We start from the raw sequence: 72,089 nt of genomic DNA on the forward strand, positions 1-72,089 counted from the left end.
CCAAGATGCAGTTCCGAATTTACACAGAAGATGGCGGTAAATGATCACTTTATAACCTGATCTCGAGTTTTCTTTTGCTAGATGGAATAATCAGTGACATTACCTTCAGCTAGGCACTCTGTTTCTTAGCATTACATGTATTTTAAATATGATCCATTTCACAATAGTTGTTGCAAACCATGCCAGTTTAATTTTTAAACATAAAATGACTGTAAAAACATTTTTTGACGTTTGTTTTAGCCTACTTTTGCTTTCAACATGTCAACTGTATGTTCAGAGTTATCTTATTATCCTTTTCTATTTTTTTCTCTATTTTTCCACATTCCACCTATATTCTTTTATTATTATTATTATTATTAATAATAATAATAATAATAATAATAATAATAATAATAATAATAATTAAGAACTGTGATTCGATTCTGCTTTGTATGTTTTTTGTAAATTGTGTATTTTTCCTCAATAATTAGCATTGGATAAATGTCTGCTTAATTAATAGGTAAATATAAATTTTGACTCTTGTTTACTAATTATATTAATAATTGATGTAATATAAAGTCTGAATAATATGACAGAAGTAGTTTTTCAACTATTATCAGTTTGAAGAGATTTTACTTAATTTTATTTATTTAATTTATGATTTTACTTAATTTCATTTTAATTATTTAGTTTTTGAGGTATTGCTCACTATTAAAAAAAAAAAAAAAAAAAAAAACTTTTTTTTTTCATGAATAATAGTAAATATTTGTATTTTATAATTCCACATACTGTCTGTGGAATTGTTTGCAACATCTTCTTTTAGAAGAAACTACAATTTCTGTAAGCCTTTGCTGTTTGCTAGTTCTGTATGATCTTTGGCGATTATTGGTTTTAACACCACAGAACTACATTGTTCGGGTTTCTTGCCACAACACATTGTTTATGATTTGTTTTAATGTATTTGTACACTGTAATGTCATGTATTTTTAATCATTTAAAATCATTAAGCTCTTAAAATTATGACAAAAATGATGGTCATATAATGCCAAATGTAGTACCATTAAATTGATCTCAAATTTTCTACATTTAATTTTGAACAAAGAATCACATTTTTTTATTTAAACTCATATCTCGGTCTATCACTAAATCAGATTCTGTCTTTCTTTTTTCCCCTCATTATCAGTTTTTTAAATAATAAATCGTTATAACAATAGTTGATATTGTATTTTGTGTCTATATCTACCTCTCCCCATTCACAGCTTTGATAACCCTGTTTTGATAGTCACTGTCTATTTGCCGTAGGATCTTGATATGTGCCATTCAAATGTGCTCTCACCCATGTCATTTCCTCTTGGGCCATCTATCACAACTGGTTGCACAAGTGCCTTTTCACTGGTCAGCTGTCACTGTTGCTAATGCAAATTGTATTTGCATGAAAATCCATTGCCTCGTGGGCCCTTCCTGCCCTTGGGAACTGAGACTGCTGCTGCTGCTGCTGCACATTACACGACAATCAGATTGAACCCCTGCATCAAAATGACATTATTACTAACAGACCATCAATTATCCTATATGCATGTCATATTTCCACACTCACACAATCAATTAAAGAAAGTGATGGCAGGTTTTGACACAGGAGCTGGAGGAGCTCCAATGCTCATCTGTTTCCCAAACATGCAAACTTGATGGTGGCTGCCGACATACAGAGCATATGAATTCAACATACCTTATAATTATTCACATACCCAAAGCAGACATAGCTCTATTAGCGACTAAACCAGAAGAACATCAAAACAATATACTGAAAACAAAACATTAATTTGCCTGGGTAACGTCATAAGTTTGACAATGTTAACAATATGGGAAGATTTAATTTGATCCTGAGAGGAGTGCCAGTTCAGTTCAGACCATTTGTAGTTTACTTTTGGTCAACTTAAGATTAAATATAGCTCCATAGAAAAATCTGTCCCTGTAGGTATCTGGGCATTACAGCAATTGTGATAAAAACACTGCAAAATAACATAGTCAAATACAATAGAATGATAATGGTGTGAGGCGTAGCGTATGGCAGATAAGATAAAGAGCTACAGTCTGGACAAATATCTGCCTATAAAAGCAAGCTTTAGTGATTTCAGATAAACCTGACGTCAATGGAATAGAGCTTGTATCGAGGAGGTAACATGGAAGAACTTACAAAGCACACGCACTCTGGCCAAAACATGAATTTATTTTTCATTATTTTTTTTTTTTTTTTCTCTGTTTATTTTATTTTTCAGTGTTATTTTATGATTTGGTTGGTTGTGATATTTTTGTAGCTGTGCAGACATTTATGAAAACTTTACCATGGCTTATAAAGCTGAGAGAAACAGGAGTATTGGCAGACTAAGATAGTTTTTCTCTTATGTTATCACAGACAGTTTGTGCTAATATGCTTCCAGAATGGGTAGAGTGTATATTGTATTCTCTTGGCCTTTTCAAATGTGACTTGGAAGTTTAAACTTTGGAGGGTCCAAGTGGTGAAATATTACTTTAAATATCTGCAAATGATGGTTTTAAATATACAATACCTTGCAAAGGTATTTAGGTACTTCTCATTTCACTGAATTATAGATTCTGCATCTGTTCTCTCTGATATTTTAAAGCTCTTTCAAAGCAACTTTATTTTTAATGTTTACACACATAAAGCTTTGAATTCTAATTATATCTTAAAATGTCTCTATTTTTGTATACACATGCTCTGACTTTTGTACTCTCGTTTGCTTCTGAAAATTAGTATTATAATACCACTTTGTGGATGTGTTGTGAAGTTATGTTTTTTTTTTTCATTTGTAAATTTGAGTTGGATAAAGGTGTCTGCTATATAGATAATAGACTAAATATAAATGTTCATATCCTTGTTCACTTAATCGTCTTGATAATTTATGTAATATTCATAAAATCCTTTACAGAATTTAATTATACTTTTTTAACAGTTTTGACTATTAACTGTTTGAAGTGCTTTTACACATAAAACTTTGAATTCTGGCTATCTGTCTGTTTTGGTCACACGTTACTTATCTGAAATCTTATATACTGTAGCAGCTGGCTCCTTTTTAATGCTTGTTGACAATGTTTTTTTTTTTTTTTTTTGACGGACACACACACACACACACACACACACACACACACACACACACACACTCTAGGCCAGTGTTATGCAGTGCTCTCAGTGTGGTCAATTGGTGCATCTTTTCTTTCTGTGGCTCCAACAGTATAATAGAGCATACCACCATAGCAAGGTCATGGGCTTGATTCCCAGGGAAAGCAAGCTTTGATCAAATGTGTATCTTGAATGTAATGTAAGTCCCTTTGGATAAAAGCATATGCCAAATGCATAAATGCAAATTTACCTATACTCTGTTCTCAGCTGAACTACTGCTCCTGTTTGTACACAGCCTTTTTTCCTTTTAGATGTGTTTTGGTTTAACTACCTTGGGATGGCAACTTTCTGAAACTGAACAAATAAGGCCAACTGGAATTTACAAATACTCTGACTGTGTACTCCACCATATATAAATAAAGCTTTTGAATATTTTACAGTCACAAGTTTTCTGCCTTCAGTTTATACTATACAGCTGACGTCGAAAAATCATTAATATGTAAGTCCGTATTAACATATTCAGCACCTCACTGGCTGTCCTGCATAGAGAGAGAGCTGACCGTGTTTTCTACGGGGAAAAAAAAATCAGAGCGAGAGAGAGCGAGCGAGGGAGAGCGAGAGAGAGCGAGCGAGGGAGAGAGAGAGAGAGAGAGAGAGAGAGAGAGAGAGAGAGAGAGAGAGAGAGAGAGAGAGAGAGAGAGAGAGAGAGAGAGAGTACTGTTGTAAGCGCCGTGTTTCGTCGCGGGTTTTGTGAGTGTTTTCCTGGAAGCGGACGCTTAGCGAATCAGGACAGTCTGGGGCCCCGTTTGTTTAGACCCGGGAATCCAAGCTAAAGGTGTTTTATTTGGTGTGTTTTTGGAGGTGTGAGGCTCGGGACTCCGCGCAGAATGACCGCTGACTGGCCCGATCTGTTTATCGTTCGCGGGCATTAGGTAAGAGCACTTATTTACACTGATCAAGACTGAAAGAAAAGCAGGTAGCATAACGTTTCTTTTGGGGCACTATAAACAATAAGACATGCTGTAGCTTAATTTTATTCCGTTAGCGCGCCCACATCACGTCTAAATCAGATTTTAGCCCAGCGAATTCTAAGTGTTCCGAGAGTCTGATATTGTACTTGTTCTTAGGTTAAAGGAGCTATCAACATCTCTGTTGCTGGCTAAACAAGCACCACGCATTTCCTTCGAGGGGCTTTTGGGTCGAAAGGAGGAGAATAATGGCATTGCTGGCCGCCCGGATGCTTATGCTGGGGTTGTTGTGTTGTGCTGCTGCTGCGGGAGAGGGACAGTCCACTGCGGCCACATGCTCTCCGCTGTGCCGCTGCGATGAAGACGGAGGAGCGGACTGCTCCGGACGAGGACTGACCACCGTCCCCACCGGCCTCAGCGCTTTCACTTATTACCTGTAAGTCACCACAGTAACGTTTAACAATCAAGTGCATGCTGGGAACAAGTGCATACTGTATGTATAAGGCTACACATGTTTGGCTCCATTTTCAAAACTGTATTTTCAATGTCCATGATGTTACACGTTTCTGTAACGAATTACTGCAGAAACTGCATGTAGCAATCCCACAAAATAATGACACATGCGCTTAATGCAGTTACGCAAACCAACAATAACTTGTCTACAACAAGTCTAAAATTGTTTTCAAACGTCAAGTAAGATCATTGATAATGTAATATCAAACCATGATAAACTGTCCTGTGACTCAGAAACACACCTGTATACACTCAGTTTCATTTACAACATAGCTGTAAGAAAGAATGTAACAAAATATTAAAGAATAGAGGTGAAAATCCACATTGAGAAGTATGATTGTTGCATTTAGATAAATGTCATCTATATAAATAAGTCTGGCAGTTGTTTTCAGACTGAAATTCATTGGAGAGATTTTTCGCTTTGTAGCTCAAAGTCCATCTTGGGCCGCTTTTGGGTGCTTTGTTTGAGTGTAGCAGACTAAATGCTGTATGACCCAAACTGGTGATATAGAGAGGGCTGCTCATCCATTATTAAATACAGTCAGCCTTTAAAACCTCACCGGCCTGCTTTTAAACCCATGCAGCATAAAAAGGTAGATATTGTGTCAGTTATTTATATTTTGAGGTGAGTTGGGGTGCTTTTCTATGAATAGTCCTTTCCACAAATGTCTTTCTCAGCAGTCTGCTGCTAATTTTTGCAGGGCATAACGGACACTAGTATTATCTCTTTCTGAATTCTTTTTTACCATTATATTTTCTTACTTTTTGAATAACTTGGGTTCGCTGATAATCAAGAAGGCCTCTTATATTAAAAGCTAGAAGTAATTAAACTTAAAGTGTGTTTAATTATTGTTTAATTACTGACTAAGGGTTCATTCACACCAAGAATGGTAACTTTAACGTTAACTGTATTAGTGTCCACATACATGCATGGTAACATTCTTTTTGTTAGTATATGCATGAGCTTCATTTGTGCCATCTGCCACATTAATTGCTCAAACTCTTTAAACTCAGGTGGATTCTTTCTGATTGGCTGTCAAGTGTTCATCAGCAGGAAAAAATCGTTATGAAATTGATTTCAGTGGTATCGTTTTTCTGTATTGTTATTATTACAGCTGGAGTGTTGACTTCCCTATTCTTATAAAATTATAATGATTGTTAAAACTTTGTAGTTATCATTATAGTTATTATCCTTGGTGTGAACGGGCCGTCATTGTTGATGCTGTCTCTTTTGGTCTGTATTAATGGAACCCTCGCATCAACTGTGCATAGTTTGATGTCTCCCTGGTGAACTTTGAGAACTTTTTATCCCTCATGTTTTTCCATCTGTCTTTGTACAGAAAGACTGGTTTATTGCTGGGCTGAGCCAGAGCCTGCTGTTGTGGCACGTGTGAATCACATCCCTCACCTCATTACACTTTACCAGCATTCATTGTGTTTTCACTCTGTTGTGATTAAGTGTGGTACTTTTCTGCCAAAGTGTTTAGAAGCGTGTCTGGAGGCAAGTGTTTATTCTGCAGCTCTCTCTTGGAGCCTATACGTTTTGAAAACAGCTTGACCGGGCTCTTGAAATATCTCTGCCAAGCTGGAGCGTGTAACCCAACGCCAAGCTAAGTCCAGTCTGGAGAAGCGATAAAGCCAGAAATAAAGCCACAGAGTTAACACTAGTGATGGCAGTGGCCATCTTGGATATAAGTGAATTATATGCAAATGGGGGCTGCATGTATAGGCATCAGCAGGATGCAAACCCTCTATAAAAACCCCATAAAAATCACACTGGTGTGGTTATTCACCAATATGAAAAAAAAAAAAAATTACTAGCAGGCCACATACATTATATTGTATTTTTTAGAAATGGCATGAAATTAATTTCTTTTTCTATTTTTGATAATTTGTTACACTCAGATGTACGTCACAATATGGAAAAAAAATCTGTCCCTACTTCTGCTACATGATGATAAAAAAAAAAAAAAAACATTAGAATATGGTATGAGAGTTTTTGCTTATATTTAAAACAAATACTGATTATTCTGAAAGCTATATTTTAGTTATGAAAATAGCCTGTATTTGAACAGTTTGTGTTTTAGCAGGGCCCTGTTTTTTAAAAAACACACATTACTGATCAATCCACGGGTGATGCTGAGCAGATGACGGGACATCTGTCAGTCAGTCTATGCGGTAATAGTCATGAGCTGTGAAATGTGCTGCCACCGTTCCAGCCACATTGCTGCATCCGCCTGCATGGGCCTGCTGCACGCTTAACTGCATTTCTGGTATTTATTTATGTAATTGATAATAGTAGGGCAGTTCTCTCTGCCTGTCCTCTGGGTTGCTTTCAGCTGTCGCCACACTGTCTCTCCCCGCAGAGAAGAACAGAACTGGAGAATTAGCGAGAGAGATGACAATAGAGGGAGGGAGTTGAAGTTTCAAAACTGGTAAAGTGACAAAGAAAAATATGTTGGAGTATATCAGCATTCGAAGGGTCTGAGAAAAAGAAAGGGAGGGAAATGTGTAAAAGTGTGAGAGAAAGAGAGTAGGCACAGTCTGGTTGATCATTATTCTCCTAGGCCAGATAGCAGCTCTCAGTCTTGTGGGGTTAATATAGTTTGCTCACTTCAACAGGTTGTTGAGCAATGCTTCAGGTTAATCATACTCTGTTTAGGCGGAGTATCGGAGCAGGGCAAGCGAGAGACTTAGCACCGGCTTAAGAAACAAATATGCACTGTAGTATCGCTCCACACCAGGGAAACTTTGACCTTGACTGTGCTGTATGGGCGGATGTAACTATATACTTAACTCCCACTGCAAGTGGTTCATAGCTTATTACACTCTGCTTTCGATCAAATGGCCTTCATAATGTTTTAACAAGCACCTCATAAACACGTGTCTGTTATGTTGTATAAGGGGAGGGGAGATATGTGTAACTGATGTTTCATAAAAGGTTCTTTATAGTGGAAAAGGTTATTTAGATCATTAAAATGTTATTTTAAGAACTGAAAGGTTCTGTGAAAAGGTTCAATGGACGTTACAGTCTCTTTGTGGAACTATCAATGCCAGTCAGGAACCTTTATTTTTAGGAGTGTATATGGCACCATTGCAAAAACCACTTCTGAAACCTATATTTTTAATATTGTAAATGTCTTTACAATCAAAATTTTTTTTGTTGTTATTTAGTTGTTTGACTTCTGTTATTTACTTTATTGACATAAAGATACAGTAACCTTGTTACTGGCAAAAATAATAATAATAAAAATATATAAAAATATTTTTGGAATTTTCCTAGCTTTTTCACTTCCTCCCTTACTTGTCTTGTTCTTATCCAGTAAGTTTAAAGAATGTGTTTTTTTTTGATTCAGTGGTACGTCCTTCATAGTTCAGCGCGTGACTCCTTTACTTTTGGCCCTTTATACTTTTCAGTCTACCTTGCCTGTTTTTTGGTGTCCCCTTGCTGGCTGAATTAATTTCCATTGTGTATATGTGAGTGTGTGCATGTACGCATGCTGGTTTAGTGCAGTGGGGATATCCCCCCTTAAATGTCTGTCCACATGGCATTAGCCCACTCTTGTCTCAGCCTCAGTAAAGCCCTTCAGCATTGAGGAGCTGGAATGTGCCTTTGTGTCCCATTAACAAAACAGAGACGCCATGTTCTTTTCCATCTTAAAGGCTGTGGGAAGGGTTGCACGTCTTCAAGCTCAGTCAGATGGAACCGGCTACACCATTTTTCCACACCTTTCCCTGTCTGAATGTATAGAGCGATTAGTGAATGCTTTTTTCACATTCACCTCTGAAGACAATACCGTTTCTGTGCAGTCAGTGGGTACGTGACAGAAAGTGACTGGTGAGGTAATGCACTTTTAATGGGAGATTTAATGTGAAGTTGAGTATAAAAATTGTCAGTGCTTTTCTTATCTTTTGTTTTTTTTTAAGAACACCACCAGAGAAAGTCACACAGTTTCCTTGAATCTGTCAGATAAAATTACTGTTGTGAAAATTGTGGTGTAGTTGATCAATGCAATGCTTCACCTGAAGATGGTTTGTATGCCTCATTGCTGCACAAATGATTTACAGCTCCGATGTTATGAGGTAAATTGGGATAGTTCAGGATAAAGGTTGTTTTATGTACATGAACACAGGCAGCCTTCAGTCATACCTGCACTCACACACACACACACACACACACACACACACACACACACACACACACACACACACACACACACACACACACACACACAGACACAGGTCATGAGAAGAGCTCTGGAGGAAAAGAGGGCCCTCTGTGTTCAGCGTTCTGGCAAAGACTCTCTCAGCCGTTAACAGTGAAGCTTCATGAATGTCTGTGACCGCATTTTTTCAAGAAAGAAATTGGTTGTGTATCTTTTTGTAGTAAAAGTTGTTGTTACTGTGATGATTTATAGGGTTAGGAACAATGTTCCAAATGTAAAGAACCATTTACAGTTGTCGAACGTACTAAAATACCATGACCGAATCCTGCACTACTTATTCAATCCACTAGTGAATCTACAGCATGGACAGTGCAGTCAGATTATAGAATAAATTACTCTTATCAGCAAGTTCTCTCCAGTGAATTGAACAAATTACACTTTTATTTATGTAATTTTTTTTAGTGAATCAAACACGTACAACTTAAAGTGAAACCTAAATCAGTTTATTTACTGACTGGTTGTTTGTGACATTGTGTAGATAAAGATGTCCATTATGCAGTTCGTCATTAGAATTATTATAAAAATTAATGAATAAAATATTACTGCTTTTTTGTTTTGTTTGGTAAAGCGGTTTAACAGTTCAGGTCAAATAGTGAATTGAATTAAATCTGTTTGTAAAAAATTGTTAAACACATCTTTTCCAAGAACTGTTTGGTAACACTTTAGATTAGGGAAAATTTATTCACAATTAACTTTTTTCTTATTAGAATGCATATGACTAGCATATTTTTATTAGTACTTACAAAGCGCTTATTAGTGTATAATTCTGCAATCACTATATTCTAGATCCCTTAACCCTACCCCATACCTGAACATAACTATTAAAGAACACCTACCTGAAGTTTATAGTGAATATGTGTTTCCTAATCTAAAGTTTTACCTTTTGTTTTAATTTAGTAAAATATTGTTTATTATTTTATAATTTTATTATGGAATCACATTTTTTTTCACCAAATATTTATTCTTTACAAAAAGTAAAATAAACAATTTAAAACGTTAAGCGGAAAAATTCTTTTTGATTCCCATACCAAATAGCATCTGTCTGTCACCATGTATCTTTCCCTTTTTGGTGCTTTTGGTTTTCTTTCTCTTCGCTCTATTTTTGATGAGCGTGAATGATGGCTCATGATGATTAGAGAGACAGAAGTGGTGGGTGTGGGACAAAGAGAGAGACTGTTAGGCTGCCAGAGTTTCTTAAAGCATTGCAAGTGTTTACACGTGTAGCACTCAGACCTCAAATCAGGCCTTATTGGCCATGCCCTTGTTCCGTGGATTTCGTCCCATGTGGAGAAAATATCCACCAAATGTCCATTCTGCTGTGAGGAACTATGAGGACTGGATTAGTGGACTGACAAGTAGTCCCCAGTAGGAGTCGGACCGGAGATGAGCTCTAATCCAGGGTTTGCGTGTGTTGTGTTGTCCAGTGGTTAGACTCCTTGAGAAGTGTCCAGCAGCTGAAGAAGTGCTGATGTCTTCTCTGTCCAGCTATTCCAGTAAGGAGTGTTTAACATGGCACCTCTCCTCCTTGCCGAAGTTTTGAATGTGTGTGGTCCTAGGTGGTGCCACTTGGCTGGCATTTCCTCTCTGCCCGCGTGCGCGACCCCCGGTGACCTGGAGTCGCAGGGTCCATCATCGCTCCACAGCCGCACACTTCCTGACCTGGAGATGACCCCCTCGGGTCCCCTGCATCTGTCCACACGGTGCCTCCTGCCAACAATTTGTGTGTTTATGAGTGTGAGAGAGACAGAAAAGCAGAACGTGATGAATTTATTTAAACTGAGCTGATGATACATTATGTCTAGAGGGCAGTAAAATAAACATTTATTCACAGTTCATCATTTTCTTCCTCATTTCGAAAACCTTTGCTGTCTCCTTGTCTGTGTGGCATGTCATATTTAAGCCAGTCATGCATTTTGTGTTGCTATTTTTAAGGGTTTGCAATATTTTGTGTGTGTGTGTTTGTGAGAGAGAGAGATGGAGAGAAAATGTAATGTCAGAACTTTAAAACTTTAAGGGACTTTTTTTTTTCTTTTTTTTTTTATCAGTTTAAAACCATTGAGTTTACACTGACAACAGTCTGCGGTTCAAAACACATTATTTTGTATGACATTTGAGATGACAAGTGACTATGCAAATCTAATGACACAGCTAAACGGAGGGGGAGTGTATATATATATACACACACACAGCGCCTTGCGAAAGTATTCATAACCTTATGTTAAACTGCTTTAAATTACTTTTTTTTCCTCCCCATCAATCTACATGCCATACACCGTAATGGTAAAGCAGAAAACAGGTTTGTAACATCTTTGCAAATTTATTACAAATAAAAAACTTTTAAATGATCCCATTGCATAAGTATTCATACCCTTTGGAACAGTTGAAATTTAGTTCAGGAACATTCATATTGTTTGAAGATGTTACTACATTACGTGTGAAGTTAACCTGTGGCAAATTCAATCGAATGGGTATTATTTGGAAAGGCACATACATCTTAATAAAAGGTCTATCAGCTGATAATGCATATCAGAGCAAAAACCATGCCCTGAGGTCATAAGAACTGCCTGTAGAGATTAGAAACAGGTTTGTGTCAAGCCACACATCTGGGGAAGAGTTCAGAAAAAATTCTGCTGCATTGAACGGTCACAGAAGCATGTAGTCTCTGTTCCCCTTAATGGAAGATGTTTGGAACAACCAGGACTCTTCCTAGAGCTGGCCTCCAGGCCAAACTGAGCAACTGATGGAGAAGGGCTTTGGTTAGATTGCTAACCAAGAAGCTGATGGTCACTCTAGTCGAGCTTCATGATCATATGTGCAGATAGGAGAAATTTACAGAAGGTCAAACATCACTGCAACACTCCACCGATCTGTGCTTTATGTCGGTGTGGCCAAACTCAATCCTCTCCTCAGCAAAGACACATGAAAACACACTTGGAATTTGCAAAAAAAAATAAAAATAAAATAAAATAAAAAAAGGCACCTAAACAACCCTCAGACTGTCAGAAACAAGATTCTCTGGTCTGATGAACCTCAATTCTAAGCATGTTTGAAGGAAACCAGGCACTGCTCATCAATTGCAGAGTAGCATCCCAAAAGTAAAGTGTGCTGGTAGCAGCCTCATGCTGTGGGGCTGTTTTTCATCAGCAGGGACTGAGGGACTCATCAGATTAGAAGAAAAGCTCAGTGGACCAAAATATTGAGATAGCCTTAATGAAAACCCAGTCCAGAGCATTCAGAATCTCAGTTTAGTTTAGTTTAGTTTAGTTTTCTTATATAGCACATTTCTACTGCCTTCGGAGCAGTGTATTTATTTCAGTTTTTTATTATTAATAAATTTAAGAAGTTCTGTTTTTGCTTTGTCAGTATGGTGTATGGTGTGAAGATTGATGTGGAAAAAATGAATTTAAAGCAGTATAACATAAGGCAGCAACAAAACAAAGCCTGACAAAAAGGGGTATAAATACTTTCGCAAGGTCCTGTGTGTGTGTGTGTGTGTGTGTGTGTGTGTATGTATGTGTGTATAGATATATATATATATATATTATATATAATATATATATATATATATATATATATATATAATATATATATATATATATATATATCTATATATATATATATATATATATACATATACACATACACACAGAAAAGGTCTTCACAAAAAAGGTCTTTCTTCACAAAATGGCTAATCGGGCTGCATTGAACTGAAATACTGGTTGTACAGTAGATATATTACGCACCAGCGCGCGCACACACACACACACACACACATACATACATACATACATACATACATACATATATATATATATATATATTATATATATATATATATATATATATATATATATATTATATATATATATATACAGTTTTTTTTTTTTTTGCTTTACATGCACAGTCACTCGTTCTTACTAATTACATCACGAGTATCTGAGAAACATTTGATTGAAAAAAGTTATTACAAATATCTGTCTTCTATTTAAATATATTTTAAAATGTCATTTATTGCTGTGATGGTAAAGCTCAAATTTTAGCAGCCATTACTCCAGCCTTCAGTGTCACACAATCCTTCAGCAATCATTCTAATATGCTCCACTAGCATTTCTAATTATCATTTTGAAAACTGTTGCTTAATATTTTTTTTACAGAAACCTTAATACATTTTAAGGATTCTTCTGCTTAAAAAACATGTATTTGAAATAAAAATCTGTATAAATAACTTTACAGTCACTTGATCAATTTAATGTATCCTTGCTGAATAAAAGCATTCATTCCTTTCTAAAAACATTTTTGAAGAGTAGTGTATGGTTAGACTTTAAGGAACATTCATTAGTCATTAACAAACATTTGAACTGTTTAACATCAGCAGTTTATAAACATTCAACTACATTAATCAAAATTTCAAGGCATGAATATGAATATTTATTAGGTTACTTAGTAATTTTCACTTGCAAACCGAGAGAGTATTTTGGAGGCTTGCCAGATTGTGGGGTAGTAAGGTAGTGTAGAGGCCCCTCTTGGCCCCTCTGTAATTTATCGAAGTGCTGAATTCTAGTCAAAGCCAGTGTTGTTTAATTTTTTTTGTTTTAAACAGGTGGGGGATTTGCGGGGACTCCCTTCGACTCACTCCATTCACACGCTCGAGTTCATCTCCGTCCTCCAGAAGCAAAAGGTTGTGGACGCTCGCAGACATAGCCATGTGATTATTTAGAGATCGTTCATGGTCAATAGTGTTGTTGGGATGCAGGCAGGTTGCCTTGGCAGTTAATGGGTTTGTTTAATGTGAGCTTCCTGGTGGAGCCTTGAAGAAGGCCATCTGCTGCGTTAGAAACGCCTGTCTCCCATCACATCTTCTTTTTCTAATGGACACCAGACAAATGACAGGATGAGGATCTGAGATCAGTGGAAAGGAATGAGGGGGAAGGATGGAGAGGGAAACAGAGGGAGAGAGATGGGCTGAATGATAAACAGAGGGGTATGCTGAGTGAGATGAGCTGGGAAAGCACTGAGCCACACACACACACACACACACACACACACACACACACATTCTGTCTCTTAGTGTCACAACACACACAGACACGCAAATAGGTGCAGCCAAAGACAGGTCTGTACACACACTCTTACTGGAAGGTGGGAAGCCTCTCTGGTCTCACTGGAATGTGAAATGGCTTCCCAGAAAACTGTTTTTATTTGGGTTTCGTTCCCATCAAGCTTCCGTCCAGCTCAGCTCACCTCTCCAGAGAGACAGAGAGGGAACGCATGGACCAGTTTGAGTTGGAGTACTGTGGAAAAGAACTTGCTTGCCATGAGACGTGTGCTTGTTTTTCTGAATTTTGTCAGTATCAAACCCCTTATGGGAGGCAACTTACATTTAGGTGATGCTGTCAAATGCTGTCTTTGACATCTGGACAGCACTCACTGCCAAACATTAGCAAGCATGTGGAACTTTGACCTCGCTGATATTTTATTAAACAACTGTTATTTTAAGCTGTTGAGATATCAGCTGATTAATGTCAGATATCAGCTAATATCATGATAGCTTATCCTTCTTTAGTGGAAGAGTGTTTCCTTCTCACCAGTTTTTTTTTTTTTACGCAAGTACAAGTATGTTTTAAATGAAGAATTTTTATAGCAGACTTGCGTAAAAAGATGAAATGTTTATTGTCAGTGTTGTTTTGATGAACAGCCTGAATATTCTACAATTGTGCTCCTCATAATAAAAAAAAAATCAGATGGATTTGGATTGATATGAGGGCAAGTAATTTTGACAGACTTTGAATTATACTGTTAAGTCTGTTTGGAAAATTCTATGTATTCAGGCACATTTTTCATGATATTTTACATATTAAAGTTTGCATTTAAGTAAATAAAGGGAGGTGAAGAGAGATTGGTTTGCTCTTGGCAAACTTTGCAGTCTGACTCCAGTGTATGTTGTTTGTGTGGATCAGTGGTGTGTTCAGCCTTGTCCATATCTCATTACAGATAGACTATCAGCACAGCCCCAACACACTGTGTGCTTACAGCCATGGTGTTCCTGTGGAATTAGCGGCTTAATACACTTCCTTTCTCGCATTCCTGCTGTCTTTCTCTTTCTGTAAATCCTTTGATTTCTCTCGGAATCAGATTTTTTTTTTTTTTTTTTTTGTGGTTTGTTTTTTTTGGTTTAAATGTTTGATTTCTTTGTTTTGTGTTTGTGTTGGGGGTGTTTGCTTCTTGCTCTGTGACTCCAGACTGTAGCCTTTCTTTAACTGGGCATAGAGCTCCCTGTGTGGTAGTGTGACTTGATGATTGTTTGTATGGTTTTTTTGATTGGTGTGTGGTTGTGTGTATATAGTATAGTTATGCATGCCTGTGTGTGGTCGTATTCTCTTCTTTTAGTATAGGGGAAGTCTGTAGATTTTTTTTTTTTAAGGATCTCAGGTAGTTTAGTTCAAAGAGGGTTTAGACTTGAACTCATTACTCAGAGTTTAAATCTCATGTTCTGCGTCAGACGGCACTCTTTTCCCAAACATTTTAAGAAAAACATTTAAGTGCTGTCTTCCCAAACATTTAAAGATCCAAATACAGTGTTTGAATTCGTATACATAGCTCATATCCCATCGTTGAGGCCATCAGTCCTGTCTTTCTTAAAGAAAAGGTGCCTTATACTGTTTTTTTTTTTTTTTTTTTTTTTTTGTAATTTCATGATTCAAACCATGTAATTGTCTTCTTGAATGGCAGACAGTTTGCCGGAGCTCTAATATGACTCAAACTTTTCTCTTGTGTGGAGAAGGAGAGGAATTTGTCAGGCATGACATCATCCAACCCACTGATAGGCTTCCAGTGTTTAGTGTTCACTCTCTACTGTATGTAACACTGAAGGAAAAACAAATCATCAGGCTTGTGAGAAGAGACTATTTTGCTTCGAATTTAGGGTGGGGGTCCTGCTTGAAACAACAAACCCTCAGCCCAACTCAGGTCTTGAAACTCTGTGTGGGATTGTATGTATTGCGCACAATTTTAAACAATCCCACAAGCTGTGAATTCAGAATGTGGGCAAATAATCAATGTTTTATTTGTATTATATATTACATTTCGGTTACATGATATACAAGTGACTGAATAGAAAGGATCCTTTGGATTTTTGGAATACAATAAGATGCAAGTTTCTGTAAGATACACCAACATATAGATAAAGTAGGACAAAAAGTGTCCTTATTTCAAGTCCATTTTTAAGGTGCACACCCTTTTTACACTTGATCCTTAAAAGACATCATTTGCAGGCCTGTCAATCAAAATGAAGTTGTCACAGAAGCGCCTCACCCTTCTTGGCCTGAAATCCAGCCGGTGAATGAGACCCACCCATGCCCCGACACACACACTCACACGCATACACATCACATCACATCTGCAGGCCTTATCATGGGGCAGGCTGTGGCTGGGCTCCTTCAGGGCTTGGCAGGGCTGTGAGCGGGCTGGCCCTGCTGTGATGTGGGGCTCTGTGGGCAGCTGTGGCCACCGAAAGGCCTGCTGTGGTGCTGGTGTGGTTTGCCGACACGCGGATGCTTCCATGTTTCACTGATGCAGTGGAAATGTAAAAGTTAACCCTCAGAATCTTAGCAGAGGAGTTTAGGAGCCCACGGAGAACAGCTGCTATTGAGTACAGTCCTGCAAACGCTCAGAAACAGGCTTTCTGTATTGTTTGACCGTTTAATTCACTAAAATAATTATACATATCAAGTAACAAATGCAAACGTGCCCACAAAATCTGTGCTAAATGCAATTTTCCCAGCATAATTACTGATTTTATAGGTTGTTACTAAGTAGTGATTGACCATTAATTCCATTTTTGTCTGATATTTAAATGTTTTTTACATAATCGCTTGTCATTTTTACTACCAAGATCAAGGTCAGAAACATAGTAAGGACATCAGTAAAATATTCCATGTGACATCAGTAGTTTTACAAAGCTAATACTTTTTGTGTGCAAAGAAAACCTTCATTATGGAGTGTATCAGGACGCATGTGCGCACTTCCGCTTCATATAAACAAAGCATGTCTGAATATCAATATAAAATATCAAGTCTGATATCCATGTTGGTTATCAGACACTCAAACATAATCATTGCAAAGAATCATAGATTGAATTGCATTCTTGTGTTCTAGGTTGCCATAGACACAATGGTATGTACAGCATCACAAGAAAGCATGCAAGTCTACAATCTACATGCGTGTTTGGCTATAACACTGTTCTCCATTATTTTTTTTCAACTGCATGTTAAACTGGTTTGCATGTAAGTTAGTAAATATGCACAGGTTTCTAAGATATCACCTGCAAAATTGTAAAAGTTTATGACTTGCCTCTGAGTATGTTCAGTCAAAGACAAACAGGCTTGTTGTGCTTCTTTCAGAGTGATTAAGAGAGAGCGTTCTACGTTAAGCTCTGAAAGAATAAATGTTGTTTTAGAAAAAGGGAATGAATCTATCCTGATAGAAAATAAGGCTGTCATTCATAAATCAGTGTTCTCAGATTAAATAAGTTTTATGGAAACTTTTGTCTCCCGAGGCCTCAGGAGAGCGCAATGAGCAAAACAATGCAGCCTATTAAATTGTCAATGCAATGAAATAACTGTCCATAAAAATGTGCATAATGTATAAATCAACATATATACATCAAATATAATTTCGTAAATTGCATAAACAATTATGAACAAAACAGCATCATATATTTATGCATTGCATAAAAAAAGAGCCAAATCGTCGATCACACAGATTGCATTTGAAAACTTCCACAAATTTGCAACGTGTTTTCTAAACGTTTAAACTGTTTTGACTTTGCATGGGTTTCTATACATCTCTTGTGTGACACCCGAGTGCAGCAGTCGTATTTGTCCATCTAAAAAATGCGCTGAATATGCGTTCTGTGTTAATGGCTTGGTTTCGGTTTTAACCTAATCAAGATCTTCTAAGCATTGAGCTACTATATTTCTTGAATATTTTGAATGAATAACACAGCAGTGGCGCTTCTCGTGGGCTAGACTAACAAAACATTAAAATGCAACAACATCACTTACATCAACATCACCACATCTCGCACGCCACTGTTGACGCTCCCTGATGCACACCTAACATTCGACTGTACCATTTTTGCATTCAAATGCAATTTTCTTGAAATTTAAATTCGACTAATATTCTTTTTTTATTCACAATCTCCTCATCACAGGCAGCCACAGCACTCATGTTCGTATTTGTGTGTGCTGTCTGCGTCACTCATAGCACGTGCCTATATTGTGCACTATATTGAAAATGTTTTCTATCGTTCGTTATCGATGAAGGAGTACCGTCGTATATCGATACCGTTTTATCACCCAGGCCTAGCTTCTGTCTCTTTCCTGCTCTATTTTTGTTACTGTTGCTGACAGGCAGAAAATCTACAGTGCTCTGTTGAGACTTGACATGTTCCTGAGCTCTCCTAAAACAAGGCTTTTCTTCTTCCTTCCATGTTTGTAGTATGCATTTTCCATTCTGTCACGCTCCATCTGTAGCGCTTAGGGTGGTCCTTATTTGTAGTCATCGAGTTAGTATTTTAATGACAATGCCAAATTGTATCTGCCTTTGCAAGCTGAAATCTTCGGCTGTTTGAGCATGTTGCAGGATTTCACCTTCACAACACCCAACAGATATCACATTATATTTCTGTCCTTCATGTTTAAAACAAGATTTTTAACATTTTCAACCAGCTAAAATAAGTTTTGTCTGTCATTTTTGCTCATTAGTATTAATTAATCTGACTACATTACACTGATAAGAATATTGTTTAGAAATAGTTCCTTAAAAATGAAAATTCTGTCATGTCGTTCCAACCTTGTTTGACTTTCTTTCTTTTGTACAACAACATTAAACTTCACCACATTTTCAAAACATCTTATTTTGTGCTCCACAGATGAGAAACATGAGTTGTGAGTGTGAGTAAATAAAGACAGAATTGTCATTATTTGGGGTAAACTAACCTTTTAAGGTAAGAAATGGACATTTTAACCTTTTATATTTAAGTTTGAATTGTAAGGTTGTGATTTGTAGAAGAAAATAGAAGTTTGAGACTTTTTGCAGTGCAGTTTGGTACCATATAAATGAGAAGCATCACTTTTTCGATTCGTTTTAGGTTAATAATTATACTTTATTTTTAGGGAATATTAATTATGTTTTATTTGTATATAACGTTAATGAAATAGAACTGTCTTTAAGAGCACACACTATCAGTCTCATAGGATAGAGTTTTCACCGGTAATGGCTCCAGTAGGCCTCTGTCTCCGTCCCTGTCTTTGTCACTGCAATGTGGCCCCTGGCCCCTAATGAGGAAACCTGCTACTCGGGGATAGAGATCACATTCACAGACCCAAACACACATACACAGTCTTCTTTCTCTCTTTCTCTCTCTCTCTCTCTCTCTCTCATCGTGCTCCCAGGCACCTCAGCCAAAAGACTGAGAGAGTTTGCAGCAGGGCAAAAGGCTGCGGGCGTGGAGGAGTGTGTGTGTGTGTGTGTGTGTGTGTGTGTGTGTGTGTGAGTACAGGAGGAACAGGACTGTCAGTAATACATAATGTATCCAGAGGACCACCGGGACCGCTGCACAAATAGGGGCCCAGGGACACCACCAAGGGGGAAAGAGAGAGAGAAAAAGAGCGAGTGATAAGGAATAAGATGAGAAAGGGGAGTGTTCTGGTGGTACATGGTCCATTGAAAGCAGCCTGAAGGGTAATTGGATAGGGCAGGTAACCTGCGGATCCAAAAAAAAAAAAGTTAGCGGAGCGATGGAAGGTCATAGCTGCAGGGGGGATAGGGAGGCCCCTTTCGGTGTGTGTGATTGGGGGGTAATCTGATACACAGTGTGGCCAGAGGCCCTCATGCTCATATATACGCTTTCAAGACTCAAGACAGCCATTGCATTGAAATCCAATATGGCGGACGATATCTTCTCCTTGTTTTTCTTTTCCTTCAGGGTTGGGTATGTGCCTCATTAGCTAATTGTAGCATGTTTGTTGGGCTCCATCGGACCCAGTCTCCATGTCTACTGTTTGCGGCCTGGCTTTTGAAGCCGCATATAATGGATTCCTAATCAAGATCTCAGCCTGAGCTGAAAAAGCCTGCCTAGGCTTCAGTGCATCTCCTCCAGAACAAAGACTGAATCATGCACACACAATTCTGGCCAGAATACGGTACAATAAATAAACAAAAGGACTGAGATGTATAACAAGTAGAATGTCACATAAAAACACACTTATTATGATTTACATGCACTGGTTCTCATTTCCTCTCTGCGAGTTTGTGTTGTGGCGTCTCTAACGGCGGGTGTTTTAAGGTCAGTGTTCTGACCTCTCTCGCTGCGGATCTACCATTTGCTTTTTTTTTAGCTGCCCACACTCTTCACCTTTCAGCCCAAATGGAAAAGAGAAAGAGGAAAACACTTTGTGTACTGCCTGCATTTTTGTCATGCTGCTACATGCTATCTCTCCGTCTCCTTGACAGCCTCCGCTCTCTCTCTCTCTCTCTCTCTCTCTCTCTCTCTCTCTCTCTCTCTCTTTTTCTCTGTCTCTCTCTATGCTCAGAGCTTCGGAGCCTTAGGGAGAAAAGGAGGGACATAGATAGTTTTATAGAAATAAGAGAAGAAAAAAGTGAATGAGGGAAAACCTAGAGAATTTCACTTCATTAAAGTGCCCCTATTATGGATTTTTGAAAATTACCTTTCATACAGTGTGTAACACAGCTCTACGTGAATGAAAACATCCTGCAAAGTTTTAAAACTGAAAGTGCACCGTGTATAAAGCTATTGTCTCTCAAAAGAAAGAGTTAACTGAATCATTGAAACGAGTCATTTTTAAACAAATCCCAAGCCGTTTCTTGTTGACATCAACATGAAACTTTAGCATATTGCCCACCCACTTGTTGGTCTTTTCGCACTGGTCTGAAGGAAAATGCAAATTCATTCTTTGTCACTAGGTGACGCTTTTGGAGCAGTAAAAATAGTGGTTTCCCTGGCAATGCTGTACACAAAGCAACACTGCACTCACAAATGCTGCTTTATCAGGCTCATGATAAAATTAAATTGAGACCAATCGGACCAATCACCACAGATTAGCGTCAGGCAAAGGAGGGGTTTTGAAAAATGAATCGTTGAGCGAATCGTTTGGGAGTCGTTGAGGAAGTAAGGTAAAAATAAATGCATATTATAAGACAATGAAAGTGTTTTTTTGACTTGCATGCATGTCAACCTGTTATTGGGGACTCCCAAAACCAAAATATGAACCTTTCATTACCCATAATAGTAGCAAATTATAGAAATGGTTCACCATTCTTTACTCACTCCAAACTCACTGAATGATTTTTCTTTATTTTTGTGTTTGCATTTTTTTTTTTGTTTTTCGTTTAATGTTTGTATTTATGTTAATTATAGGGTTTTGATTTTAGGGTTATATTAAGTTCAATATTATTAGCCCCTGGTCATCTTTAACAATTTGCTTAACAAAAAAGCTTTATGAACCTATTTGTCAACCCATCTTTGCTTTAAATAGACTTTTATGAAGCAACATGATAACAGCACAAAAGACATCTGTCAGGCTTGATATACACAGAGTGACAGACATACAAACAGTACTTTTTGTTCAGAAATCTGACAGAATTCTGATTATTTAGCTGTATATAGTGCACACTTTGGAGTTTCTGTGTAAATAAATGTCAATGTGAATTTGGTCCACCTCATTAGAAATAAATTAACAAATTAGATTTCATGATGAGCAAGTTGGTAAAAATGTTCAATAACCCTTTCCTAATAACCATAAATTCTAATTAAATCACTGGGGTCAGACAAATGGCGTCACTGTAATATTTGCATAATGTATTGAGATGTGTGCCAGTAATGTGGATCTGAGGTAAAGAGGCAGAGTGGGGGAGATTACGAGGGATCATGAGAAATAAGGATATGTATGTATATGTTAAAATGGATTTTTAGGTTGATTTTTATGTGTTAATTCATAGATTAACTCTTAGGTAAGAATATTTTTTAGTATTTGATGTATTAGTTGTAAGTTGAGAGGTTGATGTGCTGATTGCATTGATTATGATATGATTTCTTCTATTACTGTTTCATGATGCTTGATCTCGCTGTCTGATCTGGATTCAGGTCTTATCAGTCGTCACAGACATACAGATCTCTGTTTGGACTTGTAAAGCATGAACATCATCTGTGGGAGGGACCGGTCAAAGAAATTTGTTTTATTATTCTTGATCTCGCTCTACCGCTCAAAGAAATTTGTCAAATTGAAATACTGTATGTTGCCCCATGACAGGATTTTGAGTAGTTCTATTTTGAGTTGTGTTATAGGGGTCATTGTACTATTTAGTTTTTATGTTGTTTCAAAGTAGATTTTAAATTATATTATAAAAATTTTTCTTATTTTTATTAAATGCTACATGTCTAGTTTCTGCACTTTCACATGCCTATTTTATACAGTTTTTGCTTTATTTATTTTTTTTTTGTGTTGTTTTTGGATTGGATTTGAATAAATCATGATATGACCATGAAATCTAGAAAATTGAAAGCTGTGATTGAAATGAGTGTCCGCACATGGCCAGTTTTAGTTATGTTGGTAAGTCAGCTCAAACCCAAAGCAAGCAAAATCACAGTATGAAATCTTCCATGATCTCTTCTCTTCCATGCACAATGGTGAAGCAGTCGATGTAAACAATGTGAACCAGAAAATTAAAAGCCAAACAGAAATGCATCCAAACAGCAAATGTAAATTGTTTATGTTGTGTTAACCTATAGAAATGGTACTGCTCAACCACTGACTACGAGCATTTGTTCTTCTGTTTCCATAGGGACATCAGCATGAACAACATCACTGAGCTGCCTGCTAATGTCTTCAGAAACCTGCCCTATCTGGAAGAACTGTGAGGATGAGTTCTGTTTTCTCTCTCTTTCAGTATTTCCCCTCATGCTCTGTTTTCTTTTTCTTATATATGCTTGACAATTTTTTTCAAACACCGTCATTGAAAGATTATGTATGGATTTTTTATGGAACTTTTTGGATTATATTTTTGTTATTTTTTTTTAATTTTTTTTTATTTTTTTGTGTTTTTTTTGAAATTTTTGTAAAAATTTTGAAAAATATTTAAACATGGCATCTATTAAATCGCTGCTGGTCTCAGTGTTATCTTGTTGGATTATGTGAGCTCCATTGTCTTCATTTCTTTTGATAGTCGCTACATTTTGTCACTGTCCATTTTCATGAATTAAAGTCTGCTGAACAGTGTTGCTCATGTCGCCTCAGATTTGCCAACTTTTATTGAAAATGAATGACTTCCAGACACTTTGACTCTGCGATCACTATTAATGATTTAGTGCCGTTATATGAGACTTCAGGGCTCATTGCCATGGAAAATCCACTCAGGTGAATATTCAGTACGACAGCACTATTGCAAGTATAACACGACTTTCTTTTCTGGTGAATATTCAGTACGACAGCACTATTGCAAGTATAACACGACTTTCTTTTCTGTATCAATTAAGCCATATACAATATTGGCACAAAATATTAAGATTAAAATAATTTACAGAAAAACAATTACACGCTGCCTTAACGAGCTGTGAGAGTTCTAGCGCTTCAAAAAGTGCCACGACCTTTATTAGATAGAGCACAAAGGAAAAGATTTGGCCACCCACGGAACCATCAGTGTGGAGATTTCTTTGGCTTATTTTTTTGATAATAGTTTTTATTAATTTCGTTGAAAAATTATTTTTATAATAATTTTGATGGATTTGATTTTTTCACAGACGGAAACGAGACAAAAACGAAAATACATGCTGTTTTAGACCAGTTTGGAGTGGCTGAATCAGTGTATCTGAAGTACGTTCTGAACTCTCGTTGGGTTGAGTGACTGATTTTTTTCTTTGTGTTTGTCTTTTCTTTACTTCACTCATCCCACGTCTGTTTTAGTCTGGTTTGGGGTGGGTTAACATCTATCTAAGTGATATCAGGTACCTGCGCTTCCAGACTGTTGAAATGACCAGCTCCCAAAGTCGGCTCCCCCTCGCTGTTCCAGACTGCTGAAATGACCAGCTCCCAAAGTCGGCTCCCCCTTGCTGTTCGCTCTTTTCCTTTTTTTTATTCGTTTGATTGGAGTGTGTTTAGAAGATAAACAAAAACAGTCCTCCAGTGCTTTGTCAAAGGCCAATTTGCTTTTCAACGCATTGTAAGAAGGAATGCATGGCAGGAAGAAGGAGGGCAAAACAATGGTTTCCGTGACAACTGGAGTTTTCAGAAGCGTGTGCTATCTGGGAATGGGGTGAGGGGTGTGTGAGGTCTCCGGGACCTGTACAGCACTGTATTGTGCCAGATGCTCTTTGTCAGGTTGCTCATGGTCACAATGGGTGTGGTTAATCATGAGGGTCAGGAGTTCACTTTCTGGGCTTAAATTTATTTGTAAACACATCCTGGACTGTTGTAACCACTCAGCAGTAACATTTATATTGCAAGATCTTCAACTAGGCTGTATCCATACATAAAAGAGGAAAAGAATACTGGGTAAAAAAGGAACTTGTTTCTTTAGTAGTAAAAGTTATAAGCCTGCAAAGGAAAACTAATTGTTTAAATCATAAAAGTAACTCACCTTGCTAATTAAAAACCTAATATTGTTCTAAAGGAAACATTTCATTTGAATTTTGTTAATTTTTAAATTTGTTAAATTTTCCTGATAAATGAGTTAAAAAACATCCTGCTTTGCTGTGCTTGTTTGTAAGGCTGTGCAGTTTGGCCAAATTCTGTGATTTATATCGCTGTATAAAAAGAATAATAACAACAACAATAATTATAATTACTACTACTTGTTACTATTGTAACATTTTACTGTACATCGATCAAAATTATTATTATTAGATTTTAAATTAGAACTGTAAAATTGCAGTGCTAATAGTTATGGCTATTTTATTATTATTAATATTTTTTCATTTTCAAATATTAAACCATCAGACATTTATTTTGACAGTAAACCACAGGGAGTCTTTTAAGCTCCTCTTTTGTAATAATCACTTTGATTACAAGTATGGGAAGATGGTTGGCAGATGATACATCTCCAAATGCATGTTAAAGCAACACAAACTCAGAGTTGAAGAGTTGGACTGCACTGCAGATATGGAGTTCATGTGCAGATGTGGAGTTCATGTGTTCATGTAGAGGAACACTTTTCCAACTCTGACCCCCGACGCATGTGGCAGGGCATCCAGGTCATCAGTGACTACAAGCCAAGCAAATCCACTCCAATGGTCACAGACATCTCTTTTCTTAACAAGCTGAGTGACTTTTATGCTCGCTTCGACAGTGACAGCAAGGATCACACTCTCAGCAGACCACCAACCCCTCAAACTCACCTCCACCGATGTCTACACTGTATTGAGCCGGATCAACGCACGCAAGGCTGCTGACCCTGACGGCATTCCTGGACATGTGCTTTAGGGCATGTGCAGAGTAGCTCGCAGGGGTCTTCACAGTCATTTTCAACTTGTCCCTCACCCAAGCAACTGTGCCAACATGCTTTAAGTCCACCTCCATTGTGCCAGAGCCGAAACACTCCTCCCCGACGTACCTCAATGACTACCGCCCCGTACCACTCACACCTATTGTTATGAGCGACTGGTCCTAGCACACCTCAAGAACTGCCTCCCACCCACACTGGACCCACACCAATTTGCCTACCGTAGCAATAGGAACACAGAGGATACAGTATGCATAGTGCTTCACTCGGTACTCACACACTTGGACAATAACAACACATATGTACGGATGTTGTTTGTTGACTTCAGCTCAGCATTTAACATCATCATTCCCTCCAAGCTGACCACTAAACTTGGAGACCTGGGCATTAAGACCTCCCTTTGCAACTGGATTATGGACCTTCTGACCAACAGACCTCACCTGTTAGGTCAGGCCACACCTGCTCCACCACCATCACACTCAACACTGGCGTACCACAGGGCTGTGTGCTGAGCCCATTCCTCTACTCCCTCTACACCCACGACTGCAGGCCTGTACATGGATCCAACTACATTATCAAGTTTGCAGACGACACCACGGTAATTGGCCTCATCAGAGACAACGATGAGACTGCCTACAGAGAGGAGATACAGCACCTGGCCAAATGGTGCGCTGACAACAACCTGCTCCTTAACACCAGTAAGACAAAGGAGCTTATTGTGGACGTCAGGAAGAAGAATGGAAGCACGCATGATCCCATCCACATTAACGGGACGGTTGTTTTGTTTGTTTTGTTTTTAGATTTAATTTGATGGGAAATCTTATCTTGGAGGACCTGTCCTGGACCACAGACAACTCCAGACTGGTCAAGAAGGCTACAGCCATCCTGGTGGAACTTCTACTGCCCAACGCATCACAGGGACACCACTTTCTGCAGTAGAGGACATCCAGAGAAAATGCTGTCTACTTCGAGCTCGCAGCATTCCTTAAGGATTCCTTTCACCCTGATCATAGCTTGTAAACCTCCTGCCCTCCGGGAGGAGCTTCAGGAGCCTCCTGACAAGGACCAGCAGACTCAGGAACAGCTTTTCCCTACAGCTGTCTCCTTACTGAATTCTGCCTGCTGACCACCCCCCCCCCCACACACACACATCACTATACACTCCTAAAGGGGCGGTCACACTAGACTTTGAATGTGCGAAATTTCGGACACCGCTGCGAATATGGGCGGGAGAAGGTTAACGGTCTCCCCTCATTTATTACAACATGGATTAATGTGCTTGTACTGTGCCATTTGCGACGGCGTCGAATGCGTTTTATTATGTTTTACTCTCTGTCTCTCTCTCTCTATATATATAAATACATACACACTAAGCAATAAAAAATTATAAAATGTGTCCTCATTCAAATGTACCATCTGTTTCTGTTTCCATTGACATTGCGAACCATGCAGCTTTTTTTTTATATATATAATCTTTTAAAGATGTATTATATAAAATAGGATGCTGCGCTACGGCTAAAATTAGCGCTTCCTTAATTTTTGAATTTCTGTACAGAGAGGTCACGCAGTGACGTATTGATATTCTACTGATCCCCCCGTCTTCACGTGATGCGAATTGTCAGGTCAGAGTTCACCAAACTTGAACTTTGGAACGCAGCGAAATGCGAAATTTTTCTATTGAGCTTGTTTTTAAGGTATGGAGATTTTGCATGTGTGTTTGTGTTAGTCAATGGAACGAAAAGTGCAGTGTGACCGCCCCTTAACCCCTTCTCATCACTATATCTGGTTTTTAACAACAAAAAAAAAATGTTACACTTGTTATTACTTGCACTACTTTCTGTACATCAAGAATACTGTAGGATCCATTTGCACACTGGAATATTTTCTATGCACTTTTTTCTATTGCACTAGTGTTTTGTACAGCTTAATATTCATTTGCAAATGATGTTCATATGTTCATAGTTTCTGCTTATAGTGTACATACACTTATTACATAATCCATCTGTATAGTATGTTCATAGTACACCTATCTGTATATCATGCTGATAATATTTCAAAATCTGTAAATTATTTCCATAGTACTGCCTTATCTGTATATTTATTGTACATTTGTAACATATTGTAGACACTGTATATCTTGTACTTACTGCTTATTGCACTTCTGGTTAGATGCTAACTGGATTTTGTTGCCTTGTACCTTACATGTGCAGTGACAATAAAGTTTAATCTAATCTGATCTAATCTAATCTAAACTAATCTAATCAAATCTAAGATAAGCATGTAAAGTGCTATGTATAAAAGTGTTGGTGTCCAGAAATACTCTGGCAGATATTGCCTTTCAAATGTAGTTCTCATGTAGAGATGAAGGCATAAAAGATCACCGTGAGCAGAACACCTATTTACAGAACACATTTACCCTAACAATGCAGCAGCAGTGATGTGCTTCTGTGTGTGTGTGTGTGTGTGTTGGTGTTGGTGTGACCTGTGGCTACAGTTAGGCAGCACAGTAGAGAGCCAAGAGGAACATTCTCTGCCACAGAGTCATGCAGTCTTCTATCATAACCACACACACCCTCACCTCTCTCTTCAAACATATCCACCCCCACTGACAGATATAGAGCTGTCAAATATTAATCCTCTCTAGATATGTGTGTGTCTCTGGCTTAATAAGTATTGTACATGTGAGCATGCCAGAGATTGTATTTGATTAATTTTTTTTTTTGTATTTAAAAGAATAATTCACCCAAAAATGAACATTCTGACATCATTTACTCACTGTTCACTTGTTCCAAACCTGTATGTGTATCTTCTTCTGTTGAACACAAAAGAAGATATTTTGAAGAATGTTGGTAACTAAATAGTTGACTGTAGCCATTGACTTCCACTGTAATTTTTGTTAGCAGCATTCTTCAAAATATCATTTATTGTGTTCAGCAGCTGAAATAAATTCATACAGGTTCGGAACAAAAGAGTGAGTAAATGATGACAGCACTTTAATTTTTGGGTGAACTATCCCTTTAAAGGTCCATTTATGTTTTTCTCATGAATTTCTGTAAAACATTTTTGTAATCTATTTGAAAATATGTATCATCAAATAAAAAAAAAGCTGTTTTATGATGATATATAAAGGCATTTCTATCAGTGGCCTGCAGTACAATTGCAAAAACTGCAATTATTTGTAATTAATGTAGTTCTGAACTGAAAGTAAATGTTTTAAACTTGTATTAAAGTGCACCATTAAAGCTCTTGACCTGGAATTTCTGTATTCAGAGTCCGTGGTTTCCAAATGATGTCACTTGGAACAATCTGAATCCAGCCTCGCTGGATGTGTCCTAAACAATACAATAGGAAAATTTGACAATGCCATATTGGATATATTGCATTGCATTGACTTATTAGTTCATTTGAAATTTGTTTTATATATACAGTAGGTAATTCTGTCTTGGCTGAATCTTTCAGAAGGTCACATGACAGTTGCCGTGCTCACTGAAGTTGTTACTAAAGCAACACGCCGGAGTAGCGCTACACAGCTTTGGCAACACACTGACCACAGAATGAGACTTAGATTAGTTCCAGACAAATAAAAATCAGGGGTGACATCTCCCCTCTCAATGCATCAGACTGCTGAGTTGTGACGATGAGTGTGTGCTTAAGAATCCACCCATGGAAGCCTGGCCAAATTTGGTGGCTTTGAGACACAGCCAAACCAGAACGACATAGAAAGAGAGAGACACGGAGCGAGAAAACGTCTCTTTTTCCCGCAGGGTAACTCAACCGCATTGGTGTGCCACAACAAATGTGTTGATGTAAACAAGAACGCAGTTGGACGGCAGTTGATTGTGTAATTTGGGGTTTGTGTCGTGGTTGTAGAGAGACAGATATTCTGTCAAAGCCTGTGTGTCGGTTCATAATTTTAAACTTTTTAGTATCCCAGCAGTCCTTTTCATCATCCTCATTCTCCCTGTGTTTTCTCACTCCATCCATCTCATTGTGTGTGGCAATATTTCAACACTAAGAAGCTGAACCCCTATGATCCGCTACTGTTATGTGCTGAACATCTTTGTTCCTGCTGTTTTATAAGCTCAACACTTAGAAGTTTCCTGCCTGTTTGTCTTTCTCCAGGTCTACAGGTGAATAATGGAGACATGGTGCCATAAGATAGTTATCCACATATATACTTTGGTATTATGAAGAATGTAAGTGTGTGGTAGAGAGAAGGAGGACTGTTAAAAGAGGGATATTTTTACCCTGAAAGGTGCATCCAAAAAGTCCTTTATTCTTCATAACAGCAGTTGCTCAGTGGACAAATGATCCCTGGATTTTTTGCCAATTCGCCTTATGTTCCATTTCACATCCAATTGTTTTTTTGTTTTGTTTTGTGTTTTATTGTTTTACTTTGCTTTTTTTGTGCTGTCTTTTGATTTTGTTTTGTTTGTCAGTTAGTTTTTTGTTTTGTGTTTAGTTTTACATCAAAGGCAGCAACAAGAAAGAATATAACATTTCAAGCTATTAAATCCATCAAAAATATACAGCTTGTTTCAGCTTTCAGATCTGTCAATGGAAAAATAGGTCTAGATAATAGTCATGGAAAATTCAGTAACAAAAACAAAATTATTTGGTTCAGCTTGGTATTGCAAGAAGAACTCAGACTTTTCTCTTAGTTTGGTTACTTCCACACATAGGTGGTGCTATAGTGAGGTTGGACATTGCATGTTTTTTTTGTTGTTTTTTTTTGTATTGAAATAATCACAATGCAAATGTTTTGTCTGTATATTATATTTAAGATTTGATTTATTTCTGACATGCATATCGGGACCACCAAGGGGCAGTTAACACATCCTGATGCTGTAAACATCTAGATAAATGTGTGCAGTCTAGCACTTCCTGTGACGATAGGGCCAAATGGATGGCTTTCTGTTCTTTCTGAAACGCTGTGGCCTATTTATGCTCCTTACAGATAGAGAGAGAGAGAGAGATGATAAGAGAGTTAGAGTAGAAGAGTGTGAGAGAGTTCTCTGACTCCAGTTTCAGTGGGTGATAAATCTGGTGTTAATCTCTCTGGCCTGATTTGGTGAAGTTATGTGGACTCTTTGCCTGTCTTACCACACACAAACACTGTAGCACACCAGTAATGGCACATGCAGCATTGAAAAATGTATGTATGAAAACAATTTACATCCTAGCATGTTTTGTGCGGTACAGCTTAACCTGTGTACATGCCTTCACACGCCATGTGAAATTCTGACTCAAGATGTCCACTTGATTCTCTCTGAATAGAAGGTGTCAGGGTATGTGTTGTCCAGCCCAAAACATATCTGTACACTCAGAGCTCATCAGCTCCACAGCACATTCATTCCAACCATCACATTCTGATTCTTACTTGTGTTTTTGTGTTTACATGTCATTCTGAGAGGTCTTTAGGTGTTTTTTGTGTACAAAGAGCAAACTAAGGGCAGGTTTAAGGTAAAACACCAGTGTCAATGAACAATCATGGGAGGGGCATGTGAAGAACTGCGTCACTCTTCAAAAAATCTGAGAACAGCTTGATCTGAGACGGTGGTTATGATTTATTGGGATTAAAAAAAAATGGCTGGATTTTTAGCATTATAGGGTGGTTGTGTACACACACTGCCAACACACATTTCAGTTCAAACAACTTGTAAAAGTGTATTTTGCATCTGATGACCCCTTTAATATGTTTTAAAATGTAATTTATTCCTGTACTGACAGCAGCTGCTATTTAAATCTTCATTGTCACATGATCCTTGAAATCAATATGAAATCATGTATGTACTTTATATGTGTGTATATGTTTGTAGTATATTTTAGGGCTGCACGATTAATCGAATTCTATTGTCATGCGCATCTTGTCAGTAAAGCCGGTTCTGTGATTAGTAGTAAATCTTCATCACGTGCTTTCAGATGGAGCAGCATTTACTACACACACAGAGCCGTAGTTCACTGAAAAGCTATGCAAAACCGTATTTATAATCGCAGATGATTTAATCACGCGATTATGAAATTGAAGAAATCGTTCTGTGATTATGAAGCTGTTTGCGTAGCTTGTCAGTGAACTACGGCTCTATGTAGTAAATGCTGCTCCCTCTGAAAGCATGTGAAAATACCACATTTAATAACATGTTTTTACTCTAAACCCACTTAATAACGTCAGTCGAGTGTTTGAAATAAATCCTAATGTGAGATGATGTGGCTTCTTACACAGAATAAGGCAAGCAACATATTTCATAGTATTCCAAGTAGTGATAAAAGCTAATGTCAATTAGCATTGCATTATTATATACTTCATTATAATAAAAATTATAATAAGACAAACTTAGATAAACCATATATTGTTGTAGTTGTGTGTTTATTAGTCACGTTGAATTAATGAAAGCAGTTAAATCTTCTGTTTATTCAGCAACCTCTATAGGGATTTCCTGGGTTTCTTCTGCTAGGCGTATTTGGAGTTTCAGCGCAAGAGCGCCCTCTGGCCTTCGGATGGAGATTTACTACTGATCTGTTCTTCACTGAAAGATAAACATGACAATCACAGCTTCTGCCTAATTGCGATTTATCGCCTTTGCGATTTAATTTTGATTAATCATGCAGCCCTAGTATATTTGAATATTAGTTGCTACTTATACCTAATTTAAATGACTAATACCACACCGACCAACCATCACACCCTGCTTGTACTATGACTGAATAACAATGGAAAGTTAATACTGTTGTCTCCGAGCATTCATGTGTTCACCAGATGGTATTCCCCGGACTACCACAAAATTATGAGTATTATGCTTGTGGAATTTTTTTTGTATCATAGTTTGCATGTCTTCACCTATATATTCCGTAATACCATAGCAAACAAAGTCTCTTAGCTGAAAACAGAGAAGCACTCACAGCTAGGCTTTTACAGCAGAGCATCTGGTGTTTCCAGCTGGCTAAAAATGCTTTGGTGGACACATGGCCTTAAGGTGGTGCTTAGTGAAGGTAAAAATTTATGTTAAAAAAAAAAAAAAAATAGAAAGTTGCAGGTGTGCGTTTCTCCACACTTTAAACTAGCTCATCCAGCCTAGTTTTTAAATCATTCTTTCTTCACTGTTCCTTCCCAGTTATTTCTTAATTTTAACTTGATTTTAAATCGCTTTGATTTCTTTTGTTTTGCTTTAGATTATATTATATTTTTAAATTTTAGTTGCCACTCATAACTTCTCTTTCTCTCTTCGTAGACGTTTGGCTGGTAATGACCTTGCATTCATCCACCCAGAGGCTCTGTCTGGACTCCATCAGCTTAAAGTCCTGTAAGTATTCAACACACACACCTCTATTTGTTACTTGTTCACCCAGTGAGAAGATCTTGTACAGTGCAGTGAAAAAGAAGTAGATCCTGCTGTGTGTTTTGTTGAGTTGTTAAGTGGTGTTGTGTAACTAACAGGAACTTTAATTGTTACTGGTTCTGGATGTGTGTGTGTGTCTGTTTGTGTTGGCTTTCATCATGATGCAGCATGATGCATTCTCTCTCTCCCTCTCTCTCTCTCTTTGCTGTAACTCATATTCTGTCCTTCAGGTGTTTGTGAGCCCATTCAAATGCAGCTTATCAGCTGCCTGGTCCCCTCAGCCATGCTTTACATAAAGCTCACTTTTCCTCTTCCTGCGCTCATCCAGGGCTGTTTCAAAGCCCCATGGTGCTGTTACAGCTCATCCAGACACTCTTGTGGAAATTGATTTAGGGAAACTGGTTGTGCACCAAAAGCCAAGGGCTTTGGAACTATAGATGTTGGAGATGATTTGAGACCAGTTTTTATTTGAATGCCTCTTGGCTGGGCTGTGTGTATGTAATTGTATGTGTGTGTGTTAGTGTGTAGTTGTGTGTGCTGTGGCTTGGCACTGAGTGGGAAAAGCTGTCCTTGCGGCCTATGCCATTTGAGTGACGCCAGAGAGCTGATAGGGTAGAGGAAGCAAGATATGCACCGTGATTAGCTCAGAACAAGACACACACACACACAAACATATATAATTGCTTATAATTGTGGCGAAATCTTGAAGTGTATATGTGTTGTGTTGTGTTGTGTTGTGTTGTGTTGTGTTGTGTTGTGTTGTGATATAGAGGTGAACACAGTATATAATGGTGGTGTTTTAAACTTCTTTTTCAGAATGCTTCAGAACAATCAGTTGAAGACTGTCCCAAGCGCAGCTCTCAAGAATCTCCATGCCCTGCAGTCTTTGTAAGCATCTCACTCATTTTCTTTCTCCAACTCTGGAACAAATACTTCAATATAAACTATCATTCAAAGCAACTGGGGTCAGTAAGGAATAGTAAGATAGAAATTATTGCTTTTATTTAGAAGTGATGGTCACACTTTATTTTAAGGTCCAATTCTCACTATTAACAAACCATTACTATGGGTTTTGCCTCAATAATTTCCTAGTTTGCTGCTTATTAATAGTTAGTAAGGTAGTTGATAAGTTATTGGGTAGGATTAGGGATGTGGAATATGGTCATGCAGAATATGTGCTTTATAAGCACTAATATGTTAATAATAGGCATGCTGATAAACTCTAGTAGTTAACAGTGAGAATTGATGTATTTGAACTATTTAAAAGTGACAGTAAAAACATTTATAATTTAAAAAAATATTCCTTTTTCAAATAAATGCTGTTCTTTTGGTCATTCTATTCATTTAAGAACACTGAAAAAAGTATTATGGTTTCCACAAACAGAATTAAGTAGCATAACTGTTTACAACATTGATAATAATAATCAGATAAATGCAGACTTGGTGAGCATAATACACTTCTTTAAAAAATATTAAAGTCTTACTGACCCCAAACTGCGTTTGTGAAGGCAAAAAGGTGATCATAATGGTGAAAAATATAAATGGTATATTTTAGGCCAGTTACCTAAAATATGTTTTCCCTTATCCCACTTTTGTTTTTCATGGGTAAAAAAGACAATTCAACTTTCTTTTTTTTACTCAAGCCTGTCCAATGCTTTTTTCCAGACCTTTCTGATTGACAGGCCATAACTGGCTCAGATCATTAGCTGTTTGGCTGATCATTGCTTGTTGCTGCCAATGTCGGACAATCAATTTATTTGCCAATACAGATGACAGGCTTAAACTTTACATTGGTGCATTGCTTTAAAAAAAAAAAAAAAACACAAAAAAAATCCCCAGTCCATTTTATTTTGTCAATTACCTGTATAGTGTTAGGATAGTAATAATCTTATGTATTTCATCAAGAAATATTTACATGCTAATGTATCAGATGCATTAGTGTTTCTGTAATTTTGAATTGTTTGTTTGTGTGTCTGTCCTTTAACTTTTTGTCTCAGTGAGATTTAGTCCAGCTGCCGTTTCTGCTGTGGGACAATGTATGTTTAAAAAATCAGCTCTCAACCATTATGACCTCTCCAGATCTCTTCGTCTCTCTCTATCTCAGCCCCTCACGTTGTGTGTTTTTCCTCTCTTTTTCCCTGTTGTGCTGAAGTAATGTGTTTTGGCACAGTCCGTCTGCTCTTGGATAAGGCCTTAGAGAATGACCTGTCAATCAACATGCCTTCTGCCCCTCAGCGTGCATGAGGAGAGAAAGAGTGGGAATATAGTCAGAGCAGATGCCAAGGACGAGAGACACATGAGAGAGAGGGAAGGGGGCAGTCCTCCGGGAATGTGTTCACCCTGCAGGCTTTCTGCACAGGTTCTTCAGCTGCACTAATCAGGCTTCCAAAAAAAAAAACCCTCCTAATTACAGTAACATTGCTGTGGGGAACAAGGTGGAGTCAATTAGCCTGTAGAAAACACCAGAAAAAACCCTTTACTTCACCACTTACAGCAGTTCTGCTTTGACAGGTGTTTGATAGATCGACTAATTAATTTTTGGTTGTAGCTGGTGATACATTTTGCTGAAAGCTGATACTGGAAACCCCCGAAAATACTAGTTTCATATGTTTGAAATAAGCATATGGCTTTGAAATTCATATTTTACTATTTTTGTGATTTTATATATTGTGTTTTTATTCAAAAAATTTTATATATTTTTTGAGAAAAAATTCAATTTTTTATATATTTTTTTTGAAATATGAAAGAAGTCTCTTATACTTACCAAGGCTGCATTTATTTTTCATAAATATTAAATTATTTTTTTTAATGTTATTTATTTATTAATATTTTTTTTTATTCAATTTTTTTCCTGTTTAATATTTTAGTTTCATGTGATTAAAAAAGCTGAATATTTTTCAGCTAAATCAGTTCTAAGAACATTTATTCTATATTATTATTAGTATTGATAGACATATATATTATATTGTTTATAACCATGATACATTTTTATAAGATTCTTTGATAGAGATAAAAAGAGGAGGACAACTTTTTATTAAAAAATTATGTACACTCATTAGAAATGTGTCATTACACACACACATCAACACACACATCCACACACACAAATATTATATATAGCTATTATATAGTGTATTTATCTATCAGCTATATCTGTTAAAATACTCTGCTAAACAATGTGTGCACTGTCTGAAAAATATTATGACCCCAAGCTTTTGAACAGTAGTATAACAACTATACAACTCCAGTGTTTACATTAAATCTCATTAAACCTGGATCGTTTCTTTTGCACACTGCTTTTTCCTCCTTGTCAATCATTATGTTACTGAATTTAAATTTAAAAAGGAATGTTTCCTTTTCCTTCTTTCGTTTTAAATATTTAAAAACATTTCAGCTGGCCAACATTCTTTGCATCCCTAGTTAGAGCAGTTGATGCTTGGATATACTCTGGAAATATGACTGCCTCTCCTCACTCAAACAGTTTCCAAAACCACAATTATAATCTTGCATCCATCTATAATTTCAAGTGGCCATCTATGCCACAGTTTGCAGTGATCCGGTGAAGATCTGTGCCTTGTAACCTCAAAAGTCAATTCTGTGGTTTCCCAGCCATGCAACAGACCAAAGAGCAATTCATTATCATGAACAATCATCCTTCATCCTTCTTGAGTGTTAAAGCTATGATCTGAAAATGCTTACAAAGAAATAAATCGTAACAAATGTGGAGCTGCTAATGTGTTGTGTTACAACAGCTCCTGTGGCCAAATGTTTCCTTGAAGATATACATCTTAAATTAATATCCTCTCTGTCTCTCTCGTCTTTGCCACCCAACCCTTTTGAGTCTCGGTGAGTCTTGTACTATATGTGTTTGTTAGCGTGTGCACGCTCAGGTTTGGCAGTGGCTGATGTGGACATGCCTAGATCTGTACGTTCAAAACAAGCAGCATGCACAGTCTTCAGCTGCAGCTGACAGATCTGTATCTCCATAGATAAGAACCGCCTGAGTCCAATCCTGAATTGTGATTCAGTTGAAGTCACAAATTAACCGTCCGTTTTGGGATAGAACTATAAGGGACTGTGAATGCCAAATTGTGTCATTCATTCACTGATTTCAGTTTACTTATCACTTATCACATTGTGTGAGCTTCATGTCTGTGTAGAGCGGAGAATTAAACATTCTTAAACGTGCCAAAGCCAGAAGTGAGCCAGAGTTCATATCCAAAGCACACGTCAGTTTAGATGATCTTTCACTGTATCCCTCACACAAATGCCTCGCAGTGCTGAAAAGATTTTCCTAAAGACTTGCACTCAGACAAAAAAAGGGGAACAGTACATGCATTAAAAAACTGGTTTTCCCTCGCCATGTGCAATCTTTAGTCCTCTTTTCTCAGAATGGCCTGAGAGAGCACTAAAAGTGTATTTAACTAGTGAGACTAAGCTTAAAGTACACTGTACACACATTACTCCATGCAAGGCTATTGTGAACAATTATGAGCTGTTTATATTTTCATTTGGTAGATCCACAAGACCTCTGTAATATATTTCCATTACACAGAGGCTTTCATAATCTCCTCACTGTTTGTGTAACTGTGTATGTTTCTATTTCCAAAGAGTTAGCTGACTATATACAGTATGGAACATTTTAAGGCGACATATGCATGTTCCTGATGTGTTGTCTTTGGCATAGAATGAAGTTGAGACAAGCTCAGTGAAAAAGTGTCAATAGAAGTAGCTCAGTCTAATTAAAAATAGAACAAAATTAGGTGAAAAAAGTATGTGATTTTTATGCTTAATGAAGAATCGTGATCACTTATCAAATGTTAATCAGTTGAAAGGACTCTGCTGTGTGCTTTGCTAGAGGAATGCTTTTTATATGGAATATAGAGTTGTCTATACAATATTATCAAAATGACTGATTATCCAAATAGCCAATCAAATCACTGCGCTGAGAAGCTTCGTTGTTATCCAGCATTTTAGCTGTCAAACTGTCTGCGACATACAAACCTCCTTTTTTGGCTTATTTCTAAGATTGAGGTGTTGTTGTGGTACATGTCATTTAGATACTAGGTACTCCAAGAATAAAGTGTTGTTCGGTCTGTTTCCCAGAAGCCAGCCAGTGATCTCAAAAAACTTAAGTGCTGGATCAGGCAGTAGTACAAACAATTTTGCAAATTTTGAACGATCATCCATAAACAAAACATCATTATATTTGTACAAAGGAATTTTATTTTACCCGTTAGTGTTAGTTACACATTTATCCTTTGTGTTAATGTCAATGTTTATGACATGTTGACTGTCCGACTTCTACGGTTATATTTAGTGTTTCAACATAACATTTTTTACTTTTTTTTTTTTTTGCCATTATTATAAATTTGAAGTAATTAATTCCAAAATCATCAGACACATCACCAAGTGAGTAGACTTGTGATGTCATTTTGTTTGATGGACAAAGATCAAGCCTTTAAAAATGGAGTAATTGCTGTCGTGAGGTCAGTTCAGTCATTTATGAGGTTCTATTTGAGTTAGGAAATCTAGGTAGGCATTAGACAGCTTAACTAAGTCTGGTAATGGAGCATGTGTGTGTGAGTGTGTGTGTGTGTGTGTGTGTGTGTGTGTGTGTGTGTGTGTGTGTGTTCCCATACTTAAAGTTTCAGTGAAAAGGTTACAAAGCTTAGTTCTTGTTCTAACTGGGATCTACACCTACGCATGCTCTAGTCTTTTGTGTTTTTTTAATTGTACAATCTTCAGGGGAGGGAGAGTATAGCTTAGTCAGTGTCAGCCATTCATAAACAGGAAGTCACCACCCCACCAGTATTACCCATCAAACCCTTCCTCCCTATGATTAGCTTCCATTCCAAATCTCAGTGTCCTAACTTAGAATAGAAAATAGAAATAGAAAATTCTCGACATGAATTTTTCGATTTTTTCTTAGTTGTTTGCTTTGTTATTTGTATTTTGAGGTTGTTTGTGAGTATATCTTTTTTGTGTGTGTTCTTTTAAGCATCCACAGTATTTGACACAGCACTGTTTATTTCGGTCATTAGCCCTCAGGCCTGAAAGGTGTGGTCCTCTTTTCTCATAAACCAATTGAAGGGGCCCCTTAGTGGGGCCAGTGCAGTGAGATCATGGAAATGGCTTGTGTATCTTTAACAGCACAGTGTTCAGAAACTGAGTGCTAACTGATGTTTTAGCAGCTACTTGATACCGCACTGTTATTCCCAATATGCACACTCACCCGGTGCCGTTTGCCGAAGTGTCTATTTCATTAAGTAAAACATTTTCAACTCATTTATGCTCTATCCACATCACGTTTAGTAAACCTCTTCCACGATCTGTGCAGGCGGTTGGATGCTAACCACATCACGTCAGTGCCTGAGGACAGTTTTGAGGGTCTGCAGCAGCTCAGGCACCTCTGGTTGGATGACAACAGCCTGACTGAGGTTCCCGTTGGGCCCCTACGGCACCAGAGTAACCTGCAGGCTCTGACGTTGGCGCTCAACAGGATCACACACATCCCCGACAACGCCTTTGCCAACCTCTCCAGCCTGGTTGTTCTGTGAGTACTTTACCATTTTGGTCCCACACACTAGATGAATTCATAAGATCCTGCTTTTAACACTGATAAATTTACCTTCTCTTGTTGGCCTTTAACACACGTCAGTTAAATCCATCAATGCGCTACACTAACTGTAGTCTTAGGTGGCTCGTAAAACACTCATGCAAATACACTTGCACATGGTTAAGTACACATGCAAGTAAACAGTGGCGTGGATGGGCGATTTTAGAGGGAGAAAACAGGGGAAAGCAAAATGGACCCTTGTGTCTTGCAAAGTCAAACAGAGGCTATAGACCCTCTCTCTCTCTCTCTCTCTCTCTCTCTCTCTCTCTCTCTCATTACCCCCCCCCCCCCCCCCCGTGCCTTACTTCTGGAAGCTTCTATGTGGGTCTGATTTACCAATTACATTCCAGCTGCTGGAAAATATTTGTCTTAGGAGTGGAGGCCAATTAATCCGTTAAGTAGACTGAACAAACACACAGACCTGTGCGGTGAAGTGCTCAGCAAAACGGCTGAGGAGTTATCTTCCAGGGACAGAAAATGTTTGTGTTGGTGTTCTGCTGAGAAGTGCATCTTTTTAATGACTGGAAAATTCAAGCGAAATAGACAGCCCTTGTCATCGAAATTGATTCTGCATAGATGCGATACTATTCTTTTACAGGGTTTCTGCTGCTCTTAAGGTCTTAATTCGCCCTTCCATAAATGATGGCCTTAAAAGGTCTTACATTTATTAAGTCATGGCATTAAATGTTCCATTCGCTACAAAACATGCATGTCTTGCTGAGTTTTTTTGTTTTGTTTTCCAATACAAATATCTAAACAGCCTTAAAATCAAGATACATTTACTTGAGATGCAACTTGAACATATGAAGTCTTTTTGTTCTGAGAAACTGAAGTTTATACCTAAAGAAACATCTGTTAATGGGATATAAATTAAGTTAATTTAATTAGATTTAGGTTGAATTAAGTTGACATTGGCAGATATTTGTTCTTGTTTTAGTCATTAATTCGCTTTATTTTAATCAGTTTCTCAAAAAACAAGACTTCTTATTTTATTACATTTTGCTTCTCGAGTAAATTAATCTCGATTTAAGAATCTTTTTTCACATAAAACAAAACTACTGAGGAAGACACTTTTTCTGCAGTGTGAGCAGAAGGTACAGTGAAATATTCTACTGGTTAGGAGCAGAGGTTTTCGAGCTTTGCTTTTTTATTCTCCAATAAATTAAAAAGTAATGAAGATTTGTTGTATTCTATTCAATTTATTATATGTGGTTGTGTGCCGTTCAATTTATTGCTTACATTTACATACTGCATACTTTACTTGGTCATAAAAAGTCTTAAATTGACCTTCATAAAACCTGCAGAAGGGAGTTTTACCTCTCAGATTATATTCACTTTAGCATTAGTGATGTGTGTTATATTGGTACCTTATTGATTATTGACAATAACAATTTTTGAATGTAGTGTTTTATATTGATATTTAATAGTGCATGGTCATTTCCCTTATTTTTATATTAAGTTCACCTTTGCCATCATCTAATGCAGACCTAAAGTTAATCTTTAAAATTAACTTAATTATTTAATACAATTTTTTAATGTAATCTTTAGCAAAACTCGAACTGGTCATACTCTTTTTTTCATATATTATAACGTTATTATATATTCTAACGTTATACCTGATTTATATTTTATTTTTCATTTAGACAAAAAGTATATGTCCATTGGTTGTGTGTATGTTATTGAATGTCTAAATTATTGCTTCTAAAATCTTGTTTGTCCATGTTGTTCAGGCATCTACACAACAATCGAATCCAAGAGATTGGAAAAAGCTGCTTTAATGGGCTGGACAACCTGGAGACATTGTGAGTTCCCCTTCAGCTACACTTCCTGTCATTAAAGAGATTGTAACCGCATGTAACACTACATTTATATCTGCTGCAGTGGGTCTGTCATCAATAGCATTATGCTACATAATTTTACAAGAGACTGTATGTGGGTACAAGTATATTTGTGCAGTGTTTGATAGGATAGTTATCTGCTGCTCTAGCGCCCTCTTCTGCAAGACTTAGTATTGCAGAGAATGTTGGGAGCTTTCTGTAAGGATGTTTTAGCTGATAGTTATTTAAATACCTGTATGCAGTGTAGAGCAGAGGTTAAGGCCGAGGGTGTAATCCTTGAACCTTGAGCCTGAAATGTTACCTCATGCATTTCATTATGAATAAAAAGCATGTGTTATACAAGAAGTGTCAAAACATGGACAATGTAGAGCTTTATGACTTAAGAGCATTTGTAAGCATTTTATTACGTAGCATGGCCGAGTCCCTCTTTGACACTCAGTACAGTATGTGCACGTTGTTATTCTGAAAGTCATTTCAGAGTGTAAAACAAAGTAGTTATAAAATTAGTTCAAATAAATAGTAATATGCATTTTTCTCAATGTATTATGATGCGATCAGAGATCAACCTAAATCCCGGCAACACTAATGAGTCATTACTGCTTCGCTTGAATTGAGTTAAGCAGGATTTACAGTATACCGATAAGGGACAAAGGAGTCTTTTCAAGACCTTCGGCTTTACCTTATTGCCTCCGTTCTCTCTCTCCACTTACCACAGTTCGTTTAGCAAGCATCCACCGCATCAGGGAGGAAGAGGCGAGGGGAAGGGGAAGGCAGATAGCCATCGCTGACTCTGCTTTATTTACTTATTCTGACCATAATTAGGACAGGATGAGGACACGCCAACGTCCTGTGCCCCTAGGGAGGAGAGTGGGACACCGGACAGGGGCATTAGGGGGTAGAGAGGAAGTATCATGCCAGGTTGTGTATCATGTGGCAGCTGAGACAAACAATAACACACTGAAGAAATCAGCAGACTGGCTGTCCGGATTGGCCTCTGTAAACAGCACAGTCGATTTCTCTAAACACATTTTTTGTCTTTTAGCCAAAAATGATCTTCAGTCATGGTTCTCTTGTCTTTCTTTAAACATAGAGCGGCAACAGAAATAGCCCTTATTATTTTGTTTTAATAAATATACAGTACAATGAAAGTATAAAGAACAATAAAAGTTGCTTTAGTTTAAGTGTTTAGTTTTCACAAGGAAGGTTTTATCCTAACTTTCATCTGTGCTGTCTCCTTTTAGGGATCTAAACTTCAATAATCTGAAGACCTTTCCAGAGGCCATTCAGACGCTGCCCAAGCTGAAAGAACTGTGAGTATCTTCAAACACACACACACACACTCCAGCATTTATTTACAGTCATTCCAATCATTCCTCTCAGACACTTGGCTTTTGATGTGGATGGCTGGGGTTGTTATATCATAGTTTGACATTTCAGATTAATGAACCTCTATTACAGAGAGGAAAGGACATCAGATTGGTGTGAAGTTTCAGGTGCTTCTTTCATCATTTTAAATCCTTTTAAAAGTCTAGAATAGTGTAAAAATCAAGGGTCCCAAACAGGTGTCTGTTAACCTCTTCACCATTGTGTTTTGAAATCCAGAGAGCTTTAACAATCACTTGTGCCAAGCTGCCACCTAGTGTTGAGAATTAGAACTGCTTCATGATGTTGAGCTGTGATCAGTGATGTAGAAGTTATGAATCCTTAGGGAAAGTATCTCATCTCACAGAGCCTCTTAAAGATTTCTAGCTTAATGATTTCATAATGCGTTTAATTTTTCCCTGTTTGCCAGTGGATTTCACAGCAACAACATTGCATCTATCCCTGAGGGAGCTTTCTGTAGGAATTCCCTGCTCCGCACAATGTAAGCAAACGCTGATCCCACTGTCACGGAACACACACATACACAGTCTAGTTGAAATATTGTGATTTATTTATTTATGTGGTTGGCTATAAACATCCATTATATCTGTGTCTGCAGCCATCTTTTTGACAACCCGCTGTCCTTCGTGGGAACCACTGCTTTCCAGAACCTGTCAGACTTGCACTCTTTGTAAGCAGAACCATTATTCAGTCAGTGTTCTGGAACTGAATTAATTACACTCACATTGAACATGTCAGTCACTCACATTGACACCTGTCATTTAAATGCTCTTTTGCATATTACAGTGTTTACTTGCTTTAATATGTTAATTTCTGTTTATTCAACCTTACAGCAATTAGTCACACCAAAATTACAGTGCTGTTGTTCCAAACTAGTATGATTTTTTTTTCTTTCCATGAAACGATAAAAAAGGTTTTTAATTATTTATGTATTTTTTATGTATATTGCACTTTTCCATTTAATAAACTATATATCATACTTTAATAGAGCATTCCCATTTACTTTCATTATATGGAAAAGAGCAAGTCAAAGTTTCTGCTGAGCTTTTCTTTTTATGTTGAATTAATGAAGTGTTTTCATTTTCTTTAATTTGTTATATATTTCAGAATGCTGCGTGGTGCCAGTATGATGCAAGATTTCCCCAGCCTGACTGGAACAATAAATCTAGAAAGCCTGTGAGTTTATTTTACACGGCATAAGCATACACAAAAAACAGTGTCTGTTACAATAAAAGCCATTTATTTTAAGTTTCCTAATATGGAAAAAACACACAGCACAGCCTGAAATGATAATAAAAGACAAAAATGAAGTCATTTAAAAGTTTGAAATGCAGTATAAATTGAGTAAAATTCACACAAAACTCACGTCTCTTGTGTTGTCCAGGACTTTAACAGGAACTAAAATCAGAAGCATCCCAGCAGACCTGTGTGAGGATCTGACTGTGCTGCGTACACTGTAAGTCATACTTAACACATGAACATGGTTTATAATTCAGTTCCACTATTTTACTGCTGATACAACAGTTTAACACATCAGAGACACACACAAAGATAATAGCACAAAATATCACATTGTAAGCACACACATTAGCATCTGACATACTACTCATAATTGTTCGTAACACATGTCAGTCAAATGTCCATGAGTGCCCAATGATGTGCCAGTTACAGCCTCGGGTGCTCGGTAATTAATCATCAGTCACGGGCCCCTAACACACAAAGGTTAGCCGTCACGCAGAACATTGAGTGTCATGGAAAAGCCTTCAAGCCGGTGCTGTCATTCAAGAGACTAACATATGCTTGGCATGTCAGTCATAACCGCACACTGCCCTTTCCGTCTCCGCTTCAAATACAAGCGCAGTGTGCATCAGTCAGGCGTCATCCACCTCACAGGCCTGTGCGCAGTGGCCTGTCAGAGGCACAGCTGCAGGGGGACGTTTTAAAGTGATGTCTAATGACCTCCCGGAGGAGAGCGAGCCAGAGGCAGGCCTGCTCCCAGCCTGACTGCTGTAACACATAACAGATCCTTCAGTTCCTGTCTAAACTTCATCAAAACAGTTCCATTCCTCACAAGCTCACTGTCTTAACATTTGTGTGTGTGTGTGTGTGTGTGTGTGTGTGTGTGTGTTCTGACAGAGATCTTTCCTATAATGAGATTGAAGACCTGCCGTCCTTTCAGGGCTGTGTTAGACTGCAGGACATGTAAGTTTGGTTCTTGAAGTTTGAATTCATTATGATTATGAGTAGACACTGACGTTTAGACACTGACGTTTTTCGTTTTTTTAATTATGTGCTCTGCAGAAGTCTACAGCATAACCAAATCCGGCAGATAGACAGAGGAACTTTCCAGGGCATGTCCAGCCTTAGAGTGCTGTAAGTAATCACAATTTTCATAAATGAGCCATAAATGTATGTATATGGAAATGATAATGTGAAGTCAGTAGGTCATTATCATGAAATAATCCCAGACATGGTGATCAGTCCCGTTTTAGATGATCCTACATTATTCCACTTATTACATGGCTACTTGCCACATAAATAAATAAATGGACATGAAATATTGATTTGAATTGAAAGATGTTATTATATGAGAAGAAAGAGACCATGGAGTGGTACAACAGAGAGACCTGAAAATATACAGTAACACACTGTAGGAAACTGTTTGCCAGTGAAACTGTCAATTATTCAGTTAAGTGCTTATTATACATACAATATTTCACCACAGAATGCTGAAATTAACCAATGAGAATAAAGTATCCAATAAAGTCTTACAATATGTCAAAATTCTATGTTGTATGAAATGCATATAAATCCATTGTGAAAAAGCTTAACCTTAGTCCAGTATTGAGTTCTGTAATAAAATTGTAAACGGTCTAATGAACTATATTACTTAAAGACTTTTTTATTTTTAATCATAACAATGATAATTGTATCATGAATGTATTTAATGGAATATTTTTAACTTAAAGGGATACTCCACCCCAAAATGAAAATTTTGTCATTAATCACTTACCCCCATGTCTTTCCAAACCTGTAAAAGCTTAGTTCATCTTCGGAACACAATTTAAGATATTTTGGATGAAAACCGGGAGAATTGTGACTGTCCCATAGACTGCCAAATAAATAACAGTGTCAAGGTCCAGAAAAGTATGAAAGACATCATCAGAATAGTCCATCTGCCATCAGTGGTTCAACCGTAACGTTATGAAGCAATGACAATACTTTTTGTACGTGAGTAAAACAAAAATAACGACTTTATTCAACAATAATAATAATTCAACAACTTTATTCTCTCCACATCACTGTAGCGCCATTTTGGAGAATATGAGCTGAACGCAGGCAGCTTATTCTCTTCTGTGTAAGCCGCGACACAAGGATGTGCTGTTTTCTTTCAAATCAAAGCATAAATACATTTAGAAAACGTATCCTTGTGGCGCGGCTGACACAGAAGTGCATAAGCTGCCTGCGTTCGGCTCATATTCTCTACATTAGCACTATGCTGATGCGGAGAGACACAGAGGAGACAAATTGTTGAATTAAGTCGCTATTTTTTGTCACAAGCCAGTAAAAATTTGTTTTTTAAGAAGCCTCTAAAAAGGCTGCATTTATTTGATCATGAATACAATAAAACAATATTGTAATACTGTAAGTAATTATATAATTATATCATATAAATATCTATATAATACATGATTTATATGGTAAAGTTGATTTTTAAGCAGTCATTACTCCAGTCTTCAGTATCACATGATTCTGATCAGATGATTTGGGGCCCAAGAAACATTTCTTATTATTGTCATTGTTAAAAACAGTTGTGTTGCTTAATATTTTTTTTCCACATTATAATGTGCTACTTTTACTGTACTGTATATTGCTTTTGTCGCTGTTTTATAAAATCAGTAATTTACAGGAGGCCCTATATTAGTAATTTTTACTATGATTAAGAGGGCTTCAAGGCAATGGTAAAATGACCAGTTTATGACTTTTTTAATTAAATGAACAGGAGTTCAGTAATCACACTCTGACTGATCTCCTCATAGTGAGCTTGCACAAGGCTTGTCCGCAATTCGGAATCTTTACCCAGAGCCATCTGTATATGCTTAGCCTGTGTATCTGTTTGTTTTCTTACCACTCTACAGAGACCTGAGCAGAAACCAGATCAAGTTCATCCACAGAGATGCTTTCCTTTCTCTCAGTGCTCTCACCAACCTGTGAGTATTCAGTCATAATTATTCACATTCATTTCATTTTAGTGGAAAAACTGCTGGGGAATTGAAATATAATTGTCATGATTTAATTTATCATACATTGCTGTTGAATTACTTAAAGATATCAAAAGTACTTTGATGCAGTTTCTCCACCAGAGCGCCTCTGATTAAACAACAAAGCCATACGGGGCTTTCTTGTGTGTGTGTGTGTGTGTGTGTGTGTGTGTGTGTGTGTGTGTGTGTGTGTGTGTGTGTGTGTGTGTGTGTGTGTGTGTGTGTGTGTGTGTGTGTGTGTGTGTGTGTGTGTGTGTGTGTGTGTGTGTGTGTGTGTGTGTGTGTGTGTGTCTGTGTGTGTGTGTTCTTGAATATAATTGCCTTTTTTCCATCATGCCATTAGGGATCTCAGTCTAAACTCCCTTGCCAGCGTTCCTACCGCAGGACTGAGTGCACTGAACCAGCTTAAACTGACTGGAAATGTGGAGCTGAGGAACGGCCTAATGTCTAAGAGTCTGCCTAAACTCAGGTTAGAGCTCTTCACAGCTCTACTCATGAGCCGTGACTGATTACAGGTCATTATGCTTGCTCCTGTGTCCCAGTTTAGTTTATATGAATAATGACGTGACGTCCCCACCTTCACCCGTACTCTGTAATCACACTTACAGCATACTCAAGAAATCAGAGAGACCTTGAGCCTTTCTACGATCAAAACCCAGATAATTTAATAAATCTTTGGGTCTTCCAAAGCAGTTTGTCTTTCTCTCGCTCACTCTCTCTCTCTTTGTCCCCACAGGTTTATAACCGTTCCCTATGCCTACCAGTGTTGTGCTTTTGTGGCTTGTGACAGTGCAGTTAACTCAGCGGAGGATGACGAGCGGAGAAATGCATTTGGTATGACTTTTTGGTGTGCACTATAATGCAGTTCAGCTCAGCTGCTTGCTGCTTTGGTGTTTGTGGCTGCATGTGATTGAATGAAGTGGTCTGGCTGTATTTATGTGTGGTATAATGCTCTTAGCTGACATGCATATAAATATATATGTTAGGTGGCGAGGAGGAGATGGAAAGGATTCCTCTGGTCATGCACTGTTCACCATCACCCGGTAAATACAAAAAAAGTATATTTTTCTATCCTTTTGCTATAGCCAGAGAACTCTGGGTAATGAAATTTTATGAGATACAGATTAATGTCACATAGCACATGCATTCTATGTAATAGGGATGCACAATACATCTGCACCGTATTATGCTTTGTTTTTATTTGATATCACAGAATATAAGATATTTATTGGTTGTTAGTGGATATTTAAATTCCAATTTCCACTATTTTGACATTTAGATTATATAAAGATCACATAAAGAATTTTTTTATAATTTACATTATAATGTTGTGACGCTTAAATTCACTTGTTGCATTTAAAATTATTTTAAACTTACACAAAATAGTATAGAATTTTCATATCTGGCATTACACAAAATCAGGTTATTGGCCGTTACATAAAAATAATTACCTGCTTATCGTAGTTGTAATTAATAATAATATCTGTGCATACCTAATGTGTACACTGCCTTAAAAAGGTTGGGGGTCAGTAAGATGAATTAAATTGATCAAAAGAGACATTTGTAATGTTACAAAAAAAATAAATGTTGTTCTTATGAACAATAGCAGCACAACTGTTGGTGCTTGAGAAACATTTCTTATTGTTATGAAATTAGCATATTAGAATGATTTCTCAAGGATTATGTGACACAGAAGGCAGGAGTAATGATACTGGATGCAGCTTTGCATCCCAGGAATGAATTACATTTTAAATAAATTTTACATTGTAATATTATTTCACAATATTACTGTTTTACCGTATTTTTTGATCAAATGCATGTAGCCTTGGTGAGCATATAAGAGACTTCCTTCAAAAACATCAAACTAACCCCAAAAATTTTGAACGGTAGTTTAAGTTGTTTGTGATTTTTTTTTTTTTTTTTTTTTTTTTTTTTTTTTTTTTTTTTTTACAAACATTTTTTTAACATTGTGAAATGTTGATTTAGCCTCTTATGCACCTCTCATACTCATATTCCTCTTTCAGGGGCATTTAAACCTTGCGAACACTTGTTGGGAAGCTGGATGATCCGACTGACCGTCTGGTTCATCTGCCTGGTGGCGCTCCTCTTCAACTGCCTGGTCCTCGCCGCCACCTTCTCCCCACGCACCTCCCCTCTCTCCCCGGCCCGCCTCCTAGTGGCTCTCCTGGCCTCCGCTAACCTGCTGACAGGGGTCTACGTGGCAGCACTGACACTCCTGGACACGGTCACCTGGGGCTCATTTGCAGAGTACGGCGTGTGGTGGGAAACAGGCGCCGGGTGTCAGGTGGTGGGCTTCCTCGCTGTGTTCTCCTCCGAGTGGGCTGTCCTACTGCTGGCTTTAGCTGCGGTGGAGCGTTGCTTGGCTGTGAGGGCTCTAATGGGGAAGGCGGGAGCTCTGAGGTCCAGTGGCGAAAGGAGGGAAAGAAGAAGGAGGTTCGGTATCGCAGCGCTCCTGTTGGGACTGGTATCTGTTGCAGCCGCCTGCCTCAGTCTGTATCACGGATCAGCCATGGGCTCTCCTCTCTGCCTGCCCTTCTCCGGAGGTCCCGGACCAGGCCTGGGGTTCACAGTGGCCCTGGTGCTAATGAACACACTAGCATACCTGCTGAGCGCGGTGGTCTATACCCGGTTATACTGCAGGTTGGGCCGTGCCCAGCTGGCTGACCCTGAGCAGGCTGGGTCTGTGAGGCACATTGCCTGGCTCATCTTCACCAACTGCATCTTCTTCTGTCCGGTGGCGGCTTTCTCTTTCGCTCCCTTGCTGGCCGGGACCAGTACTGCAGTGGGAGGACCAGAGATGGCCAAATCCGTGACGCTCATATTCTTTCCTCTCTCTGCCTGCTTGAACCCCGTGCTCTATGTCTGCTTCAGTCCCTCTTTCAGATACGACTGGCTTCGGCTGAGAGGACGGGGCCGGGCCGGATGTTGCTGTGGGCTGGTCGGGAAAGAGGTTACCAAAGGGACGGTAGCAGAGGGTTCAGCGGCATCCGACGATGGCGAAGGCCTGTCTAGCGACTGCGGAATGTACACAAAGCTCCACGGGGACACTCGGGGAATGTGCGAACACTGTGATGCCGCCCTTCACATCAGCACGTCTTCTTCTTCCGCTTCCTCGTCTTCCTCAGCCTGCAGACATTTAGTGAAGTCCCACAGCTGCCCGGCCTTGATGGCAAACGCACCCCAGTGCTTGAGCTCAGAGGGGTACTGGCCCGACACCGGGACGCTTTCCGCTCAGTCGGAATATGGGGACGAGGGTGATTCGTTTGTGTCGGACAGTTCGGAGCAGGTGCAGGCGTGCGGCCGAGCCTGTTTCTGTCAGAGCCGCGGCCTCCCTTTAGTACACTACTCTTATAACATCCCCCGCATGACAGACTGAGCTTACAGCCCCGAGCGCTCACACACTCACTTCCTCACACAGTCCTCCAGGGTGTGGAGTGTCCCTGCTCCTCAAGGACAGAGAACAGGGAGGGGCTGGACACATGGCTGCAGAGCTGTGGAAACGCAAACAGACCGGAAGCACTTTCTCTCTTTTCACACTTGTGTGTATGTGTGTGTATGAGTGAATGTAGACCGAATCCATGAAAAGGGAATCTAACGATACATAAAGACTCACTGAGCCAAATGTTGTCAGCAAACAACACGTCTTGTTTTCTGTTTCCTGTCCCCCTCAGCCAAATTCGGTTGCATCGGCACCCAGGGCTGATTGACGGCTGATGGACAGTGATCTTATCTCCCAGTGCCTGCCTTTCAGTTTGCAAGAGAGAAGAACTTGTCTGTTTATTTTCTTGGGGCATTTTTTGAAAAGAAAAAATATGTTTTCCCTTTTATTCTTACAAATGTTTGTCCTTTCGATTTAAAGCAGGGATATATGTGCCACTGTTTTTAGTGATGTCGATTCTTTTTCTCTTATTTCTTGTTGTCATCATAAGTCCTGAGTGTGGCGGGGGATCCCGTTCTATGTAGCAAAGTTCCTCCTAATACTGGACTTCCAGTATGCCGATGAGAATGTAATCTACAAGTTTATGTTCACGCTGTCTTGTGTTCCCTTACAGTTCATGGTGGCTGTTATTTTTGAAAAGCATTCATTCCTTTCTTGTTGATTATTCTAAAAGTGATCCTAAAATCCTAGTCCTCTCCTTCAGTTAACTGAGTGATCCAATAATGCCAGTAGTCTTTAAATTATGTTTTAAAATGACATTTGGATGTCTTGATCAGAGCTTTCTTAATCACTAGTAAGTTTCTAATAATTTATTGCTAGACAAGGAAATGCTTTGATGAATGAATGGCAAACAACACTTATTTTATTCTGCTATTATTCCTGACAATAATGTCACTAGATCATTTCAATATGTATTTTGTACACTGGGTAGAGTAAAAAAGGCTTTTTGTATATTAAAAGCTCCTTCCTGTCCAGATAATCTGACTATACAGCTTACATTAAACACAAAAGGGATTCGACAGTATTAAGATTCTGGCCAATATGATAAGACTATGATTATTTTATGTTATGGTTGCTAAATTGTAAATGGCCGATATTAATATTTATACTGTTATGACTAAATTAAAATAAAATGCTAAAAGCGAAATAAAAAACATTATAATACAACATTTTAAGATTTGATAAATATTACATTTAACAGTGTTACTGAATTATTAGTGTTTTTAAAGATAAACTTTAAGTGAACGTTTAATGCTGGCAAAAGTAATCTAAATGTAAGAATAGGATGAAGTAAATATCCAATATTCTTCAATCCAAATGCAATACAAATTAAAAAAAAACTGAAAGTTGTGCATCCTTGCACAAAAGCTGGCATTACATGCTTTGTACCAAGGTCTTTAATATTTAAAATCTGTCCTCATAAAATTGTTTTTTTTTCTCTCTCTCTACACTTTACATCCATACAGCAGCAATTGTTTGATCAGCTGTATGATATATTGATGTTCAAGTTGCCAGTTACCTATGTCACGTGGGATGGACAAGGGGACCAAAGTGTGTCTTTGTGTTCAGGAATATAGAACAGCGTTTCATCATCATGATTCCATTTGTACACCTTTGTCCATATATGTTCAGGAATTCAAGTGAAAAGAAATGCGTGTTTGTTTGCCTTAGATACCGAATGTCAATACCTTCCTTTGGTCTTCTAACATGTTTGCAAAGTGGATGCCATTATGCCAGTCATTAAGCTCTGGCATCAACTGACAAGCCTTGCAGGTCGTAGCTAATAGAACTGACAGAATTCCAAATCATATGTCTATGCATGTGTGTATGTGAGAGAGATCTGAATATGTGTGTGTGTATGTGAAGTTTAGAGATGTTAGTGTGTTGTAAATTATTTTTGTAGGACACATCTAATCAAAAATGGGATGCATTGTCTAACTGTGGAAGCTACCTCTTCAACCGTAGCGGCTGCCAGTAGTGAGTAGTACATGTGGTTACGTTTTCATGTTTATTTTGTTGGAATGATTGCTTGCGCTGTAAATACATCTAGTTGTACGTTCTCACTGAATGAGTCACGCGTTAGTTTGTACTGGGAGAAAATGACATACTGTATACAGACATTTTTTTGTAAACCAAACTATATAAACTGATTCGCTTTAAAAGACGGGAGTGCTTGTCCTTTTGTTATTAAGTTTCCCTCATGATACTTTAGTCCTCTTCTGGTTGACGAGTTACATCTGCTTTTTATTCCAATGGAGTTGAAAGGCCCTGACACTGTTCCTCTGGCTGATAGATTTAACCTTGCAATATTATGACTGTCATCCTAAACAGGCTCATCATCTTTATACTACTAAACTGCAGCTCCTAAAACTTCACCTTCGTGTCATGACAATGAACATTAGCTCTTTCATCCAAAAACAGCAGCTATCTTCAATATTAAAACATTTCATGTGGTTAATGCATTCATTATTCTTTAACCTGTCGTGCCATTTAAATACTTGACGAGATTAGTAATTCAATTAATGGAGCATTAGTACGTCGTTTTATAAAGAGAGGAGAGTGTCTACAAAACAATCGTCTGCTCAACCCAAGGGAATTATCTGTTCCCTAAAAGGAAAAACATCACAGCCGGTGCTGTGGAAAACGGCTCCGCCAATCAAGCAGGCAGGGCTGGGGAGTGTGGAACCACCAGACACTGCCAGAAGGCACAGGGAGGGATTCTTAATAAAGGACAGTCGATTCTTCTTTTTTGCCTCCTTCTAATTTCCCTGTTATCAGTCTCCCAATGCTTAACTGGAGGGGCGGAATAAGAGAATTTCAAGTAGACCCCCTGGAGCTCATCGTCGAGTTGCGAAAACATCTCAGTGGGAATCTTTCCTAAGGTGGCCATAATTGTACCAACCACTTAACCGTGAACGCTTTCTGCAATAAACCTTATTACAGTCACGCTGGTTAACACTTGATAAACTGCCATCTTTCTCCTTACTTATGTAATATTAGTTGTACAGATCTGAGCAAACCTTCTTCTGAACAGGGCTGATCTTACCTGACTTACGGCCCACAGTTTGGTGTTTGAGGAGATCTATGGTGTTCATTGCAGACCTCACTGCGTGTGTTGAATGGATAGCTTTGATTAGGCAGGAGTGAGAAGGAGTAGCCTGCCAGGATTTGTTATTACCTTAATGTTCCTGGTGATAGACTAAACCATCCAGGCTGAGAAAAAGACTCATTACTAAGACTAATATCACCGTCAGTACTAAATATACGGCTCGTGACAGTCAATTCAACATATAATTAGTGATTCTGACAGGAGGGAGGCCTCATATGCGCCAGCTGCTTGTGCATGCCTCTAGATGGCAGTGCCGTTTAGCTGGTTTCTAACAGTGACGCTTTCTCATCTCCGTGCTACTTCAGCTTTACATTGAAAGCAGGAGATTTTCCCCAGCTGCTGAGAGCCTCTGATCTTTCCAGATGTCCTTCTGTAACCTTCATATATAAGTGCACACTGCATATGGACCTGCTTAGCCATCACATTAGCCTAGCGGAGAAACCACCTGCTAACATATCAGCTTGAGGTGGACTAATGTAAAGCGCCCAATTGTATGTATTAACATTGCTGATGTCGCTCAGCCTAATAGCTCAAAAAGTCTTTACGGCTCTGTATGTGCCATCTAGCTTCAAGAGGCATGTGCTCCAGATTTATGAGCTGTTGTGTAGTTTTGTCGTCTCCAGTATTTATTTTACTATTTCCAATATCTGGTACTGCTGAAGCAATCAATCTTCTATATAAAGATGTATGACATTGCCATTTTATAAAGTATTTAGTCTCCAGGAGGGTTGCTATGGTGATACTATGAACTGGAAAGGCTAATATAGCCTCACCTGTTCTCTTGGATCCATTTTCAGTTTACATCTTTAAAAATTACTGTGCTTACTGTACCTAGTGTTCATACTCATTTGAGTGAGATTAAATGCAAATTATGTTATCTCAGTTGAGAGGTCTGTGACCGATCTTTCCATACAGGAATTTTTAATGTTTTGCACATAATCTGTTTATCAGATAGGCCTATCTGTCTTGCCACGCACACTGGAAAGCTTGAATCATTAAGAAAGTATGGAGAAAAGGCCCGAACAGAGCCATCGGTTCTGCAATTTAGTGAGCTAGAAATCTCCAAGCCTTTAAATTAGGCTTCCTTCACCATGTGCAGAATTTTACAAGGTTTCATTAAACAGAGTCATTAGCACATAAAAGTCATTCAGAGCGCAGTACCAACGGAGCAGCTGAGCCACAAATCTCTCCTAGTGCAGTTTCCGGATAAAGGACAAACTGGGAGGGAGTGACGCTGGACCGGAACCAGAGAAAAGAGAAAGTAGCTAAAGGAAAGAAAAAAACAACATCTATTAGCGTTCAGAATGTTGATTCTCTCTGGCATGAAATGAATAAGCAAGGGTATCAGTAGAGCTGTCCATCTGGACCTGGAAGAGACAACGTAGGCTGAGTTTGTAAAGAAACTTAAGCTGTTAAAAATAACCCCCCCCCCCTCAGTCTGTCGGCTACAAATTCAGTCAGCTGTGGCACATGGTCGAAAATCTCAGTCGCCAAATATAGCTCCACCTTACCTTCCACCCCACCTTTAACCCACTAATATTGTGCAAACGTAGTGTTGTTTTAGGATTGTTTATATACTATTATTAGCATATTTTGAATGAGCTTCTATATTTGTATTTTGAGTTTTCATTTTAAGTTTTAGTAATTTTGTTATGTGATTTTGTCATTTTGATGAGCTTTTGTGGTAACACTTTATTTAAATGCATTATAAAGGGTTAATAAATGGTATAATGCATTACAATCATTCATAATGTGACATAATACATTATGTCTTGTCGTAAATAATTCTAACCGAAAACATAGTAACAATGAATTGATAAGTGTTATAAAGTATTAACTTTAATTACAATTATTCATGAGATTGTACAGTGCATTATAAGGTGCATTGGAAGCCATAATTAATGCATTAAAACTACTTTTATAATAAATTATGCATAAAGGCTTTAAGAAAAGTCTTACCAATTTTTTTTTTATATATATTTGTAGCTATAATTAATTCTTATTTCAGTAATTATTCAGTTTTCAGCTTCAACTTATTTCATTTAGTTGCCAAGGCAATTTTAATTTGACACTTAATTTTTATTTCTAATTATAATCGTATTAAGTTTCTTTGGTTACAAGATTGCTCAAATTTATGTTTTATTTTAATTCAGCAAACAGTTTTTAATGGTTTTACTTTTAGTTTAGAATAACAACATAATGTAATCCAAATAAAACATATATAATCCAAAAATCCAAATAAATAAAAAAATACAATCCAAATAATCAGTCATAGTATCATCATCTTACTTCAAAGGAGAAAAATCATATTAAAGACAATCTGTCCAATTTGTTTGACTACATTGATATTTTTTAAATAATCATTTTCTCAACAACTACTGTCCAGAATCTAAGCAGTTACTCAAACACCTGTCTATGAGATGCTGACATGCTTTAAATAATTTTGAACAAAATCTAGTATGATGGAAGGTCTCCATCAACAAAGTCAATACATAACAACACCAACAGAACATATTTGTCTATATATTTAGACACATAGCTTTATGGTTGTTTGCTGAAAGGAGCCAAGTGTGTTTACTCAAAGTTTAGAATAAATACAGTCAGACAGCATGTAAACTGCAAGTTAGTTCCAGTTGAATTTTAAAGTCACCACTATAACAATCTTTCAGTACAAAGTTAGCATGATTTCTCTCCACTCGAGTCGAGGCTGCTAATAGCACATTTCATCTCCCTATGGCCTTGTCTGTGGTATCTCTGACAACACACTCTGCTCATATCAGCAGACATTATTTAAAAAAGGAAGCAAAGGGCACGAATGTGCTGAGGGATTAGCGTTCGCTAACATTACAAGGTAATTCACAGTGGCACATCTGCCATCTTGATTGTTTGTAGAGAAAGCACACACCTAATCACACTGAGTTGCCCGTTTTCATCTCCCCCTGGCTTTCCTCTCTCAGCGGCTGAAGGTGATCACCGCCTCATTGGGGAACGGCTTCAGCTTAGCCACATCCTGCTTATGCAAGCTTATCTCTCGCTGTCAAACATCTCACACAGATGCACCGTTGCAAGGCTCGTTTTTAAGCCCCTGTGTTGATGAGGACAGCTTATTTTCAAGTGTGGCATGTAATGTTTTCCCATTTCAAGTTCTGTATATCCATATCATTTTGCTAGTGACCGTACAGCATTTCCAATCGGCAATAATGATTTTAAAGAAATATCCGCCCGCTGGAGCAAGTGACTGGTCAAACATGATCAAGTATCCCCAATAAGCTCCCAACAGTTGTACATTTCTATTTTAATCTACAAATATTATGCACAATATGCTCTAATATGCATGGCATAGTATACATCAGGCTGGTAACTGAAACCAGTGTCGTGAACAATGTGCAAATGGGTCTGCCTAGTGATTTCATTGGCTGAAACGCCATTTGATGTGTCATGTCAATTAGCTAGGCTATATTAATTGCCTTTTATGTTTGTTTATGTTACTTATAGTGGTAAATTAAGCTGGTAAAATCAAATATCAAAAATCAAATTGTGAAATCAAATATTTCTCGTTCTTTAACAACTCAGTATACTATCTTAGTATACGCTAGCCGGTTAGCCTGCTGGATTATTAACTGTGATTTATTGAATTAGGTTTTTTTTTTTTTTTTTTAACCATTCATATTTTAGATTTAATTTTATATAATATTTAAAGGACTGGTTCAGTTCCAGCATTTGTGGTTAAAAAGTGTATATATATATATATATATATATATATATATATATATATATATATATATATATATATATATATATATATATATATATATATATATATATATATATATATTTTTTTTTTTTTTTTTTTTTTTTTTTAAGTGACCGATCATTTCTCTAGATAAGATCCTTATTCTTCAGCTGGGATCCTGCAAAGCTGCATTGAAACTGCAATTTGGACCTTCAACCCACTGGGTTCCATGATTGAAGTCCTCTATATGGGGAAAAATCCTGGAATGTTTTGCTCAAAAACCTTAATTTCTTTTCGACTGAAGAAATAAAAACATGAATATCTTGGATGACATGGGGGTAAATTATCCAGAAATTTCTATTCTGGATGTACTAATATTTTAATAATTACCTTTTTACTATACACAGGCTACAGTAGTGCTAACACACTTGTCTGATAGCATTCAAGCTACAGTTACAAATGGCTATTCCTCAGTTGCAGACCCATAAACCTTATGCACATTTTTGGGTTTCAGCAGTGATAGTCATCAGATTTGGGTTAACTTTGAGAGCAGTGAATAGGAGATTTGCACAAAAAAAATTTTTTGTATTTCCATTTGCTCAAATAGCAAAAGAAAATCTCCACAATAGTGTTTTCATGACATTCAAAAAAAGGAAAAAAATTTATAGAGACTGATAACAGCAATCAGAATGTCAAATTTACTGTCCCTCCCATAGACGCTGCATTAGAAACACCCTCGCATTAGCGTTTACTAGTTTTTTGTAATTTGACACAAATGTGATATAAAGTATAAAGATATAAATGTACATACAACAACAACAAAACAACAACAACAAAAAAAACAATCTAAATGTAAACAGTTTCAAGGATTTATGATGCTGTTGGCTGTTGAAATGCGTCATCACAGTCTTGTTAAAAAGGTCCATTTGTAAGGGGGACCCGATTGTTCTCCAGCTTGGTGTTGTGAGAAATTGGGTCCTCCCATTGTGTCTCCATTAGGACCCCAAGCAATCACGTTGGCTCAAAGAAATTTCAATGGCTACTCTCTTGCCTGATTACAACTGACTACAAAATCACATTATATGTTGTTTGAACTTTAATGACCATTAATGTCTGTTTTAGTTAGCTTATGTTCTAGGATAAGCTAGTATAAGGCTGATAGCTAAACTTATAGACTATTCATTGACACGTACCCTACAACAATCTTCACAACAATCTTTAATGTGTGCAATTATGTTAGTGTTAAATGTCCAGATATCTCAGTTATTAAAATAACACTGTAATGATGATTACGTGGTCTAATTTGTTTTATTATAATTAGTAGACCTAGAACTAGTTGTTGGAGGCACAATTTCAGTGGAGAACATGATTTTGTGCTTCTCGTAATTGACTCTCTTTTTCATACAAACGCAAATGGCGTTGTTAGTGTCTCAGTTAGCAACTTAAGTAAAAATTGTTTTGTTGCTTTGCCAATTGTTTTGTAAATAACTATAGGTAAGAGTACTTACTGCAAATCGATATTTCATGTCCACATATTTATTAGTTGAGTAGCTGTGTATTAAATGGGGCATTTATGGTAAGCTGCTTAGTAAATTGTGTGTTAGGGTTAGGTGCATGGAAGTGCATGAAATCAACACTTTAATCTCCATTTGAAAGTCACACCCTGATCATATGATCTCACATCGACCGAGCAGTTGGGTTTTTTGTTGTTATGTCATGAAATGAGTGTCAGTTAATCCATTACTACCCCTCACTCTGTCATTCACACATATCACCCATGCCTTCCCACAGGGCTGCTCTAATTCACTCTGACACTGCAGAGTTCCTCACAGCAGGTGGTTGTTTTAAGGTTAGCAGGGCCCTAATGCCCATTTGTCCTCTTCATCACAACTGTATCATCAACTGCTTCCCCCAGCCACCAATTTAAGCATCCATTGCAATAGGATGAAAAACACATCACAACACGGCCTCACTGAAACATTTATGACTCTAAACTCCTGTTCTAGAGGCACTCTTATCCTCTGGCTCAGTCTTTAGTATTTATCCGCTGTGATAGGCAGAACACTGGTTGGAATGCTGCAGCGTGTATCATATTTGAACAAGTTTAAGCCTGATTGTACTTTATGTTCTGTTAAATGTGTAGTATGTTTTCAACTGCTACACCATCTTAAGCTGTCGCGCCGCTGTCCCTGCTGGAAACAAACCGAGGCTGTAAAATAAATGAGATGTTGAATATGAAGGAGGGAAGGAAGGATGTGGAATGAAGGGAAACATGCTGCACGCTGCTTGACTCTGGAGGGAATTTTCAGTGTTGATCTAGAGAACTTCAGTGTTATTATGTAGGAACTTCCATTTGTCTGATAGAACATGTCTTATTATTATTATTACTACATATTTTGTGTGGCACTTCACAATAGTGTTCTGTTTGTTAATATTAGTTAACATGAACTAAATAATTATAAGCATTTATTAATTAATTAGTTAATGTTAATATCCATGTTTACTAATAGAGTACATTACTAAAATGTTATTAAAATTTAGTATCTCTTAACATTATTGAATAGTCCTGAGCTGACATGAGCTAACGATGAAGTGTGTTAACAGAGATGAATAAGTTCATTTTAGTTAATACATTAACAAACATTAACTATTGGGACCTTATTGTAAAGTGTTATCTATATTTTTACTGAGTTCTCAAGGGTGTTATAAATCGCTGTCTTAACTTAGTCTCATTATGTAAGTAAATTATGTAACTCGATTTTACATTAATCTCAAACATTGTGCTTGCATGGATGAGTTCAGGCACAGTAATAGATCCATAAAGAAATGAGATTATAAAACATGACTTGATGGAGAGTTTCACTAGAACAGACACCGGTCGTTGATTCAACTCAAGTCTGGCTACATTAATAGGCAAGAGTTTTGTAAGAATGAGAGTCCATTGACTTCATGGAATCACTTGACGCAAATTTTAGGAAAAGTTTTTCTTTTTTCCCTCTTTGCAGCTACTCTAGTACCTGTAAAGATGCTTTTCTGGCTATAAACCAGGTACTTGATTGATTATTCATGGACAAATGCTCATGGAAAGGACAGCATACAGTATATCAAGTAGTCACAAAAAAATGTGCAGCAAACCAAATTTAACGATGCAACTGAGACAGAAGCTCCAAAGTCAAAGTCAAGTTGTACTGCAGAGGAGATACCCAGCCAAATATCCTGACTGGCCGGTCCCTTATTCCCAATCACTTGATCATCAGGGCACTTTCACAGCTCTCCAGATAGGTAGATAGAGTGCTGCTGTGTATGTATAAATATATATTTTTTTATTTCTCTGCAGATGTTGTTTAGATTATGAATGCTAAGAATGAGTTGTTTGTTTCTTTTTATATTATTTTATCTGAATAAATCTGAGTTGTCCCCCTCTCTGCTGTGTGTCATTGCAGGAGGATGTGACAGGAGGGCCTGCGGGGCAGAACATGTCTGCTTCCATTTGTCATAACGAAACACTGTCATGCAAGGTGTGTGTGTGTTGAAACACTTTTACATCAGCATGTGTTTGTCAGCCTGGGACGGATCCGTGTCCATCCTCGGCATTCCGTAAGGAAGTCGTGCACGCAAACATGTCACACACTCTAAATTATATCTACATCACAAATGAAGACGCAAAGCCATCCATGTTCATGGGACATGCATGTCTAGCTAGGCGTAGAAATATGACATTTTGCTCAGCCACACATTCATACATGGTTATGCATGGCTAACTTCACCCACATATTTCACATTCTGAATTTCATTGGCTCAGAGACACCCCCCTCCTTGACGTGGTCACACACACACACACACACACACACACACACACACACACGCACAGGCACATAAACAGGCTCGTGTGGTAACCACAGCGAGATAGGGCTGTGAGGGTTGGCTGAGCCCCTCCAGGCCAGATCCTCCTTTCCACATGAGTGTGTCCAGTCTCCAGTCCTCACCCCCTCCCATCTCCTTCACTCTCCTCTTGGGCCACGGGCTTCAACATGGCTCTGAATACTCCAAAGACACACTAAATCAAATCCTCATCGCAAGCTGTGCCTTTTATTAGAGTTATATAAGTGTGTATGATGGATATAAAGAGAGCGAGGAAGTTGCTCCTGTTTTTTAGCTTCGTGCTGAGGGATGCCGGATAGAAAATAGAGGTTTCAAAACATTTTCAATTTTATTGGCATGATTTTATTCACTAGTCTATAAAATTGTGTTTTAAGATTTTTTTTGCCATTGTCTTACCTGTTCAGAATTCAGACTGATTCCCGCTGACCTTTGACTTACGTAAATGAGTAGTTATAGGCTAATACTGCATAGATACATGGAGGTTTTAAATCATGGCACTCAGTCTTACTTGGTCTGATGCACTAAGGCGGGGATCTCAGAGCCTGAAGGCTTTGAGGAGCTGTCACACATATCTGATGTAATGTGGAGGCCAGATGCACAGTGGTACCACAATCAGAGGCTCAGTTGCTCCGCTCATGCTGTCTCATGCAGACACTAACACACACACACACACACACACACACACACACAGAGTGCCTCTCACAGCCATTAGAGGGTTGTTTTGAACAAAAGCAATGAAATTTTATGAATGCATCAGTCTCGAGTACTATACTGTTTTCTTTAAACAGGCAAGCTCCTACATACACAAAGGAGCTCTTCAAAAAAAATATAAAGAGAAAATAAATGATGGTAAATAAAAATTGTGATTGGCTGGTGGAGCTGTCAATGTGGTAATGGCAGCCTGTCGTATTTACTTTCGTACGATGATTGGCTGATTACGTCACACGATATGTTCACCTCTCATCCTCACAACAGGTGTGTAAATCAGCGTGAATCACTCACCCACTTGAACATTTTGGTCATGATGACCTTGAAAAAGTGAACTTGAAATGATAATCTGTGAGTGAGCTGGGGTTTGGCAAATAAATTAATGGAACACTTCTGTTCTATTGGTACATTTGTAATGTTTATCAAGAATTCCAACAGCTATTGTTATAAAATAGATATAAAATAGCCAAACAGCCTAAAAATATGTGTATCTGAATTATTGTAGTTACTTTAGAAGTGATGTTTTAAAGTATATACACTTGAGAATTTAATAATAGTGTATTTAATGTATTTTACACACACCCACGTGTGTGTGTGTGTGTGTGTGTGTAATACATACACGCTACATTCAAAAACTTGAGGTCAGTATGATTTTCTTCCTTTTTTTGAAAGAAATTAATACTTTTATTCAGAAGGGATACAATAAATTGATTAAAAAAAAAAGACAGCAAAAATCAAAAGGAAATTAACTAAAGATCATGTTCCGTGAAGGTATTTTGTAAATTTCCTACAATATATCAAAATTTAATTTTTGATAAGTATTATGCATCGCTAAGGACTTCATTTGGCAAACGTTAAAAGTTATTTTCTCAATATTTAGATCTTTTTGCACCCTCAGATTCCAGATACTCAAATAGTTGTATGTCAGCCAAATATTGTCCTATCCTAACAAACCATAAATCAAAGCTTATTTATGCAGCTTTCAGATGATGTATAAATCACCTAAAAAATGACCCTTATGACTAGTTTTGTTATCCAGGGTCACAAATGAGCATGGTTTTCACAAACATATTAAGTTCAGCATTGATAATGTTAATAGGAAATGTTTCTTGAGCATGAAATAAACAAATAAGAATGATTTCAAGCATGAACCGCCTTTTTAAGGTCATGCCACAGCATCTCAATAGGATTCAGGACAGGACTTTGACTAGGCCACTCCAAAGTCTTCATTTTGTTTTTCTTCAGCCATTCAGAGGTGGACTTCCTGGTGTGTTTTGGATCATTGTCCTGCTGCAGAACCCAAGTTCGCTTCAGCTTGAGGTGATGAACATATTGCCAGACATTCTCCTTCAGGATTTTTTGGTAAACAGCAGAATTCATGGTTCCATTTATCACAGCAAGTCTTCCAGGTCCTGAAGCAGCAAAAATAGCCCCAGACCATCACACTACCACCACCATATTTTACTGTTGGTATGATGTTCTTTTTCTGAAATGCGGTGTTACTTTTAAGCCAGACATAATGGGACACACACCTTCCAAAAAGTTCAACTTTTGTCTCGTCAGTCCACAGAGTATTTTCCCAAAAGTCTTGGGGATCATCAACAAAACTGAGACAACATGGCAAAACTGAGACGAGCCTTTATGTGCTTTTTGCTCAGCAGTTGTTTTCATCTCGGAACTCTGCCATGCAGACCATTTTTGCCCAGTCTCTTTCTTATGGTGGAGTCATGAACACTGACCTTAACTGGGGCAAGTGAGGCCTGCAGGCCTTTGGATGTTGTTGTGGGGTCTTTTGTGAGCTCTTGGATGAGTCGTCGGTGTGCTCTTGGGGTAATTTTGGTCGGCCGGCCACTCCTGGGAAGGTTCTCCACTGTTCCATGTTTTTGCCATTTGTGAATAATGGCTCTCACTGTTGTTCCCTGGAGTCCCAAAGCTTTAGAAATGGCTTTATAACCTTTTCCTGACTGATAGATCTCAATTACTTTCTTTCTCATTTGTTTCTGTATTTCTTTGGATCTCGGTATGATGTCAATCTTTTGGTCTACTTCACTTTGTCAGGCAGGTTCTATTTAAGAGATTTCTTGATTGCAACCAGGTGTGGCAGTAATCAGATCTGGGTGTGGCTAGAGAAATTGAACTCAGGTGTGATAAACTACAGTTTTAACAGGGGGGCAAACACTTCTTCACACAGGGCCATGTAGTTTCGGATTTTGTTTTCTCTCAATAATAAAAACCTTCATTTAAAAACTGCATGTTGGGTATACTTGTGTTATCTTTGACTAATAATTAAATTAAAAAAAATAAGAAATCAGGAAGGGGGCCAACACTTTTTCACACCACTGTGTGTGTGTGTGTGTGTGTGTGTGTGTGTGTGTGTGTGTGTGTGTGTGTGTGTGTGTGTGTGTGTGTATTATATATATATGTGTGTGTATTTTTTTTTTTTTTTTTGTGTGTGTGTATTTTATGTATATTTTTATAGATAGATAGATAGATAGATAGATAGATAGATATACAGTGAATTCCACAACATGCAATTTAATAACATAAATCAGTTAAATGTAATCATTCCTCTAGCCTTCCACAATGCAAGTTTTAAGACTCTTCTCACAATTGCGAACATAGTAGCCAGCATACATTTTTGTCTGGTATATCTCTGCTCAATAACTCATTACAATATCTTAGGTTGCAGATGGAGGTTGATTTGCCGACTTGCAAGGGTTTGCATCATGGCAGTGTCTCAGTCAGACATCCGCGAAGCCCCTCCTAAGCGCAAAGCATAACTGGTGCTCATTTGAAAGTCTAATGTGCTAATATGTCGGTTAAACATGAGTTTATTTATTTAGAAAGGAATATGCAATGAAAACCACTAAATCAGATTTATTCCGCTGTTTCAGTAAAAAGCCTGTGTGTTAGTCTGTGTATGGGAATATTGCGCGGCCAACTGTGTTTGTAATTGCCTGCACTTATTTGTGTTTGTGCATGGTTTTGAGCGTTAGCTCGTGCTGAGTGAGTGTTCTGCTATGACAGTGTTGGTGACACACACTGTCCTGTTGCAGGGGAGCATGTCTGATGAAAACAGTGGACTAGCAAACGCGTGACTAGCTCTATCCTTCTCCCTGCACTGTTGCATCATCTGCCTCCAGGACATCTCACAGCAAACGGATTCTCTCGGACTGAAACGTCTCCATGTGACTGTTCCACCCAGCACTTACAGGGCCGTAGATCACTCTCATTATCATTAAATCTGAAATGTTTACAGATATTCAGATATTCAAATCTACAGCACACAGAAGCAATTGGGAAATTACTTCAATTACTTTTCATCATTGTGTTGCAGTTGATTGACCGTCAGTGACAGGGAGATGTGGTGGGAAGGAGAGTGAAAGGAACGAGTCCTTCGGTATACAGTACCACACATTTCTCAAGCTCTCATTTAAAGCAAATGCATCATGGGACTTCAGACAGGCTTTCTGTACTTTGTGCCTGTTTGCCTGTTGGTTGTTTTCCAGGACTTCTTTTCATTTCAAAGCTTTCCAACTTAAATACTACCAACGTCCAATGCCACAGAATCTCATGAAAAAAAAACAATGGAAATTATTATTAGTCCTTAGATATCCTCTTTTCAGTTTGCTTTTACCTTGTTTTATTTCATTTCATTTTCGTGAAGTCCAGGTCTTGCTCAGGCATCTTTGATAACTTTGTCAAGACCAATATAGTTTACGGAGCATCATTGTAGTGACCAATGGGTGAATAAAGACACAGTTTTCCTTCTTTTCTCTTGCTTTTCCAGCAGATTGTGGATGTCACTATTCCTATGAAGATGAGGGCAGACTGGTTTGTGACCAACTCTGTCAGACCCCATTATGTCAAACGCACGTATGGTCTCTGTTTCTACCCCAAATATACCAATGACATCATCTGCATGCAGAGTACGGAAAATGAGTCAGTGGTGTGGCGCACTTTGAGATAAGCATGCAGAGATTTATGCATGGATGCAGGCCAGAGCAGGAGTTTGTTTATTTCTTGATTTGGTTGATTTTGGTTGAAGGTTTTTTTTTTTTTTTTTTTTTTGCGTCCCTTTTCTTTGTTCCTCTCACTTTCTCCCCTCTGTGCCACTTTCCTCTCTATTTTTCTTTAACCATTCTTTCATTCTCTTTTTCTCCTCCAAACCCTTGACAACTTGCTTTTAAGGACTCAGTTCTTTTACAAATTGTTTGCTCGGTTTAAGCCGGGGTGTGTCAGTCTTTAAGGGGAGAACAGAAACACTTGCAAGGGTGTGGGAAAATTCTGCCGCTTTTCTAGTTTCTACAGCATTTTGATTGGGATAGTTGAAAAATGAGCAATGTTCAGGTTACTCTACAAGGGCACAAGTATTTTTAAATCAGTCAATTTATATAGATTCACTGGTTTTGTCTGCACAATGAAATTGCCTGTTGCAGCTGATCAGGTGTTGTTCTTGTTTAGAAAGAGTATTTATATATGTCCACTACCTTTTGTACAATGAAGACAAAATGTCCAAAAAATAGACTGGAATTTATTGGGTCGTTCAAGACAACAGATGCTTTTGGTATCCCTTGTACCATGTGCATAAATTAAGACTTCAGCAATAGAGAGATGACAGCAAATTGTACACTCTTATAAATAAAGCTTCTTTATTAGCATTCATGATTTTATGAAGAACCTGTAAGGTCTATGGAACTTTTCCATTGTACAAAATTTTCTTTGCAGTAAAAAAATACATTATTCATATGTTCTTGCTAAAATGGTTCCTCTATGGTGTTTCTCTGAAAACCCCTTTTGAAGAGTAATTTTTCTAAACACACCAACAAACAACAGTAACCTTTTAATTTATGTGTTTTTTTTATGAGCCCAACTGTGTATTGTAACCATCTTGAAATGGTGCTGTTTCTTTTAAAGGGAAGTTGTAGTTCAATAAGCATTTCAACTGAATTGTTCTCTGGATAATGGGAACATCATTCCTGACTGGTCTGGAGGCTAGACATTTTTATACAAATCAAATTATAAAGGCAGATATACTATATTTTTTTCTATTCAGTCCAAACTGCAAAGAAATAGTGGTGAATTATTCAGTGATCTCGACAGTAACTAGCATCCTGTTTCTTCTATGTTCTTTGAAACAGTGACCAAAAGAACAGCTTTACAAGAATGGGCCTCCAATAAAAACTTTCCATCTAAACAATCTGTTATTCATATAGACAAATGAACATATAAAAATGTTGAATTTCCGGTTTTCCTGCATAAGAGAAAAGAATGTGCCTAAAAGCTGTGTTGACATTTTAATAATCATAGACTAGCCCAAAAGCATTCTTAACATTTTCTTTCATCATTTCCTAGTCTCAAATCAGTTTGAAAGTGTGAGTGCTAAATGCGTACCCACAGAAGAGCACATTTGTGATGAATCTATAAGGGCGACCCTTCCACTGAATGGAGTCGAGCCTGGTTGCCCTGACACTTTTATCCTCTCCTAGAAAACACTAGCTCTGGAGGGATTTGCACTGGGCAATAATTTTTTTTCCAGTCCACTGAGGGAAGCTCTATCTATTTTTGGCATCACAAGACAGACTACCACAGCTTACCAAAGAGCCAAAACTCGCACAATATCCTCCAGGCCTACAGCCAGGTGACATAAGGACCCACTGTGAACAAAACAACAGGCTGCTGTTGTCAAACACTTCTGGGTTTCGGAAAACCTGATGCTATTATTCCATGTCTTTCAAAAACCCACTCTTATGCCACGTGATTCAGTTTAGGAAGACAATTTGGTCTGAGAGCCAGACTTCAGAAATGAAAGAATTAAGGATGATAGAAAGAGAGAGAGTCCATTTTGATGAGCTTAAGCTCAGTCTGTGAACCCGCAGTGAGATTCAACCTGAGATTCAATTAACAGAGTTTCAGCTCTAAACCTTTTATCAGCAGAATGTATCACTGGAATTAATGTTGATTATTGACTAAATTCATTCAAATTTGTCTAAGTCAAGGATTACGTTCTTCAGGCAAGTGAAAGTGAGCCTGAAGATAAGTCCAGACGTCTAGAAAAGCTCTGAAAGTTGTTCTTGGCAGCTCTACTTTTTGACCTCAACTGAAAAGTACAGTGAATATTACAGCCTGAGGTGTCACTGCAGATTTATAAAAACACATGTACTTGTTCTGTCACTTTTTTGGAATCATTTATAAATAAAATGAAGTTGATTTATGGAGCTAAACATCAAGCCATCTCTTTTTTTTTTATAAAAAAAAAAATATGATCATTACTGTCATCAATTATACTTAACATCATACACTAGCGAAATGTTTCACACTGTATATTGGTTTGTGAGTTTAACCTCTCTAAGAAGAGGTTGTAATTTTCCCACAATTCTCTGTGAATGCAGGCCTTTTTTTGGCATTTACTGTATGCAGCAACTGGACAAACTCAGCAAGGATATGGCAGCTAGGAAACTAGCCAGGAAACATTTACAGAGATTCTGCACCTTACTAAAGCCTAGCAATCGAGCATGATCCTCAGTCATCACTGCTCCTAACAACACACATTCACAGAGGAAAAGGAGAACACATCTGGTCCTTATTGGAACCAGAGAAAAAATGAGTCCAAGCCAAACTAATTATTCAGCACCACAGAGAGGTATTAATACAAAAAATATTTACTTGCGTCATTGAAAGGTTACGTGTGATAGTCTCGTCTAGCCAGATCTTTGGTAATAATCTGGTCCACATTGCAGCCTATTCTGGCCAAGAACCATCTGCTTACACAGGACGAGCTGCCTATCTGACACGTTTGACTTCTTGAGGTAACCAAAGAAATGAACAGCATCCGCCATGTAATAGTTTGGTCCACATTGCAGCATGTTCTTTTTAACTTTTTTTCTAACATTAATTTCTTTATTTTATGTAATTATATCACAATTTCTAATTGCTCAGTACATCTCCATCATTCTATATATCTGAATGTCTTTTCTTTTCTCTAAATGAGTATTTTATATAATTTGTAATGGTACTAGGCACAGACGACTTCTTAGTTTTGGTGGCATTATTGTAAGCAAATCAAAGTGCTTATATATATGTGTGTGTGTGTGTGTGTGTGTGTGTGTGTGTGTGTGTGTGTGTGTGTGTGTGTGTGTGTGTGTGTGTGTGTGTGTGTGTGTTGTGTGTATTTATACGTGTGTGTGTATATATATTTATACGTGTGTGTGTGTGTGTGTGTGTGTGTGTGTGTGTGTGTGTGTGTGTGTGTGTGTGTGTGTGTATTTATACGTGTGTGTGTGTGTGTGTGTGTTGTGTGTATTTAGACGTGTGTGTGTGTGTGTGTGTGGTGAGTGTGATTTCACCAAGTACAACATGTTCCTGGATCAACATCTTTGTTGATCCTGGTACAACATTATTATAATCAACAATTAGGATTTTTGTTTTAATTTTTCAGGAAATATCTGTTTTAGGATCATTTATGTTTATATATATATATATATATATTTATATATATATATATATATATATATATATATATATATTAACATAAATCATTTTTGAAGAATCATGTGACACTGAAGACCGGAGTAATGATGCTAAAAATTCAACTTTGCCATCGAAGGAAAAAAAAAAAATTTTTTAAAATATATTTAAAAAGAAATTATTTTAGTTATTTTAAATGGTTATAATATTTCACAATATTAATGTGTTTTTGATCAAATGCATGCACCCTTGGTGAGCGCAAGAGACTTCTTTTACAAATATTTTAAAAATCTTACCAACAAACTTTTGAACAGTACTTTATGCTAAATGAAAAATGATAGATAAGAATTTGGTCAACAAACTGCCAGTTAGTTTATTGTCATTCGTGTGAAATTAAACTCCATCAGCCTCACAAACAGAGTCTTACAGACTGTATCATATTCAAGCACAGTTCAGTTTATTCAAGCACCTTTAATGGTACATAATTGTTTGTGTACACTTTCAACAGACATGACTGTTTACTATTATTGTGAGCGACCTACTTACTTACTGATACTACACCTTAATAGATTTTAGATGCATTTATGCATTAAGCAGATGCTTTTATCCAAAGAGACTTAGTTTTTATCACTTCATGCATTCCCTGAAAATCAAACCCATTTGCTAGTGACATGCATGGCCAATATATAAAACATTTAGTGCAAACTCTAATGATCAGCAGATGATACACAACAGCTCTGCTGATGAGAACTGAAACAATGTCATTTTCATTCCACGATTTTTAATGTGGTCATTTACCATTTCCCAAAGAGCTGTTTATTCTCAGCCGAACAACTGTGGATTAATTTATTAAGCACACTTTGGAGTACTGTATGAAAACTGTGATGTCATGCCACATATTGGCTGGAGAATGATGACTCATATGTGCGTTTGTATGCTCACTGAAGAGTTGGTGTTCAGCTGAAGTGACTCAGTGGCTCTTTACAGTGTTTCATTGGCAGCTTTCAGAGCCTGTAGTTACAGAGTGAGGTTGTAATAGTGATAATGTGCATGGCTGCAACAGAGCTAATTTGCAATAGACCGAATGAACCTGCTTTTTAAACAGGCTAGAAGGTTTGCTTTTGAAATAACAATATTTATCAAGTGATCAACACAGCGTTCCCATGCACAGGTTGGTGCTAAGATGAACGTGAGGGAGTGATAAAGAGATAGGTCTATGGTGGGCGTTTGACTGCTCTTGAGGAGCCAACGTTGTGGGAGGGATCCCAAAGTGCACACACGCTCTTTGAATGCTGGCAAAAACATTTACCCAATATCCAAGCAATGTCTATGATGATTGCATGAGATTAAGCTAGCTAGATTTTGATAGTTAAAATGTTAGATAAACACACAATATTTGAGTCTAGCAATATGGGACATATGCACTCGAGCCCTTTCCCTTAATCAGATTGGTTGGATCGTGCCTCTGCTGCTGCTTTGAACCACTTGAGTATCAGACATGAATACAACCAAGCTAAGTGCTGCCTAAGGCTTAACCTAACCTGTGACAGACTGCTGGGAGCTCAACAGAAAGAAAGAGCGACCCGGTCATTTAAACAAAGTGAAGTGGACTAGTAAAAGAGTACCCGATACACATTAGAGGGTCGCTGTACTGACAAAACCTTCTCCAGGCTGGAGATTTCTTTAATGCTTTCTTTAAGATGATACATTACATCATGTGGATCACACAACAGCATCTTACAAATATATATATATATATATATATATATATATATACATATATACATACATACATACATACATGTATATATATATATACACACACCTAAAGGATTATTAGGAACACCTGTTCAATTTCTCATTGATGCAATTATCTAATCAACCAATCACATGGCAGTTGCTTCAATGCATTTAGGTGTGATCCTGGTCAAGACAATCTCCTGAACTCCAAACTGAATGTCAGAATGGGAAAGAAAGGTGATTTAAGCAATTTTGAGCGTGGCATGGTTGGTGGTGCCAGACGGGCCGGTCTGAGTATTTCACAATCTGCTCAGTTACTGGGATTTTCACGCACAACCATTTCTAGGGTTTACAAAGAATGGTGTGAAAAGGAAAAAAACATCCAGTATGTGGCAGTCCTGTGGGCGAAAATACCTTGTTGATGCTAGGAGGTCAGAGGAGAATGGGCCGACTGATTCAAGCAGATAGAAGAGCAACTTTGACTGAAATAACCACTCGTTACCAACCGAGGTATGCAGCAAAGCATTTGTGAAGCCACAACACACACAACCTTGAGGCGGATGGGCTACAACAGCAGAAGACCCCACCGGGTACCACTCATCTCCACTACAAATAGGAAAAAGAGGCTACAATTTGCACGAGCTCACCTAAATTGGACAGTTGAAGACTGAAAATGTTGCCTGGTCTGATGAGTCTCGATTTCTGTTGAGATATTCAGATGGTAGAGTCAGAATTTGGCGTAAACAGAATGAGAACATGGATCCATCATGCCTTGTTACCACTGTGCAGGCTGGGTGGTGGTGTAATGGTGTGGGGGATGTTTTCTTGGCACACTTTAGGCCCCTTAGTGCCAATTGGGCATCGTTTAAATGCCACGGCCTACCTGAGCATTGTTTCTGACCATGTCCATCCCTTTATGACCACCATGTACCCATCCTCTGATGGCTACTTCCAGCAGGAGAATGCACCATGTCACAAAGCTCGAATCATTTCAAATTGGTTTCTTGAACATGACAATGAGTTCAATGTACTAAAATGGCCCCCACAGTCACCAGATCTCAACCCAATAGAGCATCTTTGGGATGTGGGTGGAATGGGAGCTTCGTGCCCTGGATGTGCATCCCACAAATCTCCATCAACTGCAAGATGCTATCCTATCAATATGGGCCAACATTTCTAAAGAATGCTTTCAGCACCTTGTTGAATCAATG

At 37.9% G+C, this 72,089-nt stretch overlaps 1 protein-coding gene across 1 annotated transcript; it reads left to right on the forward strand.

The window, feature by feature from the left end:
• The first annotated feature begins 3,793 nt into the window (after positions 1 to 3,793).
• Positions 3,794 to 52,401, forward strand: LOC109064402 (leucine-rich repeat containing G protein-coupled receptor 4). The gene is made up of 19 exons (XM_042727687.1): positions 3,794 to 4,050; positions 4,246 to 4,522; positions 22,689 to 22,760; positions 32,570 to 32,641; positions 33,494 to 33,565; positions 39,018 to 39,233; positions 41,027 to 41,098; positions 42,376 to 42,444; positions 42,927 to 42,998; positions 43,116 to 43,187; positions 43,625 to 43,693; positions 43,902 to 43,973; positions 44,654 to 44,719; positions 44,819 to 44,890; positions 46,657 to 46,728; positions 47,123 to 47,248; positions 47,516 to 47,613; positions 47,766 to 47,822; positions 48,804 to 52,401. Exons 2-19 carry the CDS (start codon positions 4,335 to 4,337, stop codon positions 50,174 to 50,176), a joined length of 2,910 nt encoding a protein of 969 aa, XP_042583621.1. The 5' UTR covers positions 3,794 to 4,050; positions 4,246 to 4,334; the 3' UTR covers positions 50,177 to 52,401.
• Positions 52,402 to 72,089: the final 19,688 nt, after the last annotated feature.

Source organism: Cyprinus carpio, chromosome B7 (genome assembly GCF_018340385.1).
Source record: "Cyprinus carpio isolate SPL01 chromosome B7, ASM1834038v1, whole genome shotgun sequence".
Taxonomy (NCBI): Eukaryota; Metazoa; Chordata; class Actinopteri; order Cypriniformes; family Cyprinidae; genus Cyprinus; species Cyprinus carpio.

Bases quoted from the DNA above. Each gene is read 5' to 3' on its own strand.
- LOC109064402 (XM_042727687.1), top strand. From the start codon at position 4,335: ATGGCATTGCTGGCCGCCCGGATGCTTATGCTGGGGTTGTTGTGTTGT. The intron at 33,566-39,017 runs GTAAGCATCTCA...CGATCTGTGCAG, and splicing joins CTCCATGCCCTGCAGTCTTT to GCGGTTGGATGCTAACCACA. The intron at 39,234-41,026 runs GTGAGTACTTTA...CATGTTGTTCAG, and splicing joins CTCTCCAGCCTGGTTGTTCT to GCATCTACACAACAATCGAA.